Here is a 72,089-nt window from a genome sequence, read left to right as displayed (position 1 = left end):
CAGCCTCTACACACACACACAGCCTGTACACACACACACAGCCTGTACACACACACACAGCCTGTACACACACACACACAGCCTGTACACACACACACAGCCTGTACACACACACAGCCTGTACACACACACACAGCCTGTACACACACACAGACCTACACACACACAGACCTACACACACACAGACCTACACACACACACAGCCTGTACACACACACACACAGCCTGTACACACACACACAGCCTGAACACACACACACACAGCCTGTACACACACACACACACACAGCCTGTACACACACACACACACAGCATGTACACACACACACAGCATGTACACACACACACACACACAGCATGTACACACACACGCAGCCTGTACACACACACGCAGCCTGTACACACACACACACACAGCCTGTACACACACACACACAGCCTGTACACACACACACAGCCTGTACACACACACACAGCCTGTACACACACACAGACCTACACACACACAGACCTACACACACACAGACCTACACACACACACAGCCTGTACACACACACACACAGCCTGTACACACACACACAGCCTGAACACACACACACAGCCTGTACACACACACACACACAGCCTGTACACACACACACACACAGCATGTACACACACACACAGCATGTACACACACACACACACAGCATGTACACACACACGCAGCCTGTACACACACACGCAGCCTGTACACACACACACGCAGCCTGTACACACACACACGCAGCCTGTACACACACACACAGCCTGTACACACACACACACAGCCTGTACACACACACACAGCCTGTACACACACACACACACACAGCCTGTACACACACACACACAGCCTGTACACACACACACACACACAGCCTGTACACACACACAGCCTGTACACACACACACAGCCTGTACACACACACACAGCCTGTACACACACACACAGCCTGTACACACACACACAGCCTGTACACACACACACACAACCTGTACACACACACACACACAGCCTGTACACACACACACACAGCCTGTACACACACACACACACAGCCTGTACACACACAGCCTGTACACACACAGCCTGTACACACACAAACACAGCCTGTACACACACACACACAGCCTGTACACACACAAACACAGCCTGTACACACACACACAGCCTGTACACACACACCCAGCCTGTACACACACACACACAGCTTGTACACACACACAAACACAGCCTGTACACACACACAGCCTGTACACACACACACAGCCTGTACACACACACACACAGCCTGTACACACACACACGTCACCTGTACACACACAGCCTGTACACACACACACAGCCTGTACACACACACAGCATGTACACACACACAGCCTGTACACACACACACAGCCTGTACACACACACACACACACAGCATGTACACACACACACACAGCCTGTACACACACACACAGCCTGTACACACACACAGCCTGAACACACACACACACACAGCCTGTACACACACACAGCCTGTACACACACACACACAGCCTGTACACACACACACACAGCCTGTACACACACACACTGCCTGTACACACACACACAGCCTGTACACAAACAGCCTGTACACACACACACAGCCTCTACACACACCGCCTGTACACACAGCCTGTACACACACACAGCCTGTACACACACACAGCCTGTACACACACACACAGCATGTACACACACACACAGCATGTACACACACACACAGCATGTACACACACACCCAGCCTGTACACACACACACACACACAGCCTGTACACACACACACAGCCTCTACACACACACACACACAGCCTGTACACACACACACAGCCTGTACACACACACACAGCCTGTACACACACACACAGCCTGTACACACACACACACAGCCTGTACACACACACACAGCCTGTACACACACACACAGCCTGTACACACACACACAGCCTGTACACACACACAGACCTACACACACACAGACCTACACACACACACAGCCTGTACACACACACACACAGCCTGTACACACACACACAGCCTGTACACACACATACACAGCCTGTACACACACATACACAGCCTGTACACACACAGCCTGTACACACACAGCCTGTACACACACACACACAGACCTACACACACACAGCCTGTACACACACACACACAGCCTGTACACACACACACAGCCTGAACACACACACACACACACAGCCTGTACACACACACACACACACAGCCTGTACACACACACACACAGCATGTACACACACACACAGCATGTACACACACACACACACAGCATGTACACACACACGCAGCCTGTACACACACACGCAGCCTGTACACACACACACGCAGCCTGTACACACACACACGCAGCCTGTACACACACACACAGCCTGTACACACACACACAGCCTGTACACACACACACAGCCTGTACACACACACACAGCCTGTACACACACACACACAGCCTGTACACACACACACACACACAGCCTGTACACACACACAGCCTGTACACACACACACAGCCTGTACACACACACACAGCCTGTACACACACACACAACCTGTACACACACACACACAGCCTGTACACACACACACACACAGCCTGTACACACACACACACACAGCCTGTACACACACAGCCTGTACACACACAGCCTGTACACACACAAACACAGCCTGTACACACACACAGCCTGTACACACACAAACACAGCCTGTACACACACACACACACAGCCTGTACACACACACACACACAGCCTGTACACACACACACAGCCTGTACACACACACCCAGCCTGTACACACACACACACAGCTTGTACACACACACAAACACAGCCTGTACACACACACAGCCTGTACACACACACACAGCCTGTACACACACACACAGCCTGTACACACACACACACGTCACCTGTACACACACAGCCTGTACACACACACACAGCCTGTACACACACACAGCATGTACACACACACAGCCTGTACACACACACACAGCCTGTACACACACACACACAGCATGTACACACACACACACAGCCTGTACACACACACACAGCCTGTACACACACACAGCCTGAACACACACACACACACACAGCCTGTACACACACACAGCCTGTACACACACACACACAGCCTGTACACACACACACACAGCCTGTACACACACACACTGCCTGTACACACACACACAGCCTGTACACAAACAGCCTGTACACACACACACAGCCTCTACACACACCGCCTGTACACACAGCCAGTACACACACACACAGCCTGTACACACACACAGCCTGTACACACACACACAGCATGTACACACACACACAGCATGTACACACACACACAGCATGTACACACACACACAGCATGTACACACACAGCCTGTACACACACAAACACAGCCTGTACACACACAAACACAGCCTGTACACACACACCCAGCCTGTACACACACACACACACAGCCTGTACACACACACAGCATGTACACACACACACAGCATGTACACACACACACAGCATGTACACACACACAGCCTGTACACACACACACACACAGCCTGTACACACAGCCTGTACACACACACCCAGCCTGTACACACACACACACAGCCTGTACACACACACACAGCCTGTACACACACACAGCCTGTACACACACACACAGCCTGTACACACACACACACAGCCTGTACACACACACACAGCCTGTACACACACACACAGCCTGTACACACACACACACAGCCTGTACACACACACACAGCCTGTACACACACACACACACAGCCTGTACACACACACACACAGACCTACACACACACACAGCCTGTACACCCACACACACAGCCTGTACACACACACACACAGCCTGTACACACACATACACAGCCTGTACACACACATACACAGCCTGTACACACACAGCCTGTACACACACACACACAGACCTACACACACACAGCCTGTACACACACACACACACAGCCTGTACACACACACACAGCCTGTACACACACACACAGCCTGTACACACACACACACAGCCTGTACACACACAGCCTGTACACACACACACACAGCATGTACACACACACACACAGCCTGTACACACACACACAGCATGTACACACACACGCAGCCTGTACACACACACGCAGCCTGTACACACACACGCAGCCTGTACACACACACACAGCCTGTACACACACACACACAGCCTGTACACACACACACACAGCCTGTACACACACACACACAGCCTGTACACACACACACACAGCCTGTACACACACACACACAGCCTGTACACACACACACACAGCCTGTACACACACACACACAGCCTGTACACACACACAGCCTGTACACACACACACAGCCTGTACACACACACACAGCCTGTACACACACACACACAGCCTGTACACACACACACAGCCTGTACACACACACACACACAGCCTGTACACACACACACAGCCTGTACACACACAGCCTGTACACACACAGCCTGTACACACACAAACACAGCCTGTACACACACACACACAGCCTGTACACACACAAAAACAGCCTGTACACACACACACACACAGCCTGTACACACACACACAGCCTGTACACACACACCCAGCCTGTACACACACACACACACACAGCTTGTACACACACAAACACAGCCTGTACACACACACACAGCCTGTACACACACACACAGCGTGTACACACACACACAGCCTGTACACACACACACGTCACCTGTACACACACAGCCTGTACACACACACACAGCCTGTACACACACACAGCATGTACACACACACAGCATGTACACACACACACAGCATGTACACACACACACACACAGCATGTACACACACACACACACAGCCTGTACACACACACACACAGCCTGTACACACACAGCCTGTACACACACAAACACAGCCTGTACACACACAAACACAGCCTGTACACACACACCCAGCCTGTACACACACACCCAGCCTGTACACACACACACAGCCTGTACACACACACACAGCCTGTACACACACACACAGCCTGTACACACACACACAGCCTGTACACACACACACACACAGACCTACACACACACACAGCCTGTACACACACACAGCTTGTACACACACACAAACACAGCCTGTACACACACACACAGCCTGTACACACACACACAGCGTGTACACACACACAGCCTGTACACACACACACGTCACCTGTACACACACAGCCTGTACACACACACACACAGCCTGTACACACACACACAGCATGTACACACACACACAGCATGTACACACACACACACACAGCATGTACACACACACACACAGCCTGTACACACACACACACACAACCTGTACACACACAGCCTGTACACACACAAACACAGCCTGTACACACACAAACACAGCCTGTACACACACACCCAGCCTGTACACACACACCCAGCCTGTACACACACACACAGCCTGTACACACACACACAGCCTGTACACACACACACAGCCTGTACACACACACACAGCCTGTACACACACACACACACACAGACCTACACACACACACAGCCTGTACACACACACACACAGCCTGTACACACACACACAGCCTGTACACACACACAGCCTGTACACACACATACACAGCCTGTACACACACATACACAGCCTGTACACACACATACACAGCCTGTACACACACAGCCTGTACACACACACACACACAGACCTACACACACACAGCCTGTACACACACACACACACAGCCTGTACACACACACACAGCCTGTACACACACACACACAGCCTGTACACACACAGCCTGTACACACACAGCCTGTACACACACACACACACAGCCTGTACACACACACACACAGCCTGTACACACACACGCAGAATGTACACACACACACGCAGCCTGTACACACACACGCAGCCTGTACACACACACGCAGCCTGTACACACACACGCAGCCTGTACACACACACGCAGCCTGTACACACACACACGCAGCCTGTACACACACACACACAGCCTGTACACACACACACAGCCTGTACACACACACACAGCCTGTACACACACACACAGCCTGTACACACACACACACAGCCTGTACACACACAAACACACAGCCTGTACACACACACAGCCTGTACACACACACACAGCCTGTACACACACACACAGCCTGTACACACACACACACAGCCTGTACACACACACACACAGCCTGTACACACACACACAGCCTGTACACACACACACAGCCTGTACACACACACACAGCCTGTACACACACAGCCTGTACACACACAAACACAGCCTGTACACACACAAACACAGCCTGTACACACACACACACAGCCTGTACACACACACACACAGCCTGTACACACACACAAACACAGCCTGTACACACACACAGCCTGTACACACACACACAGCCTGTACACACACACACAGCCTGTACACACACACACAGCCTGTACACACACACACGTCACCTGTACACACACAGCCTGTACACACACACACACACACAGCCTGTACACACACACACACAGCCTGTACACACACACACAGCCTGTACACACACACACAGTCTGTACACACACACACAGCCTGTACACACACACACAGCCTGTACACACACACACACAGACCTACAAACACACAGCCTGTACACACACACACACAGCCTGTACACACACACACACACAGCCTGTACACACACATACACAGCCTGTACACACACAGCCTGTACACACACACACAGACCTACACACACACAGCCTGTACACACACACACACAGCCTGTACACACACACCGCCTGTACACACACACAGACCTACATACACACACACACAGCCTGTACACACTCACAGCCTGTACACACACACACAGCCTGTACACACACACACAGCTTGTACACACACACACAGCCTGTACACACACACAGCCTGTACACACACACAGCCTGTACACACACACACACACAACCTGTACACACACACACAGCATGTACACATACACAGCCTGTACACACACACACACAGCCTGTACACACACACACAGTCTGTACACACACACACACAGCCTGTATACACACACACAGCCTGTACACACACACAGCCTGTACACACACACAAACAGCATGTACACACACACACCACCTGTACACACACACACACACACAGCCTGTACACACACACACACAGCCTGTACACACACACAGCCAGTACACACACACACACAGCCTGTACACACACACACAGCCTGTACACACACACACACACAGCCTGTACACACACACACACAGCCTGTACACACACACAAACACAGCCTGTACACACACACAAACACAGCCTGTACACACACACAAACACAGCCTGTACACACACACACAGCCTGTACACACACACACGTCACCTGTACACACACAGCCTGTACACACACACACAGCCTGTACACACACACACAGCCTGTACACACACACCCAGTCTGTACACACACACACACAGCCTGTACACACACACACACAGCCTGTACACACACACACACAGCCTGTACACACACACACACACAGCCTGTACACACACACACACAGCCTGTACACACACACACACAGCCTGTACACACACACACACACACAGACCTACAAACACACAGCCTGTACACACACACACACACAGCCTGTACACACACACACACAGCCTGTACACACACACACAGCCTGTACACACACAGCCTGTACACACACACACACAGAGACCTACACACACACAGCCTGTACACACACACACACAGCCTGTACACACACACAGCCTGTACACACACACCGCCTGTACACACACACAGACCTACACACACACACACACAGCCTGTACACACACACACAGCCTGTACACACACACGCACACACAGCCTGTACACACACACACACAGCCTGTACACACACACACAGCATGTACACACACACACACACAGCCTGTACACACACACAGACATAAACACACAGACATAAACACACACACAGCCTGTACACACACACACAGCCTGTACACACACACAGCCTGTACACACACACACAGCCTGTACACACACACACACACAGCCTGTACACACACACACAGCCTGTACACACACACACACAGCCTGTACACACACACACAGCCTGTACACACACATACAGCCTGTACACACACAGCCTGTACACACACACACACACACAGCCTGTACACACACACACACAGCCTGTACACACACACACACAGCCTGTACACACTCACCGCCTGTACACACACACACAGCCTGTACACACACACACAGCCTGTACACACACACACAGCATGTACACACACACACACAGCATGTACACACACACACAGCATGTACACACACACACACAGCATGTACACACACACACAGCATGTACACACACACAGCCTGTACACACACACACAGCCTGTACACACACACACACAGCCTGTACACACACACACACAGCCTGTACACACACAGCCTGTACACACACACAGCCTGTACACACACACACAGCCTGTACACACACACACAGCCTGTACACACACACACAGCCTGTACACACACACACAGCCTGTACACACACACACAGCCTGTACACACACACACAGCCTGTACACACACACACAGCCTGTACACACACACAGCCTGTACACACACACAGCCTGTACACACACACAGCCTGTACACACACACACAGCCTGTACACACACACAGCCTGTACACACACACCACCTGTGCACACACACACACACAGACCTACACACACACGCAAACCTACACACACAACAACAACCGCCATTCACCACTAAGTGGCCGTTACGTCACCACGACGCTTGTGCCAGGCCATGTGCACCTTGAAGCCACGTAAAGTGTCGAACGCCCGCTGGCAGGAGGTTACGGGGCAGACCCAGCAGGTGCCACGGGTCGACTGACTGAGATGACCGAGATGACTGGCTGATGCAACACCTGTGCCCCCTACTGTGCCAACTTGCTGTGCTTTAGCCACCCGGCGCTCCGCTCGTTGTTGTGAGCGTCGCTCCTCAGCCCTCCGTTGTTGTTGGAGGGCGACTGCCGCCTCCAACTGCCCAGTAGCGTCCTTCACGAGCCTCCTCCACAGAGGCCGATCTTGACACCGCTGGTACCAGTAATCGGCAAGTCCACTAAGCTCCACGTCCTCCTGTACCACATCACTCCATCTCTTCTCTAGCCCGTGCCTCACCCATTTAGCCCTCTCGATCCGGCAGAACAAAAGCTGTTTAGGCATGCGGTGGCTGGGCATGCGGGCTACATGACCCAGCCAATGCAGCCTTGCCTGCCGGAGGAGCTCACCGATGGGACCCTGCCCAGATTTTTCAAGGATTTGTGAGCTCTTCACACAATCCAGCCTGGTTAAACCCAGGATGGATCGTAGGCAGGCCAGCCTAAATGTTTCCAACCGGCAAAGATCCTCCATTAGGGGGGGTCCACGTTTCGCAAGCGTAGAGAAGGGAGGGAATGACTGTGGCCGAGAAGACCTGAAGCTTCGTGCGGAGCGACAGACCAGGTAGCTTCCACACAGCGTTACTCAACCGATGAAAAGATATTGCCGCTCGACTGATTCGGAGTGAGACCTCTGCTGTTAAACACACACACATCTACACACAGACCAACCCACACACACACACATAGACGTACACACACACACATAGACCTACACACACACACACACATAGACCTACACACACACACATCTACACACAGACCTGCCCACACACACACATACATCCACACACACAGACCTACACACACACACACACATCTACACACAGACCTACCCACATAAACACATCCACACACACACAGACACATCTACACAACAACAACACACAGACGTACCCACAAACACACACACGTACCCACACACACATCTACACACAGACCAACCCACACACACAGACACATCTACACAGCCCTACACACACACACGACGTACCCACACACACACACCGACCGACCTGCACGCAAGGACAAATGTTCCCCGTATAGCCTCAACGCACTGTCAGGGGCAAGTGCGTGTTACGTCACCACGGCGCCCGTGCCAGGCTAGGTGCACCGGCAGGTGGTTTCCCATCATGCAGTGCGGTCGGAGGCGATCGATCGCAAGGTATTCTGGGAGGGCGGGGGGGGGGTGTACCCCCCCCCCCCGCTTCCTCTCTTAGGATGAGTGACATTGTCACTCATCACTCACTCACCACTCACTCACCACTCACCACTCAATCACTCACTCACTCACCACTCACTCACTCACTCACCACTCACTCACTCACCACTCAATCACCCACCACTTACTCACCACTCAATCACTCACCTTCGCTCACGCACCACCGCTCACTCACCACTCACCACCGATCACCACCACTCATCGTCAATCGCCACCACTCACTCACCAACACTCACCACCGCACACTCACCACCGATCACCACCACCACTCACCATCACTCATCGTCAATCACCACCACTCACCCACCATCACTCACCATCACTCACCATCACCATCACTCACCATCACTCACCATCACCCACCATCACCCACCACCCACCCTTTCTTTCTCTCCCTTCCTTCCTAAACTCTCTCACTCCTTCCTCTCATTCTCTCTCCTCTCTCCTTCACTCGCCCGTCGGCTCTCTCAGCCAACCCTGCCACGCCTCTCGCTCACTCTCTCTCTCATACACACACTCTCACTCACACTCTCTCACTCATACACTCACTCTCACACACTCTCTCACTCACTTACACTCTTACTCACACTCTCACACTCACATACACACACTCACTCACACTCACACACTCACTCTCATACACACACACACTCACTCACATACAAACACACTCACTCTCTCTCTCTCACACTCTCATACAAACACACTCACTCACACTCACTCTCTCATACATACACACTCACTCTCATACACACACTCACTCTCTCTCTCTCATACACTCACACACTCTCTCACTCACTCACACTCTCACTCACACACACTCTCATACACACTCACTCTCATACACACACTCACTCTCTCTCTCATACACTCACACACTCTCATACTCACTCACATACACACTCTCACTCACACTCTCTCACTCATACACTCACTCTCACACACTCTGTCATACAAACACACTCACTCTCATACACACTCCCTCACATACTATCATACACACACTCTCTCACACTCACTCTCATACACACTCACTCACATACTCTCATACACACACTCTCTCACACTCACTCTCATACACACTCACTCACATACTCTCATACACACACTCTCTCACACTCACTCTCATACACACTCAATCACATACTCTCATACACACTCTCTCACACTCACTCATACACACACTCTCTCACACTCACTCTCATACACACACTCTCTCACACTCACTCTCATACACACTCACTCACTCTCATACACACTCTCTCTCACACTCACTCTCATACTCACTCACACACTCTCTTTCCCCTACACACTCCCACTCACTCTCTCACACACTCTCATACTCACTCTCTATAATACACACACTCACACTCTCTCACTCACTCTCATACACACACTCTCTCACTCACTCTCTCTCATACACTCTCACAGTCTCACACTCACTGAATCACTCACACACTCACACTCGCCCACTCTCACACTCTCTCTCTCACACACACCATCTCTCCCACAATCACGTAAATACTCACACTCACTAACACACATTAACACACACTCGCATCTCCCACACACACACACACACTAACACACACCAACACACACTAACACACACGAACACACGAACACACGAACACACTAACACACACACTAACACACTAACACACACACTACCACACTAACACACTAACACACACACACCAACACACACACCAACACACACACACACAAACACACACACTAACACAAACACACACGAACACACACACACGAACACACTAACACACACACGATAACACACACACACTAACACACTAACACACACACTAACACACACACACTAACACACACACACTACCACACACACACTAACACACACAAACACACACTTACACACTAACACACACACACTACCACACACAAACACACACACACACACACCAACACACACACACACCAACACACACACACACTAACACAAACACACACGAACACACTAACACACACACGATAACACACACACACTAACACACACTACCACACTAACACACACACACACCAACACACACCAACACACACACACTAACACACACACACTAACACACTAACACACACACTAGCACACTACCACACTCACACTAACACACTAACACACACACACTAACACACACACCTCCCACACTCACTCAGACACTCCCCCCCCCCCCATCTCTCTCCCTCCCCCGATCCCTTCGGAAGGAAGCGTCTGTTCTTAATCTACTCCGTCTATTGAGTCGCACTTCCTGCGCTGTGTGACGGCTGAGTGGACCTAGGGGTGGGACGGCGCGCACCTCCCTCCACCATCACCACCATCACCACCATCACCACCACCACCTCCATCACCATCATCATGACCACCTCCACCATCACCACCCTCATCACCCTCATCACCACCATCACCACCATCACCACCCTCATCACCACCATCACCACCACCATCACTACCATCACTACCATCACTACCATCACCACCACCACCACTATCACCACCATCACCACCATCACCACCACCTCCATCACCACCATCATGACCACCTCCACCATCACCACCACCATCACCACCCTCACCACCATCGCCACCACCTTCACCACCACCTTCACCACCCTCATCACCATCACCATCACCACCATCACCACCATCACCACCATCATCACCATCATCACCACCACCATCACCACCATCACCATCACCACCATCACCATCACCACCATCACCACCATCACCACCACCATCTCCACCACCACCATCACCACCACCCCCATCACCACCACCCCCATCACCATCACCACCACCACCTCCACCACAACCAATCACCACCACTCCCATCACCATCACCACCCTCTCATCACCACCATCACCATCACAACCACCACCACTATCACCACTCCCATCATCCCCACCACCACCATCACCACCATCACCACCATCACCACCCTCATCACCATCATCACCACCACCACCATCACCTCCACCACCACCTCCACCCTCATCACCACCACCACCATCACCACCATCACCACCACCACCACCATCACCACCATCACCACCATCATCACCATCACCACCACCATCACCACCATCACCACCACCATCACCACCATCACCACCATCACCACCACCTCCATCACCACCATCATGACCACCTCCACCATCACCACCACCATCACCACCCTCACCACCATCGCCACCACCTTCACCACCACCTTCACCACCCTCATCACCATCACCATCACCACCATCACCACCATCACCACCATCATCACCATCATCACCACCACCATCACCACCATCACCATCACCACCATCACCACCATCACCACCACCATCTCCACCACCACCATCACCACCACCCCCATCACCACCACCCCCATCACCATCACCACCACCACCTCCACCACAACCAATCACCACCACTCCCATCACCATCACCACCCTCTCATCACCACCATCACCATCACAACCACCACCACTATCACCACTCCCATCATCCCCACCACCACCATCACCACCATCACCACCATCACCACCCTCATCACCATCATCACCACCACCACCATCACCTCCACCACCACCTCCACCCTCACCACCATCACCACCATCACCACCACCATCATCACCATCACCACCATCACCACCTTCACCACTACCATCACCACCATCACCATCATAACCACCCTCACCACCACCATCACCGCCATCACCACCACCATCACCACCACCACCACCACCCCCGCCTCCACATCTCGTTGGCCACTCACCACTGGAGACAGCACAGGGCAAAGGTCCCCCAGGTAGCCTCAAAGAGACTGTCAGGAGCAAGTGTTGCTAGAGACCTCTACACAAAGACAAAGGGCCCCCAGGTAGCCTCTCACAGGCTGTCGGGGGCAAGTGCTGTTAGAGACATCTACACAAAGGCAAAGGGCCCCCAGGTAGCCTCTCACGGGCTGTCGGGCGCAAGTGCTGTTAGAGACCTCTACACAAAGGCAAAGGGCCCCCAGGTAGCCTCGAAGAGACTGTCAGGGGCAAGTGCTGTTCATGAGTAGCACCTACCCCTACACACACTCACACACTACACACACACACAATCACATACACTCACACACTAACCACACACACCACACACACACAATCCCATACACTCACACACAATCCCATACACACACTACACACAATCGCATACACTACATACACTCACACACTACCCACACAATCACATACACTCACACACCACACACACACTACACACACACCACACTACACACAATCCCATACACTCACACACTACACACACACAAAACCATACACACACACACTACACACACACACACCACACACACACTACACACACCACACACACACAATCTCATACACTCACACACTACACACACACAATTCCATACACACACACCACACAATCCCATACACACACACCACACACTACACACATAATCCCATACACTCATACACCACACACACACACTACACACACACTACACTCACACACACTACACACACTACAAACTCCCATACACTCACACACTACACTCACACACACTACACAATCTCATACACTACACACACTACACTCACACACACACACTACACACACTACACACACACACTACACTACACACAATCCCATCGAGGTGGTTCAAACTTGATTCAAAGTTTTCGTGACTGCAGCCATTACGCTTTGGTTCTTTCGTTAAAGTAGAAAGAAAATGAATTAAATAATAATAGAATTCCTCGTTTTGATTGCAACACAAGCAACCATCATCAGGTAAGAATTAATGAGAAAACAAACATATCAAGCTTAGAACTATCATGCGTATACGACACAGCAAGTCGGCCAACACAACAATCAACACCCTACCTGGTTATTGACGTTCTTACAAAGATTGCTAAAGTTGAGAGAGAGACAAAACACAGACACGGAGACACACAGACAGACACACAAGCAGAGATAGATACACACAGACACACAAGCAGAGAGACACACACAGAGACACAGAGAGACACAGAGAGAGACACACAGAGAGAGACGCACAGAGAGACACAGAGAGACACACAGAGACACACACAGAGACTCACAGAGAGAGACACACACAGAGACACACACAGAGACACAGACAGACACACAAGCAGAGAGAGACACACAGAGAGAGACTCACACAATGTCTGTCGATGCAGGAGGATGTCACGGGACAGACCCTGCAGGTGCCATGGGTTGACTGCTGTACCAGGCTAGGTGCAGGAGGAGGTCACGGGACAGACCATGGGTTGACTGCTGTGCCAGGCTAGGTGCAGGAAGGTGTCACGGGACAGACCCAGCAGGTGCCATGGGTTGACTTCTGTGCCAGGCTAGGTGCAGGAGGATGTCACGGGACAGACCCAGCAGGTGCCATGGATTGACTGCTGTGCCAGGCTAGGTGCAGGAAGCTGCGTTTTATCCGCCCGGCACTCCGCTCGTTGTTGTGAGCAGTGTCGCTCCTCTGCCCCTCCGCTGTTATTATTGGAGCGGCGACTGCCTCCAACTAACTGCCCGGTAGCCTCACTGTGCACCTAGCCTGGCACAGCAGTCAACCCATGGCACCTGCAGGGTCTGTCCCGTGACCTCCTCCTGCACCTAGCCTGGCACAGCAGTCAACCCATGGCACCTGCTGGGTCTGTCCCGTGACCTCCTCCTGCACCTAGCCTGGCACAGCTGTCAACCCATGGCACCTGCTGGGTCTGTCCCGTGACCTCCTCCTGCACCTAGCCTGGCACAGCAGTCAACCCATGGCACCTGCTGGGTCTGTCTCGTGACCTCCTCCTGCACCTAGCCTGGCACAGCAGTCAACCCATAGTCTGTCCCGTGACCTCCTCTTGCACCTAGTCTGGCACAGCAGTCAACCCATGGCACCTGCTGGGTCTGTCTCGTGACCTCCTCCTGCACCTAGCCTGGCACAGCAGTCAACCCATAGTCTGTCCCGTGACCTCCTCCTGCACCTAGTCTGGCACAGCAGTCAACCCATGGCACCTGCTGGGTCTGTCCCGTGACCTCCTCCTGCACCTAGCCTGGCACTGCCTAGCAGCAGCAGCCCTTCACGAGCCTCCTCCTCCTCCACAGAGGCCAGCTTTGACAAACACACAATCACTCACTCACTCAAACGCGCTGTATATCTGGACTCTCAAAGCACACACACAACCACCAGAAAAGACAAAGATCCCCGTGTAGCCTTGACAGACTGTAGGGGCAAGTGCTGTTCGTAGCAGCAGCGCCTATGAAGGCTACCGGCACTGTGGCACACATAGAGGGGGTGGGTTGCCAGGACCACCACGCCCGGCCGCCTTTGTCTCCCCAGTGCTAGCGATGTTTACTACACACCGCACCAGGTAGTGATTGGCTGAGTCAATACACACACACCCTGACACACACGCTGACACACACCCTGACACACACACAGACACACACACAGACACACACACTGACATACACACCCTGACACACACCCTGACACACACACTGACACACACACACATAGACACACACCCTGACACACACACACCCTGACACACACCCTGACACACACACACTGACACACACACTGACACACACACACATAGACACACACCCTGACACACACACTGACACACACACACCCTGACACACCCTGACACAAACACGATGACACACACACGATAACACACACTGACACACACACAGTGCACACATTCTTTGACCTAGACACACACACAGTTCATACAAAGACCTCCCATACAGCCTTGACGGACTGTCGGGGCTAAGTGCTGTTAGCAACACATACACCGACACACACACAGACACACTAACACACACTAACACACACACTAACACACACACTAACACACACTAACACTCAGACCCACACACAGACACACACACACACACTGACACACACACAGACACACACACACACACACCGACACACACACCGACACACACACCGACAAACTAACACACACACTAACACACACACACTAACACACAGACACACTAGCACACACACTAACACACACACTAACACACACTGACACTCAGACCCACACACAGGCACACACACACTAACACACACACACTGAGACACACACAGACACACACACACACCGACACACACTGACACACACTTTCACACAGACACACTCTTTCACACAGAACAAAGCTCCCCCGTGTAGCCCACACGGGTTTATGGGGCAAGTGCTGTAAAAGGGGGAGGGGGGGTGATAGGGCTAAATCCACCCTTGCCCGGTCGCCTTTGTCTCCCCAGCGGTGATGGCTATTTTATTTATATACCAATCAAGTTGCCTTTATTGGTACCAGCTAAGGTGCCACTGGGCTACTGCGGAGTTGTGAGAAGCGACCTGGCCACCTCAAAGGAAAGCAGCTCATCTGCATGGCCGATACCATCATCATCAGCATCACTGTGTGGACATTCAGAGCGGTCACCAAATACTCTGAACGTGGAGGGGAAAGACCGGAGGACCCGGAGAGACACAATCCACACTGAGACCACCACGGGGAGAGACACAGAGAGAGACGCAGACTCCACATACACAGCAGCAGGCGTCGTCAGGGTCGGGATCGAACTCACGACCTCCTGCGTACCAGGTGAGGTAGTTAACATCTCCTAGCCACCGTGATGATGATGAGAGAGAGGGACACAAACTCCACATACACAGCAGCAGCAGGCGTTGTCAGGGTCAGGATCGAACCCACGACCTCCTGCAGACCAGACGAGGTAGTCAACATCTCCTAGCCACCGTGATGATGATGATGAGAGAGAGACGCAGACTCCACATACACAGCAGCAGGCATCGTCAGGGTCGGGTTAGAACCCACGACCTCCTGTACACCAGGCGAGGTAGTCAACATCTCATAGCCACCGTGATGATGATGAGAGACACGCAAACTCCACATACACAGCAGCAGGCGTCGTCGGGGTCGGGGTGGAACCCACGACCTCCTGCGTCCCAGGTGCTGCTGCTGCTCGCTACGAACAGCACTTGCCCCTACAGCCTGTTGAGGCTACACGGGGGATCTTTGTCGCGTGGGTGAATGGCCTCATTGTTGTTGTTGGGCGTGAATGTTCACGCTAACCACTGCACCACCGCTCCCCACTCTCGCACACAAACACACCGCACAATGCAGCACTACTACTTACAATGCGAGCGTGACGTCCACACGTCTCGTGCACCAGACACACGGTGCATGTACACACCACGTGTACACACACACACACCACACACACCACGTGTACACACCACACACACACACCACGTGTACACACCACGTGTACACACACACCACGCACACACACCACGTGTACACACACACCACGCACACACACACACACCACGTGTACACACACACCACGCACACACCACGTGTACACATACACCACGCACACACCACGTGTACACATACACCACGCACACACACACACCACGTGTACACACACACCACACACACACGACGTGTACACACACACCACGCACACACACACACCACGTGTCCACACACACACCACGTGTACACACACACCACGCACACACCACGTGTACACACACACCACGTGTACACACACACACACACCACGCACACACCACGTGTACACACACCACGTGTACACACACACACCACGTGTACACACACACACCACACACAGACCACGCACACACCACGTGTACACATACACCACACACACACACACCACGTGTGCACAGACACCACGCACACACCACGTGTACACACACACCACGCACACACCACGTGTACACACACACCACGCACACACCACGTGTACACACACACCACGCACACACCACGTGTACACACACACCACGTGTACACACACACCACGTGTACACACACACCACGCACACACCACGTGTACACACACACCACGCACACACACACCACGTGTACACACACCACGCGTACACACACACACCACGTGTACACACACACACCACGTGCACACAGTGTGTACACAACGTAGCTAAACTGTGTACACACAACACACGTGCAGTGTGCATTTCGTGCACACACAACCCAGCATAGACTCGTTACACAACGTAAACATAACTCTACCCTGAACATAACGCGCATGCACAATGTATACACAACGCACACACTGTGTATACATAACGTGCACGCGCCGTGTATACACAACGTAAACACAACGTTCACACAACGTTCACACGACATCCAATCCTTCCAGAACACCGCCCCCCGTGGCCGTGCCAGGCTAGGTGCACCTTGAGACGACCACGTGCAGTGAGTGTGCGCAAGAACTCAGGGTGCACAAAGACAAAGGTCCCCCGTGTAGCCTGTAACAGGCTGTAGGGGCAAGTGCTGTTAGCGAGCAGCACCTACTAAGGCTACCGGCGCTGTGACACACAAGGGGGTGGGTGGCCAGCACCACGCCCGGCCGCCTTTGTCTCCCCAGTGGCGATGTTTTTGAGCGTTATACACACAGTGTGTGAGTGTTACACACACAACAGACACACAGACACACACAGTGTGAGTGTTACACACAGACAGACACACACAGTGTGAGTGTTACACACACACACAGACACACACTCTGTGTGAGTGTTACACACACACAGACACACACAGTGTGTTACACACACAGACACACACACTCTGTCTGAGTGTTACACACAGACACACACACTCTGTGTGAGTGTTACACACACAGACACACACACTCTGTGTGAGTGTTACACACACACAGACACACACACACTGTCTGAGTGTTACACACACACAGACACACACACACTGTCTGAGTGTTACACACAGACACACACAGTGTGTGAGTGTTACACACACACAGACACACACAGTGTGTGAGTGTTACACACACACACAGACACACACACACAGACACACACAGTGTGTGAGTGTTACACACAGACACACATTGTGTGAGTGTTACACACAGACACACACTGTGTGAGTGTTACACACACAGACACACAGTGTGAGTGTTACACACACAGACACACACAGTGTGAGGGTTACACACAGACACACACTGTGTGTGAGTGTTACACACAGACACACACTGTGTGTGAGTGTTACACACAGACACACACTGTGTGTGAGTGTTACACACAGACACACACTGTGTGTGAGTGTTACACACAGACACACACTGTGTGTGAGTGTTACACACAGACACACACTGTGTGTGAGTGTTACACACAGACACACACTGTGTGTGAGTGTTACACACAGACACACACTGTGTGTGAGTGTTACACACAGACACACACTGTGTGTGAGTGTTACACACAGACACACACTGTGTGTGAGTGTTACACACAGACACACACTGTGTGTGAGTGTTACACACAGACACACACTGTGTGTGAGTGTTACACACACACTGTGTGAGTGTTACACACACACTGTGTGAGTGTTACACACACACTGTGTGAGTGTTACACACACACTGTGTGAGTGTTACACACACAGACACACTGTGTGTTACACACACAGACACACAGTGTGTGAGTGTTACACACACAGACACACACACATACTGTGTGAGTGTTACACACACACAGTGTGAGTGTTACACACACACAGACACACACACACTGTGTGAGTGTTACACACACAGACACACAGTGTGTGTGAGTGTTATACACACACAGACACACACACAGACACAGTGTGTGAGTGTTACACACACACAGACACACACACTGTGTGAGTGTTATACACAAACAGACACACTCTGTGTTACACACACAATGTGTTACACACACACAGACACACTCTGTGTTACACACACAATGTGTTACACACACACAGACACACACAGACACACACACACTGTGTTACATACACACACACACTGTGAGTGTTACACACATTGTGTGAGTGTTACACACACACAGTGTGAGTGTTACAGTGTGTGAGTGTTACACACACCCTGTGTTACACACAAACACACACTGTGTGAGTGTCACACACACACACTCTGTGTGAGTGTTATAAACACCCTGTGTTACACACACACACAGAGAGATGAGAGACGAGAGAGACACGAGGCGCGTCGCTGCCGTTTACCTACCGCCAGTCTCGCGATCTTCTCCCCTCACGACGCTTCGTGCAGCACGACGATGAACCCCCCCCCTCCCCACACGGCGACGAGTCTTGCTCGGTAGCAGTAGTAGCAGCAGCGGTAGTAGCAGTAGTAGCAGCAGTAGAAGTGGCGGTAATGGCAAGAGACGCGTGAATTGCGCGTTGTCGCTACGATGGGAAGACGCGAACCCACAACGCGAGGCCTACCCCAGGCTTCAACTCAAACTCCCTCCCCTCCCGCCCGCTCGCCTTGCGCTGTGAGGAGACGCTCGCTCGCTGTCTCCCTCAGTCTCTCTCTGTCTGCTGGTTGTTGTTTGTTGTTGTTGTTTGTTGATTGGCGCCTTCGCGGGAGCTGAATTCGCGGTGGGAGCTAACGGCGCGCGGCGGCGGCGGCGCGGGGAGTCACGTGACCCGCGGCGCGCGCCATTGTCACGGGGGGCGGGGTGGGGGGGGATCTTGATGGGAAGCACGAGGGGGGGGCTGTGATTGGACGAGAGCTGGGAAGGTGGGCGTGGTCAGTGGGTGGGGGGGGGAGAGGTGAAGGGCGGAGCTTAACTGAAAGCACGGGGGGGCTGTGATTGGACGAGAGCTGGGAAGGTGGGCGTGGTCAGTGGGTTGGGTGGGGGGGGAGAGGTGAGGGGCGGAGCTTAACTGAAAGCACGGGGGGGGCTGTGATTGGACGAGAGCTGGATAGATGGGTGTGGTTGGGGGGAGGTTCAGAGGCACGGGGCTGTGATTGGACGAGAGCTGGGTAGGTGGGGAGAGTGAATGGGTTACGGGGGAGAGGGAGAGGCGAAGGGCGGAGCTTAGCGGCAAGCACGGGGGGCTGTGATTGGATGGCACCTGAGTAGGTGGGGGCGTGATTGCAGAGGAGGGGCTATAAAAGGGGTGGGGGTAGAGAGAAGTGGTGGGGAAGGATTACGGGGTTGTGATTGGACGAGAGCTGGGTAGGTAGGCGTGGTGATAAGTACAGGGAGGGGGTCTTTTCGATTTAAAGCTTTCGTGACTGCAGGGATTCATCTTCTTGGTTCTTTCGGTAAAGTCACGTAGAAGGGAAGTAATAAAATAATAAAAATAAAATAGAAATAAATATATTATTATATTATTTTATTATGTGTTATTTTTATTATTATATTATTTTACTATGTTTTATTTTTATTATTTTATTACTAAGTAATAAAAACAAAACATAATTAAATATATTATTATATATTTTTTTATGTTTTATTTTTATTATTTTATTACTTCCCTTCTACGTGACTTTACCGAAAGAACCAAGAAGAAAAAAAAGGAGGGAGTCTTGTCTAAAGTAGGCAGGGGGCCGCTGGTCCCCGAAGTCCCTCCTTGCTCCGTGCTTATGGCAGGGGCTCCGCCGTGCGCCAACCCCTCGCTGCTCTGCGAGCAGCTGCTGCCGTCGTTGGGCTCATCGCCCGACGGCTCCCCTCCCTGGTCCGTCCCTCCGCGAGCTCGTGTGAGAGGCATAGCTCGCCGCACGCCCTCGTTCACCTGCAGACGCTGCGTTGCCTCTCCACGGATCATGCGCTATTAAACGGGGGTCAGGGGTCGGAGGGCGAACGACGCTGCCCTCACACTGCGCGAGTCCCGGCGGCGACAGACGGAGCGAGGACCTGCGGATGCACCGACCCCTTCCCCCACACTACGAGCGCACACACCTGCACACACGCGACACCCACTCGTGCGCCGCTCTACGCAGCGCTCACTCACGTGGCGAACCACTGTGTACACACGCGCACCCACACGTTCCCACTGCTCGACAAGATCATGCGAGGCCACGCTTCGCTATTAATGATTTATTATTTGCTACCTGCGAATTGATGTTAAATCAGTTTGAGTCGACGAGGCTGGCCTATTCTACCACCCCTGAATCTATTCTCTATTTATCGGCTATGATCCTACTTTTACCTCCTTACTCACCGTTAAGTGTCCACGGCGGTCCGCTGATCCTTGTGCTAACAGCGTACCTCGGTGCATCGCACGGACGTCCGGGTCGCTGGCTGGAGCTGTGTCTGGTCGCCTGGCGCTGGAGTAAGAGAGCCCGATCTCTCCTTTGCCCCCCTTTTTATCCTCCCTACATCAAAGGGATGCGGCTCCGCGCCGGACGGTGGCCCTCAGCTTTTCCTTAACAATGGGCTCGCGTCCTCTAGCACGCGCACCGCGGTTCCGGGCGCCTGTGATATGCTAATCAATGTGCGGCATTGCACGCCGTAAATTCTAATTAATCCCTTTCCCTCCCTAACAATGGTGCCTGCGCGCTCAAGCGTAATTATCCCAACCATCCGTGACTATGCGCAAGAGCCCCTGCGGTCCCGCTACTCATGCTGTCCCGTCCCTCCCATGCTTGCCCCGTCGACACGTGGGTGGTGTGTGTGGGGGATGCGCTTCAACCGCGGTGGCCGAATGCCCCTCGCCGCGGCCATGCCATCTTAAGGCAGGTCGCAGCGCCGCGGTGCAACGTAGCGTCGGGGGAGGCCGTCCAATTCCCTGATCGCCGGAAACCGTGAGAGTTAATCCCGATAAGGGTTTCTCAGATAAAAACCGGTCGATCAGGTGACCTTCCCTTTCAGCTCTATGGGCGGGGGGGGAAATGCGTGCGGGTGTGTTCATGTGAGGTGAGGTGAGGGGGACGAGGGGTTGGCTCCGTCGCTTGGTGGTGGCGAGGTCGGGGGTGGGGCGCCTGCCGAACGGCTTCGTGGCGGTGACATCGCACTTTCACATGTTTGTACATGTTGTGAAGAAACTGATCTTTCCCCTGCAGTTTCACATTCAGTTGATTCATATGTGAAAATATGTCCACAGCAAACGAAAAGTCACTAAGCCAGTTCTTGTCGCTTAGCTCAGGGAATTCGTCAGATTTCCCCATCAACTCCAAAAATGCGATGTCCTCTTTCAGCTACCACACTCGTTGTAACACTTTCCCCAAACTTAACCAGCGGACACGAGAGTGGTACAGCAAGTCCTGATGATCCGCATCAGTTTCCTCCAGGAACGTAATAAACTGACGGTGCTGAAGTCAAAGTGCGCCATCTAATGAGGAAATGGGGGCATTACAAGAGGAAGGTAAAATTCAATTTAATAATAATATTTGGACAAGTTCGGCGGACCGGAATAAAAAGCCGAACGGGCCGTATACGGCCCGGGGGCCGTACTTTGCCCATGTCTGGTCTTGTCGGTTGGAGACAATTGCCTCCACATCATCCGGGGCCCCCCTTTTTATTCTCTAAACTTCAAAGGCCCAGGGTGACGTCGTACCACGCAGCCAATCATGGGCTTACCTGTGGTTACCCCCCCTCCCCCCTGTTACCGACAGTCGGGTCGGCCACCCATTGTTCCTTGCTCAGGGTTCCTTGCGCAAGGTTCCTTCCTTCATTCTCCCTCCCCCCGAGTTGTAGCTCATTGTGGTTGGCCCAGGGAACTTTTACTTTCTGTGCCCATACAATTTTAAACCAATTTTTGGGGCACCGCAATGTAACTTGCCCTGCGTGGGTCGGCCAATCTCCTGGCACCGGGAAATCGTGGGACTTTCCCTTCAGATTAAAACCCGATGTGCCAGGCAACCCCCCGCCAGGGCACTACGAGGGTGCGCTGCTTGCGGGTGTCTGTTTAGTGCAGTGGCTTGCGGAGTTACTCTGTGGTCGTGGCACCACAGGAACATCACCCCGAGCTCGTGCCCGGGTAACCGGGCCGTGTAGCCGCAGCTCAGCCGGATGCTGCCACACCTCCTTGGTCATGGTCAGTCCTGGGGAAGCAAGGCAACCTTCTTGAGGTTGATCCGTCGTGGCAAGTGGCTTCCCCGGCCTCAGCAGTGATGATGAAGGTGAGTGAAGAAGTGAAGGTGTCAGTGGTCGTGGTCGCCCGGTTTTTGGTGAGTGTAGTGGGTGCTCCTCTGAGTCTAGTGGTACATCTGCGGTAAGCTTTGACCGGTTCGGCTTTAGATGAGGAAGGGGGGGGGGGGGGGGTTGTACATACCATCGCCGATGTCCCAATTGAACACATACACATTGAGGCCTAAGGATCTCTACAACATTTACAGGGCCCTGCCACGGACAGTCCAGTTAGGCCGAGGTCGCTAAAGGTACCTGTGGGCAGTGTAGTCACGCACTATCTCCCACTTCGGACGGCAAGGGCATCACTGCCTTTTTGCATCGCCCGTTCATTGGTGGAACGGGCGGAAGCCGCTGCAGTTTGTGCCACTTCTCTCGCATGACCCGTCGTATCGCGATCGGCCATTTCGCAGCTCTAGCTGGAAGGCCAAGAGGCTGTCGCTCGATGGGAGGATCTGGTTCGCTACCATACATCAAGTAGAATGGAGAGACGCATGCAGGACCAACCGATATGCCGCCAAGGCCCCGCCAATGTGTAAGTCCCAGTCCGTCTGGGTGTCATTGAACATCTGACACAGCATGGATGTGATGGTGCAATTTAGGCATTCTACCATCCCATCGGTTTGTGGATGGTATGGGGAAGTGTGTACTTTTTTAGTGCCTTGGATGTCGCACACTTCCTGTATTGGTTTTGAGGAAAATGTTTTACCCTGAAGTTTTTCAGGGGCCCCTTGATCCATAACATATACAAACGCTTCTGCTATTGACCGAGCGGTTTGATCAGCCAGAGGTCACGCCCCCGAGATCCCTCCCTCGATAATGCTAACGGCCGGGCTAACATCGTTACTCGCCCCCCCGCTGCTAGGCGAACCGCTGCTGGGTTCCTCACCCGTGGGGTGTTAGCCGTCGCTCGAGGATTCCCCTCCGGCGCGGGTCCACGTAGTAGGCATGGTTAGTTACCGAGTGGTATTATGCCCCCCTTTACGCTACCACGATTCCTCCCTTTCCTAATCGCGCACCTGCAACCCACACGGAGCGAACGTACGCACACCCACACACGCAGCTCCGTGCACTCCAACTCAACACTGACTACTCACGTTATGATCGCGCACCTGTATCATACACGGAGTGAACGCACGCGCACACACGCAGCTCCACCCGCGACACCCACTCTCGCGCCGCTCTGCGCAGCGCTCCCACGAGGCGAGCCGCTGTATACGCAGCACTACACGCGTTCACACTGCTCAACGAGATCACACGAGGCCACGATTCGCTATTAATGATTTATTGTTTGCTACCTGGAACTGGTTGTTGAGTCAGTATGAATCGATGAGGCTGGCCTATTCTACTACCCCTGGACCTATTCCCTACTTATCAGCTATGATCCTAATTCGCCTTCTTACTCACTGTTAGGTGCCCACGGCGGTCCGTTGATCCCGTGCTAGCAGCGTACCTCGATGCATCGCACGGACGTCCGGGTCGCTGGGCTGGAGAGCGTCTTGTCGCCTGGCGCTGGAGTAAGAGAGATATCTCTCGTTTTCGCCCCCTTTTTATCGTCCCTACATCAAAGGGATGTTGCTCCGCCTGTCGTCGCTCCCCTTCCAGTTTTTCTTTAACAATGGGCGCTCGCCCATCAGCACGCGTACGGCGGTTCCGGGCGCCTTTGATATGCTAATCGGATGCGCTGCGTGTTGCGGCGTTTATTCTAATTAATCCCTTTCTCATGCATGGCGCCGTGCTCTTGCGCATTATGCAGCGGCGTCCATCACCACGGCCTGCTGTGGAAGTTAAGCGCGGAGCCTCCGCATGTCCCCACCACCTGCCCCATCAATTGCGCACCCTAAACTAGGCCGCCCCGTCCCTCCTCTGCCTGTCTCGTCGACCCGTGGGGGTGTGTGTAGGGGGATGCGTTTTAAAGTAGCGTCGGGGGAGGTCGTCCAATTCCCTGGTCGCCGGAAACCGTGAAAGTTAATCCCGATAAGGGTTTCTCGGATAAAAACCGGTCGGTCAGGTGACCTCCCCTCGGAGCTCTATGGGTGGGGGGAAAATGCGTGCGGGTGTGTTCATGTGAGGTGAGGTGAGGGGGACGCGGGGTCGGCTCCGTCGCTTGGTGGTGGCGAGGTCGTAGATGGGGCGCCTGCTGAACGGCTTCGTGGCGGCGGCATCACATACTCGACCCCTACTGGTAGACATTTGTGACCCCTGTTGGTGTGAGGTAGGGGTCCCTATATATCCAGGGCCACCAATTAGTCTACTCGCAAGACCTCGATTGATTGTAGGGGCACTTTGATCGGGTGTTCTGGCAGCTTTCACCGCGCACATTCTACACATGAAGCCGTCCATGCGTGGATATCCACCATTTTATTTTTATTTTACTTTTATTAATTTTTTTTACCTACGTGACTTTACCGAAACATCTATGAATATTGACGCCATTGGAGGCCAATCTCGTTCAAGCGTCTCATCCTCCCATTGCAATCGCCGCCACTCCTCTTGGCTTGACCCCAAATCTCGATCGGCTAGGGGAGTCTCTGGTTTGCCTTCCCGTACATGCACAGGTGCAGTGAGGCACACCGCGTCAGGTGAAAGTGGTTTACACCTGGGTAACCCCTTAACACACACACAAGTACCTGCCTCTGGTAGACGAGATAAAGCATCCGCATTGGTGTAGCGAAACCCCTTCCTATGGACCACCTCACAGGTGAATTCTTGCAGCCTTTCAACCCACCTGGCCATCTGGCCAGAGAGTTGGTCAATACATAACGAGTACTGCGGTGCTGTGTGGTCAGTCCTTACTGCAAATCTCCGTCCGTATAGTTATGGGCGAAACTGTTGCACAAAATGCACAATGGCCGGGAGTTCCCTCCTGGTTACGCAGTAGCGTTGTTTGGCGGATGACAATGCCTGCCTGCCATACGGTATCACTACCTCTTTCCCCAATTGTACCTGAAAAAGGATAGCCCCAATGCTCACCGCTTGCATTCGTATCTAGCGTGAAGGGTAATGAAAAATCTGGGTATGCCAGTGGTGGCGCATCTGTGAGGAGCGTCTTCCATACCCCATTGGAACTGCTTTTGCAGTGGGTGCGAAATTCTGTACGAATCGACGGTAGTAGGAAACAAAACCTATAAATCTTCTGACATCTGACACAGATACGGTGGTTGGATCAGTCACCACTGCCGTAGCATTGGCTATGTGCTTCAGGTATCTGACAGAAGGCTGTGCCAGATGGCATTTAGAAGGGTTAAGTGTCAATTGTGCTTCTGTCGGGGTCGCTGGCCCCCGAGATCCCTCCCTCGATAATGCTAACGGCCGGGCTAACATCATCACTCGCCCCCCCGCTGCTATGCGAACCGCTGCTGGGTTCCTCACCCATGGTGTGGGAGCCGTCGCTCGGGGATTCCCCTCCACCGCGGGTCCGCGTAATAGGCATGGTTACTTACCGAGTAATATTCTGCCCCTCTTCACGCTACTACGATACCTCCCTTTCCTAATCGCGCACCTGCAACCCACACGGAGCGAACGTACGCACACCCACACACACACACGCAGCTCCGTGCACTCCAACTCGACACTGACTACTCACGTTATGATCGCGCACCTGTATCGCACACGGAGTGAACGCACGCGCACACACGCAGCTCCACACGCGACGCTCACTCACGTGGCGAACCACTGTTACACAGCACTACACGCGTTCACACTGCTCAACGAGATCGAGGCCACGGTCAGCTAATAATGATTTATTGTCTGCTACCTGGTAATTAATGTTAAATCAGTATGAATCGACGAGGCTGGCCTATTCCACTACCCCTGTACCTATTCCCTATTTATCGGCTATGATCCTACTTCACCTCCTTACTCACTGTTAGGTGCCCACGGCGGTTCGTTGATCCCGTACTCGCAGCATACCTCGATGCGTCTCATGGACGTTCGGGTCGCTGGACTGGAGAGCGTCTTGTCGCCTGGCGCTGGAGTGAGAGGGCGATTTCCCCTTTGCGCCCCCTTTTTATCCTCCCTACATCAAAGGGATGCGGCTCCGAGCGGGATGGCGGCCCTCAGTTTTTCCTTAACAATGGGCTCGCGCCCGTTAGCACGCGCACGGCAGTTCCGGGCGCCTTTGATATGCTAATCGGATGTGCTGCGGTGCCGATTCCAATTGATCCCCTTCTCATGCATGGCGCCGTGCTCCTGCGCACCGCGGTGGCCGAATGCCCTTCGCCGTGACCATACCATCTTAAGGCCGGTCGCAGCGCCGTGGTGCAAAGTAGCGTCGGGGGGGAGGTCGTCCAATTCCCTGGTCGCCGTAAACCGTGAAAGTCAATCCCGATAAGGGCTTCTCGGATAAAAAACGGTCGATCAGGTGATCTCCCCTTCCAGCTCTATGGGTGGGGGGAAATGCGTGCGGGTGTGTTCATGTGAGGTGAGGTGAGGGGGACGCGGGGTCGGCTCCATCGCTTGGTGGTGGCGAGGTCGCAGATGGGGCGCCTGCCGAACGGCTTCGTGGCGGTGGCATCACACTTCCCTGAGATGTGAGAAAACCAGCCTCAGCCGGTGTAAGTGTTCTTGGAAGAATCGTCCGAACACGATTACGTCGTCTAAATATATCAGGCAAACATCCCATTTGGGACCTGTTAGTACTAGTTCCATGAGCTGCTGGAATGTGGCTGGGGCCGTTTGTAATCCCATGGGGAGACAGTTAAAATGGAATAACCTCTGAGGTGTCCTAAAGGCGGTCTTGTTTTTTTAAATCATCATCCAGCGGTAGCTGCCAAAACCCGTATGATAGGTCGAATGTAGAAAAGTATTTGGCGCCCACCAAGAAGTCCAAGGAATCGTCAATCCGCAGGTAGCGGATAGGCGTCCGCCATCTTGACTTTATTTCGTCGACAGAAGTCGACGCAAAACCGCAATGAATCATCTGGTTTCTTTACCAGGACGATAGGGGCTACCCCCATGGGCTCGTGGATGACGAAATAATATCAGCTTTTAACATGTCGTCGATCGCATGATGTACAAGCTTTCCCGACCAGCCATCTTGCCTTCCCGCAACTGTTGCAGGAGTAGCGTTACCGCCTCCGTGAGTTGATCGACTCGGTCTGCCCAGGGCCTCCTTCTCTCGCAGGGTGGATGGCTCTCAGACGAGTCGCTCCTCGCCTTTCGCCATCTTCTTACGGTTGAAGGAGACGTCCCGACTCCGTCTGTAGACCGTGCTGCTGTCTCCAGATCGCTGGGGTCTCAGTCGGGGTCCTGTCGGTTACCACATTGAGGCATCGTCGCAATGCTACCACTGCCGCAAGTTGTAATGAGTCCACGAGACGAAGATTGAGATGACACACTCGTCTTGATTTTCCGCACGGGCTCACACTGCGTGTGACCACTCCACTACAAATCCCACCAGGAAGTGCCCCGATCGCCCCGCCTCATCCGGTGATGTCACCGCTCTCCTCCTGGGTGTTCCCTCTCTCTCACGCCCCGCCTTCTCTCTCCTTTCCTTTGTGACGTCATGGTTAACAGTAACATGGAATCCCATGGGTATTTCTACCCCCGGATCGTGTAAGTATTTGTATAGAGACCCATACCCACAGAAAGCCATGCTCATAGAGACCCATACTCAGGGACCCACAGAAACCCATACTCAAAGAGACACATACTCAGAGATCCATCTCATAGAGAACCATATAGAACCACATAGACCCCTGCTCATAAAGACCCATACTCAGGGAGCCACGTAAACCCATACTGAGAGACCCATACTCATAGAGACCCATCTCACAGAGAACCACATAGACCCACGGAAACCCATACTCAGAGACCCATACTCATAGACACCCATCTCATAGAGAACCACATAGACCCAGAGAAACGCACACTAAAACTAAACTATGTTTATTTTTCCCAGTGTAAGGTCTCACTTAGCTGTGCAGCTCGTTTTTAGAAGTGGTCCCTGACTATCACAAACGATCGCTCTTCGTGCGGACAATTACGAGCGGCCGAATACTCTGAACGCGTGACGTTGATTCTAAATGTGTTGGGTGAAAAACCGGAGGACGCAGAGAAAAAGTCCACGCAACCACCGAGTTCAACACGCAAACTCCAAATATGCAGCAGCAGGCGTCAGGGTTGGGGTCGAACCCGCGACCTCCTGTAGACCAGGCGAGGTGATTAACATTTCTCCACCCGTGGTGCCCCAAATGTTGTGAGTTCATACTCACCACCTCCACAATGTCTCCCCCGTCTCCAATGGCGGATGAAGGTAAATTCAAGGCTCTTCCAGCAACGAGGAGAGACGAAAGTTGGCACGGCTTCGTATTGAACTGAGCCGAGATATCTTTTAGAAGTAGGGGAGAGATATGCCGTGGGGGGGGGGGGGGGAGTCCCAAGTGGAGCAGTGACCATTCACTGACCTACCCACTCATGACACCACTCACTCACCCATTCACTCACTCACCAACTCACTACACCACTCACTCACTCACCCACTCACTCACCCACTCACCCACTCACCCACTCACTCACTCACCCACCCACCCACCCACTCACTCACCCACTCACCCACTCACTCACCCACTCACTCACTCACCCAATCACTCACTCACTCACCCACTCACTCACCCACCCACTCACTCAATCACCCACCCACTCACCCACCCACTTACTACACCACTCACACACTTACTCATTCACTCACCGACTCACTCACTCAATCACTCACGCAATTATTCACTCACTCACCCACTCACTCACTTATTCACTAACTCTCACTCACCTATTCACTCACTCATGCACTTATTCACTAATTCACTCACCTACTAATTAACTGAAAGACAATCACCCACTCACCCACCCATATCAATCACTCACGCACCCACTCACTCACCCACACACTCAACCCAATCACTCACCCACCTACTCACTTGTTCAAGGCGGCCGTGTTTACTAAACTATAAACTAAACTCTTTTTTATTTGTAGCAGCTAAGGCCCACCGAGCTATGGAGCTCTTTTTGAGAAGTGGCCTGGCTATCACAAATGATCGCAGCTCAACGAAGTGACTGATATCAGCATCATCATCATTATCACGTGGAAATTTATTGCAACCAAATACTCTAAACGCACGATTCTAAATGTGGAAGAATAAATTGGAGGATCCGCAGAAAAAAATCCACGTGACCACATGGAAAAAGAGAGAGAACACACAAACTCTAAATATACAGCAGCAGGCATCGTCAGCGTCAGGATCAAATCCACGATCCTCCTGCGTACCAGGCGAGGTAGTCAACATCTCTGGGTGGATTTCGGTCACGGTGCGAGCGATGTTGAATTACGTGGAGAGTTTCAGTCACGCCGCCCACTCCCCTTTATTTTATCTTAGCACGCACGCACGGACACATGCACGGACACACGCACGCACGCACAGACGCACGCACGGACGCATGACCGCATGGACATACGCACGGACGCATGACCGCACACGGATGCACGTACGGACGGACGACCGCACGGACGTACGCACAAACAGACGTACGCACGGCCGGATACACGACCGCACAGATGGACGCACGGACGGACGCACAGATGCGAGGCAGACACGTCCGACGTCTCCAACTTGTGCTCGCACTCAAAGGCGCTCATTGCCGTGGCGATGAGCGGGGGCCATACTACTGCATAGCGCCGCACCGACGCACTCGTTTGACGGGGCTGAGTTGACCGAGAGAGGGGCAGGGGAGGCCCCAGGTACCGGTTTAGAAAATCATCGTGGCCGGCATTGGCGGTGGTGGCCGTGCGCGGGAATTGAATCCGGGTCACCATGGTCCAGAGCGCGACGCAGCGGAAACCGCTACGCCACTCACGTGTGCACACACGCACATGCGCATGCGATAGACGTTTCGCCCCCCCCCTACTACAGTAGCAGCCCCATTTTTTTTACTCCCACGTGGAAGCGGTGGCCATTTTAAACCCCATAACAGTATGTCGCTACGGTAACGGCGGCCATTTTAAACTCAAAGATGGTAGAATGTCGCGACGGTAACCATTTGAAACCCCATGAGCAGATTGTCGCTACGGTAACGGCGGCCATTTTAAACTCAGAGATGGTAGAATGTCGCGACGGTAACCATTTGAAACCCCACGAGTAGATTGTCGCTACGGTAACGGCGGCCATTTTAAACCCCAAGACGGTATAATTTCGCTATGGTAACAGCGGCCATTTTAAATTGCACACCAGTAGATTGTCGCTACGGTAACCATTTTTAACTTCACGGCAGTAGAATGTCACTACGGTAAAACGTGGCAATTTTAAACTGCACGACAGTAGATTGTCGCCATGGTAACCATTTTTACCCCACGACAGTAGACTGCACTATGGTAACGGCGACCATTTGAAACCCCATGACAGTAGAATGTTGCTACAGTGGCGGCCATTTTAACACCACAACAGTAGAATGTCGCTACGGTAACCATTTGAAACCACATGACAGTAGATTGTCGCTACGGTAACGGCGGTCATTTTAAACCCTAAGATGGTAGAATGTCGTCACGGCGACGGCTGGCATTTTAACTTTGCTTTACTGCGGTCACTTCAACACCAAACAGACGCGTTAACTACACACACACACACGCGCGCGCGTTAGCCATCGCAACGCTACTACAGTAGCCATTATAACTATTTTTACTATTGTGGTGATGTTGGTGGTGGTGGTTGTGGTGATTGTGGTGATTGCAGTGGATGTGGCTGTGGTGATGGCGGTGGTTGCGGCAGTTGCGGTGATGGCGGTGGTTGTGGCGGTGGTTGTGGCGGTTGTGGTGGTTGCAGTGGATGTGGCGGTGGTTGTGGCGGTTGTGGTTGTGGTGCTTGCGGTGATGGCGGGTGGTTGTGGCTGCGGTGGTTCCAGCGGTGGTGGTGGCGGTTGTCATGGTGACATCTCCGCCCCCACCCATCCGCCCCTCTCTACTGAGCGAGCGAGTCGGTCGCTCTGATGGGGCCGAACCCCAGCGGCGTGCGGATGTTGCGTCGATCCTTCTCCGCCTCCAGCTCCTCGTCATAGTGCTCATCGTCGTCGTCCACTCCACCACCTCCTCCTCGCCCTCTCCCACCCCCACCTCGTCGTCCGCCACCGCCGCTGTAGCAGTCGCCCTCCTCCTCCTCCTCCTCCTCGTCGACGTCGTTGTCGTCGCGAGCGAACTCCCCATTGTCGCAGCCCACGCCGCTCTCGCTGCGGCCGTCTTCGTCGTCGTCGTCGTCGTCCCCGGAGCGGCTCCCCCTGGCCGACAACGAGGGCCCGGGGCTGCCACCGCCGCCGCCGTCGTCCGAACCGCCGGCGCTGCTGCCCCGCGGGCTGGAGGGGCGCGACACCGCCGGGGACGGAGGCACCGACGCGGGGCGGGGGGTAGCGGAAGCCGGACGTCTGGTGCGGGGGGAGGTGGGAAGGGGTGGGGGGGGGGGGCAAGAGGAGGAGGAGGTGGGAGACAAGAGGGAGGGGGGGGGGGGGTTTGTACGTGGTCAGCGCACCACACTATGAACCCGTCGACCCGAGTTGCATTCCCGCTGTTGGCCACCAACACTGGTGATGGGAGGGAGGGAGCGGAGGGAGGGAGGGAGGGGAAGGAGTGGAGGGGAGGGAGGGGAGGGATGGGAGCGGAGGGAGGGGAGGGAGCGGAGGGAGGGAGGGGAGGGGAGGGGAGGGGAGGGAGGGAGGGAGGGAGGGGAGGGAGGGGGAGGGATGGGAGGGGAGGGAGGGGAGGGAGGAGAGGGAAGGAGTGAAGGGAGGGAGGTAGTGGAGGGAGAGAGGAAGGGGAGGGAGGGAAGAAGGGAGGGAGGTATGGAGGAGAGGGGAGGGAGGGGAGGGGAGGGAAGGAGTGGAGGGAGGGGAGGGAGAGGAGGGAGGGAAGTGGAGGGAGAGAAGAAGGGAGGGAGGTAGTGGAGGGAGGGGAGGGGAGGGAGGGAGGGAAGGAGTGGAGGGAGAGAGAAGAGGGAGACTCACCTCCTCATACTCAGAGAGTTCGTACTTGAACTTGTCAGGAAAGGCCTTGGCCAGGGCCATGTGTCGAGCGTGGGAGTAATACTACACACACACAGACAAAGATTCCCCGTAAGCCTTGACAGACTGTTGGGGCAAGTGCTGTTAGCGAGCACACACACAGTGAGACACAGCTACACACAAGCAGAGTTACACTCACAGCTACACAACAACAACCGCCATTCGCCACTAAATGGCGGTGACGTCACCACGACGCTTGTGCCAGGCTATGTGCACATTGAGGCCACGTTAAGTGTCGAACGCCCACTGGCAGGAGGTCACGGGGCAGACCCAGCAGGTGCCACGGGTCGACTGACTGAGATGACCGAGATGAGTGGCTGATGCACCACCTGTGCGCCCTACTGTACCAACTTGCTGTGCTTTAGCCGCCCGGCGCTCCGCTCGTTGTTGTGAGCGTCGCTCCTTCCCCCTTCGTTGTTGTTGGAGGGCGACTGCCTCCAACTGCCCAGTAGCGTCCTTCACGAGCCTCCTCCACAGAGGCCGATCTTGACACCGCTGGTACCAGTCATCGGCAAGTCCACTCAGCTCCACATCCTCTTGGACCACATCACTCCATCTCTTCTCTAGCCAGTGCCGTGCCTGTTTAGCCCCATCGATCCGGCCGAACAAAAGCTGTTTAGGCATGCCGTGGCTGGGCATGCGAGCTACATGACCCAGCCAACGCAGCCTTGCCTGCTGGAGGAGCTCACCGATTGGACTTTTTCCAAATCATTCAAGGATTTGTGAGCTCCTCACACAATCCAGCCTGGTTGAACCCAGGATGGATCGTAGGCAGGCCAGCCTAAATGTTTCTAACCGGCGAAGATGTTCCATTAGGGAGGTCCACGTTTCGCAAGCTTAGAGAAGCGAGAGAATGAATGTGGCCGAGAAGACCTGAAGCTCTGTGTGGAGTGACAGACCAGATAGCTTCCATACAGCGTTACGCAAATGATGAAAACATAATGCCGCTCGACTGATTTGGAGTGAGACCTCTGCTGTCAAACCAGAGCCGGTCATGAGCACACTGCCCAGGAATGGGAAACTCTCCACTCCCTCCACAACTGGGAGTTGTGGGGTGGAGTGTCTGATGGTACAAAATACCCAGGCAGGTGCTTAGTTTTGGTGGGGCTGATGATAAGGCCCACCTCTTAGTGGCACGCTCCATATTCAGCAGCACCGCCTCCAACTCCTCCTCTGAGTGAGCAGCAATCACCAGATCATCGGCATACATAACATGGTTGACCAATAGGCAACCGTCCCTTGACCACACCCAGGCATCAATCAGCCTCCCATTGTATCTGTACCAGATGGAAATTCCTCCGGCACAGCCATCGAAGGCTTCATGAACTACGTGGTTGAAATAGATTTTAAATAATGTGGGAGTCAGAAGACATTCCCGTCGCACCCCAAGGTGTACAGGGAATTGCTCCGACTCCCAGCCATGTAGTTTTACCTGGCCGACTCACCATCATGAAGGTCCTTAATGATCGTGAGCAGAGATTCAGGGACTCCGAAAGCATGAAGAACAACCCAGAGCCCAGGCCTACTGATGGTATCATAGGCCTTGACCAGGTCAATAAAGCAGAGATGTAGATCTTGTTGGAATTCCCTACACCTCTGCTGTAGTAGACAGACAGAAAATATGGAATCTGTGCAGGACCGCCGTTTCCTGAAACCACACCGGGGCTCCGCAAGCCTCTACTCAGCGTGACTAGCAAGGCGATGTTGAATAATCCTTGCCAGGACCTTTCCCGGCACTGAGGAGTGAGATGCCCCTGTAGTTGTTACAGTCTGTGCAGTGAGGGGGGGGGGGACCACCAGGGCATCCTTCCAATCCTGTGGAACCCGTGTCATGTAGGGCAGTCTGTGCACAAACGCCACCCTCACTAAGCATTTCGCTTGGGAGATCATCTCTGCCCAGTGACTTTCCTCGTCTCAGACTCTGGATCGCCTTCAGTACTTGCTGAACAGATGGCACCTCAGCCAGCCACTCACAGGAGGTGAATACTCCTTCCAATATTTGAGGCACTGCAGCCTCAGTAGGGTAATCCCTGCTTTTTCCCATGATGTATTCTAGGCTGAGGGATTTACCCTCCCCCAAGACCTCACAGAAATGCTCAGCAAATCTGCGGTCGGAGATTGAATCACCGTTCTTTCACCTAATGATGGTGATAGGTGTGACACTACAAGTATTTTTTTGATAGAATTAAAGAGGGATTTGTGATCGTGGGCCACTGAGGCAGACTCCATCTCCTCAGCAACCTGTGACCACCACCCATCCTTACAGCGCCGTACGGCTCTCTGACCCTCCAAGGGAAGGCTGCGGTAAGCCTGCTCATTCTCTGACATGCGATGCTACAGACGATGAGAGTGGGCCTGTCACTTTTTCTCAACCAGCCTGAACACCGACTCTGTCAGCCAGGGTCTCTGGGGAGGTCTGTACCGTGTACCCAAGGCAGCCATTGCAGCTGCATGAGCCAAAGTCCTAAACCTCGCCCATTTCCCCTCGACATCAGGAGGAGTGGGGGACGATGCAAACCTCAGCTGCAAGCGATGGTTAAATTATTGCTTGCCACTTTCATCAGCTAGCCGAGACCAGGCCACTATGGGTTTGAATGGGGTCCTGGGCATACATCCACCACCGGAGTGGAAGAATGGCAGGCGCATCTTACAGATAACAAGTCGATGGTCAGTGGGCAGATCAACTCCATAGTAGGTCCTGGTGTTAAGGACATGGGCTTGCATCTGCTGTTCCGTCGCTATGTAGTCCAGCAGATGTTCTTGCTTAGACCCGCCATGCATCCATGATGTTGCGTGGATGGGCCGATGCCATAACAGTGTGTTGTTAATTACAAGCCCATGGGCTGCACAAAAGCCTAGCAGCCTCCTGCCGATGTTATTGAGCTGACCTGGCCCATTCCTTCCAATCACTCCAGACCAGGTGCCAGCATCATGACCAACTCGGGCATTAAAGTCACCCAACAAGATGACTGTATCCTGAGGGGCCACTTTAGTGAGCACCTGTGACAGGAGGTCATAGAAGGCATCTGACTCTACGGCCTTACCTGCATCCCTCCACGGATGTTCGTCTTCAGTGGGGGCATAAGTAATCACGACCACCATTCCTCACCTCTGGTTGATGGGAAGGTGAGCCCACAGTAGCCTGGAGCTTACAGCTTTCCACACCTCACCGCCACTCTCCCACGCCCCCTTCATTATTTTGTTCAGAAGAAGAGCCACACCCTTTTGTTTGGCAGTCTCCTGCCCCGAGAAGAGGACTGTCCACCCCTCATGGTGGATCCAGGCGGTACTGGTCCAGCTCCCGACACAAGAGTGGCAGCCTCTCCTCCGCAGTGAGCATTCGAACATTCCACGTGGCCACACACAGTGGCTTTTTGCTGTTTCTGGAGGAACCCCGAGGGTAAGGATTCAGTCTCCTGGCTCCGCCAAATGGGGTTTGGCCAGGAAACGTCATAGACGCTGTCCCCCCAGGGACAGTGGTAAATTGATTGAAGGTGGAGGGGTTACCAGCCCCTCACACCCATCCAGAACCCCCTCCGGCCGCTGTGGTGGCTACAAACGCCATGAGGGGAATGGCAAACCACAATTGGCCCTCCCCCCACGGCACTGCCCACCACAGCGTTGCCGTCCGGCCCCAACGAGGAGCTACACAAACACAGCTACTCACACAGCAACACACAGACACATATGTAGTGCCATAAGAGGGGCCACTGTGCCAGCCCAAGAGGGGAGGGGCTGCTGGGGGCTCTGGGATCCTAGGCAGATAAGCCCTCACCACCGGGCGCTAGGATCCCAGGCACCCCAGACAGTTAAGCCCCTTGGCGCCACCAACGGGGGGGGCTGTGTGTGCTCTGTGGGATATCTGGGGGCGCACACAACCCCACCCCTCGTTGGGGATGAGGCATAAAAGGGCAGCTCCCTGGACGATCGGGGCAGTCGCAGCTCAAGACCCAAGACCCGCCAGCCAGCCAGCTTAGGACCCTGGACCCCCTCGTCCCGCTTGTCCTTGTGAGGGCCGGGACGCTGTGCGGGCCAGTGGTGGGACTCTGGGACTTCAGGCTCTACGTCCTTGTGAGGGCAAGTTCCGAGGAAGCCAGAGTCCAGACCCGCACCTTGGCTGGGTCGGGTCAGGTAGCCTCCCCTAGGGTAATTGTAGCCAGAGGACCCCAGAGCGTAGCCAGAGTAGTGTATCTAGGCTGTGTACCTAGGCTGTGTACCTAGGCTGTAACAGAGTATCAGGACCATGGAGTGTTGTGTTGTAATAAAGAAGTTACCTCTACAAGTGTCTCCAGAACCCATTACACATACACAACGACACACACAGAGTTACACACACAGTAACACAAATACAGCTACACACACAGCTACACACAGCTACACACAGACACATACACAACGACACACACAGTAACACAAATACAGCTACATGCAACACAGCTACACACACAGCTACACACAGACACATACACAGCGACACACACAGAGTTACACACACAGTAACACAAATACAGCTACACACACAGCTACACACAGACACATACACAACGACACACAGTAACACAAATACAGCTACATGCAACACAACTACACAGACAGCTACACACAGACACATACACAACGACACACACAGAGTTACACAACCACAGCTACACACACAGCTACACACACACAGTTAGGTAGATACGGACACAGTTACATCGACACAAACTGGTATCTACCAAACCTCCCCTACCACCCCTCCCCTACCCGGAGCATGGCTTTCTCCGTGTATCCCCTCCATCTGTGTACCCCCTCTGCCTACCCCCTCTGGTGTACCCCCTCCATCTACCCCACCCCCCCGTGTACCTTGCCCAGGTATCTCCAGTCGAGCAGGTCTGACAGACGCTCGGTGCGGTTGCGCTGGATGATCCGCTGCCGCCGCGTCTGCTGCGAGAAGCTGTAGAGGAAGGAGGTGAGCTGGTTGCATGACTCGTCCGCAGAGCGGGTAGCGCCGATCCAGGATGTAGATCCCTGGCGGGGGGGCAGGGGGGGGGAGGGGGGGGGCAGGGGGGGAGGGGGGGGGCAGGGGGGGGCAAGGGGGGGGGCAAGGAGGGGCGGGGGGGGGGCAAGGAGGGGCAAGGGGGGGGCAAGGGGGGGGCAAAGGGGGGACAAGGGGGGGGCAAGTGGGGGCAAGGAGGGCGGATGGGGGGGGGCAAGGAGAGGCAGGGGGGGGGGCCACAGGGGGGGCAGGGGGGGGGGCAAGGGGGGGGGAGGGGGGAGCACACACCACAGAGGATCACGATGGCTGAGTCTGCGTGTTGGGCAGGGGAGGTTTGTGAGCAGCTGAGTTGGTGTGGGTAGAAGAACTGATGTGTGTGTGTCTGCGTTAGTGTGTGTGTGTTAGTGTGTTAGTGTGAGTGTGTTAGTGTGTGTGTGTTAGTGTGTGTGTTAGTGAAAAACCATTGCGGATGGCCACGTGGAATGTTCGAACGCTCACTGCGGAGGAGAGGCTGCCACTCCTTTGTCGGGAGCTGGACCGGTACTGCCTGGATCTCTGTGGCATTCAGGAGGTCCGGTGGACCGGTTCTGGCTCCTGCCACCATGAGGGGTGGACAGTCCTCTACTCGGGGCAGGAGACTGCCAAACAACAGGGTGTGGCTCTTCTTCTGAACAAAAGAATGAAGGGGGCGTGGGAGCGTGGCGGTGAGGTGTGGGAAGCTGTAAGCCCCAGGATATGTTGTGCTCGCCTTCCCATCAACCAGAGGCGAGGAGTGGTGGTCGTGGTTACTTATGCCCCCACCGAAGACGAACATCCGTGGAGGGATGCAGGCAAAGCCGATGAGTCAGACGCTTTGTATGACCTCCTGTCACAGGTGCTGGCTAAAGTGGCCACTCGGGACAGAGTCATCTTGTTGGGTGACTTCAATGCCCGAGTTGGTCATGATGCTGGCACCTGGTCTGGAGTGATTGGAAGCCATGGGCCAGATCAGCTCAATAACAACGGTAGGAGGCTGCTAGATTTTTGTGCAGCCCAGGGGCTTGTAATTACCAACACGCTCTTCCGGCATCGGCGCATCAACACAACATCATGGATGCATGCCGGGTCCAAGCAAGAACATCTGCTGGACTACATAGTGACGGACCAGCGAATGCGAGCCCATGTCCTTGACACCAGGACCTACCGTGGAGCTGATCTGCCCTCTGACCATCGACTAGTCATCTGTAAGATGCGCCTGCCATTCTTCCACTCCAGTGGTGGGTGTACACCCAGGATCCCATTCCAACCAAAAGTGGCCTGGTCTCAGTTAGCTGATGAAAGTTGCAAGCGAGAATTTCATCATCGCTTGCAGCTGGGGTTGGCATCGTCCCCCACTCCACCTGATGTCGAGGGTAAATGGGCGAGGTTTAAGACTGTGACTCATGCAGCTGCAATGGCTGCTTTGGGTACGCGGTCCAGACCTCCCCAGAAACCCTGGCTGATAGAGGAGGTGTTCAGGTTAATTGAGAAAAAGCGACAGGCCCACTCTGATCGCCTACAGCAGGGGTCCTCAAACTTTTTAAACAGGGGGCCAGTTCACTGTCCCTCAGACCGTTGGAGGGCCGGACTATAGTTAAACAAACTATGAACAAATTCCTATGCACACTGCATATATCTTATTTTGAAGTGAAGAAACAAAACGAGAACAAATACAATATTTAAAATGAAGAACAAGTAAAGTTAAATCAACAAACTTGCCAGTATTTCAATGGGAACTATGGGCCTGCTTTTGGCTAATGAGATGGTCAATGTCCGGTTTCATATTTGTCACTGCTAGTCGTAACAAGTGATGCAAGTGTGCATCCGTTAGTCTAGATCTGGTTGAAGATTTCAAATGTTTCATTCTGGAAAAAGTTTGTTCACAGACATAAGCGCTGCCAAAGATGGTTGCCATTTTGAGTGCATGGTTCCTGAGATGAGGATATGTCTCAGAGGGGAGAAATGCATAGAAATTATGAAGGCTGCTTGACTTGAATGCGTCTTTCAGAGAGTCACAATTCTGCAGTTCAGCCAGTTCCATTTGGTAAATTGTATCCACATTTTCAATGTCAATAGAAAATGGGTTACGGAAAAGCTGTATGTCCTGTTCATGGAGATGAAGCTCTTTAAATCTAAATTGGAACTCCTTTTGCAATTTTTCCAGTGAATCCACACATGTTTTGTTTGGGAATGCAACCAATGGTTTTTCCGCTAACAGATTTTGAGTTGTGGGGAGATGGCAGAAGTTTTCCTCCTTCACTTGTTTGATGAGGAGGCCTCATTTTACTTCAAATGCTTTGACATGTGATTGCACATCACAGATGAGCTTCCCCTTTCCTTGAAGTTGCACATTGAAACTGTTGAGTAGCTCTGTTACATTTGTCAGAAAGGCAAGGTGCCATTTCCATTCTGCATCATTGAGCTCTGGTACTTCTTTGTTTTTTGAAAACAGAAAAGCTGTAATCTGTGGAAGTAAGTCATAGAAACTTTCAAAACTCTCCCTCGACTCAGCCAATGGACTTCTGTGTGGTACAGAACATCTTCATAGTCAACATTTAGCTCAGACAGAAATTCCTGAAATTGTCTGTGGTTTAGTGCATGAGCTCTAATGAAGTTAACAGTCCCACTTCAGTGATTTACTACACAGCGCTTGTTGGTGGATGAGGCAGTGTATGGCTATTGGATGAGAATGGTTATGTTTGTCCATCTCTTGGTTAATGCGAGCAATTACTCCTTTCTTAGACCCCACCATGCTAGGAGCACCATCAGTTGTCACACTGGCTAGTTTAGCCCAGTTCAGCTCCAAACCATTCACAGTTTGGCAAACCTTTTCATAGATATCCTCTCCTGTAGTTGTTCCTTTGATGCTTTGCAGTGCAGCAAGCTCTTCTGTGACTTTGAAATAGTCATTCGTCCCACGAATAAAAATTAGAAGTTGTGCAGAATCACGAACATCATTGCTTTCGTCGAGTGCCAAGGAAAAATAGGAAAGTTTTTTTTGTGGAGTTTTGCAAATGCTGATGGAAATTGTCTCCCATTTCTTCAATCCTCCGTGTAATTGTAGGTCCTGAAAGACTCACTGTACTAAATAAATCGGCCTTCTCTGGACACATCTCTTTGGCAACAGAAAGAAGGCATTCTTTAACAAATTCTCCCTCAACGAATGGTCTGCCAGTGCACACTATTAGCTTGGCAACTTGAAAACTTGCTCGCAGTGATGAAATATTTAGCTGCTTCTGCTTCACAAAAGTATTTTGCTGAGTTGTTAATGTATTTTTCAGTTTTTATATTTTATCTTTTCTCACTTCTCCGACCAAACAATCATATTTATCTTTATGTTGAGTTTCATAGTGTCGACGTAAATTGTATTCTTTGAACACAGACACTATATTCTAGCATATCAGACACACAGCTCTTTCCTTGTACTGCATGAAAAAGTAATCATAAGTCCACTGTTTTTTGAATATCCTACACTCCGAGTAAATTTTTCTCTTTCTTGACATCATTGTTTCCTAGGGAGTCAAAATTGCTATTAGTAAAATACCAATATATATACAGCGCTACAAAAACAATATACCAGCAATAACTTTGCCCACACAGAGACATACAGAGTGCACTGCCCATCAATGCAGTCTGATTGGGGGAACTCCACTTTTACCCCAGGCTCACACTGGTGCGGGTGCCATTAAAAAGTTAATTACACCTGCAGTTTTGTTCACAGATCGCAGCCCAATGAGTGCTCACCAGCGCAGCCCAATTAGTGCTCACCAGCGCAGCCCAATTAGTGCTCACAAGCGCAGCCCAATTAGTGACCATGGGCCGAATAAATGCCCTCGGTGGGCCGCATGTGGCCCGCGGGCCGTAGTTTGAGGACCCCTGGCCTACAGCATCCCACGTCAGAGAATGAGGAGGTTTACCGCAGCCTTCGCTCGGAGGTTCGGAGAGCCGTAAGGCGCTGTAAGGATGGGTGGTGGTCGCGGGTTGCTGAGGAGATGGAGTCTGCCTCAGTGGCCCGCGATCACAAATCACTATTTAACTCCATCAAAAAAGTTGCCTGCAGCGCCACACCTATTACCATCATTAGGGAAAAAACGGTGATCCAATCTCCGACCCCCAGGAACAGGTTTGCAGATTTGCTGAGCATATCTGTGAGGTCCTGGGGGAGGGAAAATCTCTCAGCCAGGAATACATCATGGCACAAAGTGGGGATAACCCTGCTGAGGCTGCGGTGCCTCAAATATTGGAAGAGGTCACCCCCTGTGAGTGGCTGGCTGAGGTGCCAGCTGTTGAGGAAGTACTGAGGGCGATCCGGAGTCTGAGACCAGGAAAGGCACCGGGCAGAGATGATCTCCCAAGCGAAATGCTGAGGGAGGGTGGCGTTTGTGCACAGACTGCCCTATATGACATCATAACAACAGTCTGGACCACTGGATGGGTTCTGCAGGACTGGAAGGATGCCCTGGTGGTCCCCCTTTTTAAGAAGGGGGACCGTACCGACTGTAACAACTACAGGGGCATCTCACTCCTCAGTGTGCCGGGAAAGGTCCTGGCAAGGATTATTCAACATCGCCTTGCTAGGCACGCTGAGGAGAGGCTTGCGGAGCCCCAATGCGGTTTCAGGAAAGGGCGGTCCTGCACAGATGCCATATTTTCTGTCCGTCTGCTACAGCAGAGGTGTAGGGAATTCCAAAAAGACCTACATCTCTGCTTTATTGACCTGGTCAAGGCCTATGATACCATCAGTAGGCGTGGGCTCTGGGTTGTTCTTCGTGCTTTCGGAGTCCCTGATCCTCTGCTCACGATCATTAAGGACCTTCATGATGGTGAGAGGGCCCGGGTAAAACTACGTGGCCGGGAGTCGGAGCCTTTCCCTGTACACCTTGGGGTGCGACAGGGATGTCCTTTGGCTCCCACATTATATAACATCTATTTCGACTGCGTAGTTCGTGAAGCTTTCAATAGCTGTACCGGGGGAATTTCCATTTGGTACAGATATAATGGGAGGCTGATCGACGCCCGGGTGCGATCAAGGGATGGCACCCTATCAGTCAACCACGTTATGTACGCCGATGATTTGGTAATAGCTGCTCATTCAGAAGAGGAGTTGGAGACGCTGCTGCTGAGACTGGAGCGTGCCACTAAGAGGTGGGGCCTTACCATCAGCCCCACCAAAACTAAGCACCTGCCTGGGTATTTTGTACCATCGGACACTCCACCCCCACAACTCCCAATCGGTGATGGGGCAGTTGTGGAGAGAGTGGAGAGTTTCCCATACCTGGGCAGTGTGCTTATGACCGGCTCCAGTTTATCAGCAGAGGTCTCACTCCGAATCAGTCGAGCGGCAATATAATTTCATCGGTTGCGTAACGCTGTGTGGAAGCTACCTGGTCTGTCGCTCCACACGAAGCTTCAGGTCTTCTCGGCCACGGTCATTCACTCCCTTCTCTACGCTTGCGAAACGTGGACCGCCCTAATGGAGCATCTTCGCCGTTTGGAAACATTTAGGCTGGCCTGCCTACGATCCATCCTGGGTTTAACCAGGTTGGATTGTGTGAGGAGCTCACAAATCCTTGAAAGATCTGGGCAAAGTCCCATCGGTGAGCTCCTCCGGCAGGCAAGGCTGCGTTGGCTGGGTCATGTAGCCTGCATGCCCAGCCACCGCATGCCTAAACAGCTTTTGTTCGGCCGGATCGAGGGGGCTAAATGGGCGCGGCACGGGCTAGAAAAGAGATGGAGTGATGTGGTACAGGAGGACGTGGAGCTGAGTGGACTTGCCGATGACTGGTACCAGCGGTGTCAAGATCGGCCTCAGTGGAGAAGGCTCGTGAAGGACGCTACTGGGCAGTTGGAGGCAGTCGCCCTCCAACAACAACGGAGGGCGGAGGAGTGACGCTCACAACAACGAGCGGAGCGCCGGGTGGCTAAAGCACAGCAAGTTGGTACAGTAGGGGGCACAGGTGGTGCATCAGCCAGTCATCTCGGTCATCTCGGTCAGTCGACCCGTGGCACCTGGGTCTGCCCCGTGACCTCCTGCCAGCGGGCGTTCGACACTTCACGTGGCCTCAAGGTGCACTTGGCCTGGCACAAGCGTCGTGGTGACGTCACCGCCACTTAGTGGCGAATGGCGGTTGTTGTTGTTGTTAGTGTGTGTGTGGTGGTGTGTGTGTGTGTGTGTACGTGTGTCTGTGTTTTAGTGTGTGGGGAGTGGTAGTGTAGCGGTTAGCGCTCTGCACTACGAACCTGGCGACCCGGGTTCGATTCCCGCTCACGGCCAAAACCCAGTGACGATTATCTGAACCGGCCCTGGGCCTCCCCTAGGTCGGCTCGGCCTCAAATGAGTACCTGGTGCAGTGTGTAGTAAACATCGCCGCTCGGCAGACAAAGGCGGTCGGGCGTGGTGCTGGCCACCCACCCTCTCGTGTGCCGTTCCGGCCTTCATAGACGCTCGCTAACAGCACTTGCCCCAACAGTCTGTTAAGGCTACACGGAGGATCTTTGATTTTGAAGTGTCGAAGGCTCGTTGCTGGCAACAGGAGGTCACGAGACAGACCCAGCAGATGTCATGGGTTGACTGCTGTGCCAGGCAAGGTGCAGGTCACGGGGCAGACCCAGCAGGTAACATGGGGGATGCATGACAGAGACGACTGGCCGATGCCCAACCACCACCCCCCCCACCACCCCCACCACCACCACCACCCCCACCACCACCACCACCACCACCACCCCCACCACCACCCCCCACCACCCCCACCACCACCACCACCACCCCCACCACCACCCCCACACCGCCACCCGCCACCCCCACCACCCCCACCACCCCCACCCCCACCCCCACCACCACCACCCCCACCACCACCACCACCCCCACCACCAGCCCCACCACCACCCCCACCACCACCACCACCACCCCCACCACCACCCCCACCATCACCCCCACCACCACCCCCACCACCACCCCCACCCCCACCACCACCCCCACCACCACCAACCCCACCACCACCCCCACCACCACCCCCCACCCCCACCCCCACCACCACCCCCACCCCCACCACCACCACCACCCCCACCACCACCCCCACCCCCACCACCACCCCACCACCACCACCACCACCACCCCCACCACCACCCACACCCCCACCCCCACCACCACCACCACCACCACCACCACCCCCACCACCCCCACCACCCCCACCACCACCCCCACCACCAACCCCACCACCACCACCACCACCACCCCCACCACCACCACCCCCACCACCCCCACCACCACCACCCCCACCACCCCCACCACCACCACCCCCACCACCCCCACCACGGCGCTCACCGTAGGACATGGGGTCTGCGACGTGCTCCCCCATGAAGCAGCCGAAGCCGGAGAGGTTGGTGGAGATGCTCGGGATGCCCATGACGGTGCACTCAGCTGCATCACGGAGACACGCGGAGACACGCGGAGACACGCAGTGAGAAACAGAGACACACAGAGACACAGAGACACGCGGAGAGACACACAGAGACACACAGAGACACACATAGAGACACAGAGACACAGAGACACACAGTGAGACACACAGTGAGACACACAGAGACACACAGAGACTCAGAGAAACACAGACACACAGAGACACATAGAGACACACAGAGACACACAGTGATACACAGACACACAGAGACACACAGAGACACACAGTGAGACACACAGAGACACGCAGAGACACACAGAGACACACAGACACACACAGACACACAGACACACAGAGACTCAGAGACACACACAGAGACACACACAGAGACACAGTGAGACACACAGAGACACAAAGAGACACACAGAGACACGCGTAGAGACACGCGTAGAGACACGCGTAGAGACACACAGAGACACAGAGAGACACACAGAGAGACACGCAGAGACTCACAGAAACACAAAGACATACAGAGACACACAGAGACTCACAGAGACACACAGAGACTCACAGAGACTCACAGAGATACACAGAGACACACAGAGACTCACAGAGACACACAGAGACACACAGTGAGACACAGAGACACACAGAGACACACAGAGACACACCTGGCGTGTACCCCCAGGGCTCGTAGTAGGAGGGGAACACCCCGAGGTGGCAGCCGCGCACGAAGTCGTCGTAGTCCATGGGCAGCAGCGGCGACGTGGAGGAGAGGAACTCCGGGTGGAAGATGATCTGTGTGGCCACGCAGACTCACTCAGTCACTCACTCAGACTCACGCAGACTCACTCAGACTGACTCAGTCACAGACTCACTCAGACTCAGTCACTCACTCAGACTCACGCAGACTCACTCAGACTCACTCAGACTCACTCACGCAGACTCACTCACTCAGTCACTCACTCACTCAGACTCACTCAGTCACACTAACACCCAGACCCAGACTCAGACCCAGACTCAGACTCACTCAGACCCAGACTCAGACTCAGACCCAGACTCAGACTCACTCAGACCCAGACTCAGACTCAGACTCACTCAGACTCAGACTCAGACCCAGACTCAGACCCAGACTCAGACCCAGACTCACTCAGACCCAGACCCAGACTCAGACCCAGACTCAGACTCAGACCCAGACTCAGACCCAGACTCAGACCCAGACTCAGACCCAGACTCAGACCCAGACTCAGACCCAGACTCAGACCCAGACTCAGACCCAGACTCAGACTCACTCAGACCCAGACTCAGACTCAGACTCACTCAGACTCAGACTCAGACCCAGACCCAGACCCAGACCCAGACCCAGACCCAGACCCAGACTCAGACCCAGACTCACTCAGACCCAGACCCAGACCCAGACTCCAGACTCAGACCCAGACTCAGACCCAGACCCAGACTCAGACCCAGACTCAGACCCAGACTCAGACCCAGACTCAGACCCAGACTCAGACTCAGACCCAGACCCAGACTCAGACCCAGACCCAGACTCAGACTCAGACCCAGACCCAGACTCAGACCCAGACTCAGACCCAGACCCAGACTCAGACCCAGACTCAGACCCAGACTCAGACTCAGACCGAGACTCAGACCCAGACCCAGACTCAGACCCAGACTCAGACTCAGACCCAGACTCAGACCCAGACCCAGACTCAGACCCAGACTCAGGCCCAGACTCAGACTCAGACCCAGACCCAGACTCAGACTCAGACCCAGACTCAGACCCAGACCCAGACTCAGACCCAGACCCAGACTCAGACCCATACTCAGACCCAGACCCAGACTCAGACCCAGACCCAGACGCAGACTCAGTCTCAGACCCAGACTCAGACTCAGACCCAGACCCAGACTCAGACCCAGACTCAGACCCATACTCAGACCCAGACCCAGACCCAGACTCAGACCCAGACTCAGACCCAGACCTAGACCCAGACCCAGACTCAGACTCAGTCTCAGACCCAGACCCAGACCCAGACCCAGACTCAGACCCAGACCCAGACGCAGACTCAGTCTCAGACACAGACTCAGACCCAGACCCAGACTCAGTCTCAGACCCAGACCCAGACTCAGTCTCAGACCCAGACTCAGACCCAGACCCAGACTCAGACCCAGACTGAGACCCAGACTCAGACCCAGACTCAGACCCAGACCCAGACTCAGACCCAGACTCAGACCCAGATGCAGACTCAGTCTCAGACCCAGACTCAGACCCAGACCCAGACTCAGTCTCAGACCCAGACCCAGACTCAGACCCAGACTCAGTCTCAGACCCAGACTCAGACCCAGACCCAGACTCAGACCCAGACCCAGACTGAGACCCAGACTCAGACCCAGACCCAGACTCAGACCCAGACTCAGACCCAGACCCAGACCCAGACTCAGACCCAGACCCAGACCCAGACTCAAACCCATACTCAGACCCAGACCCAGTCTCCCGGTGACCCCGTGACCCCGTGACCCCTCACCTTGACCCGGTCAGCGGGGTCGTTGAAGATGCCGATGCGGCGAATGTTGCTGAGCACCGGGTCAGAGGCGTCGTCCAGCATGTTGTGTGTGCACACGGGGGGCAGAGACTTCCTCTACAACAACAACAACATCAACCACAACAACATCAACAACAACCACAACAACAACAACCAGCATGTTGTGTGTACACACGGGGGGCAGACTTCCTCTACAACAACATCAACAACAACATCAACCACAACAACATCAACAACCACAACAACAACAACCAGCATATTGTGTGTGCAGACGGGTGGCAGAGACTTCCTCTACAACAACAACAACATCAACCACAACAACATCAACAACAACATCAACCACAACAACATCAACAACCACAACAACAACAACAACAACCAGCATGTTGTGTGTACACACGGGGGGCAGACTTCCTCTACAACAACATCAACAACAACATCAACCACAACAACATCAACAACCACAACAACAACAACAACCAGCATGTTGTGTGTACACACGGGGGGCAGAGACTTCCTCTACAACAACAACAACAACATCAACAACAACAACCACAACAACCACAACAACAACCACAACAACAACCAGAATGTTGTGTGTACACACGGGGGGCAGAGACTTCCTCTACAACAACAACAACATCAACAACAACAACCACCACAACAACCACAACAACAACCAGCATGTTGTGTGTACACACGGGGGGCAGAGACTTCCTCTACAACAACAACAACAACATCAACAACAACATCAACAACAACAACAACAACCACAACAACATCAACAACAACAACCAGCATGTTGTGTGTACACACGGGGGGCAGAGACTTCCTCTGTATCGCAACAACAACAACCACAACATCAACAACAACAACAACAACAACAACCAGCATGTTGTGTGTACACACGGGGGGCAGTGACTGCCTCTATCACAACAACAACCACAACAACATCAACAACAACCACAACAACATCAACAACAACCAGCATGTTGTGTGTACACACACAACATGCACACACACAATCACCACAACCATCACCACCACAACCATCACAACCACCACAACTACACACAAAAACCACCACCACCACAACCACCACAACAACACACAACAACCACCACCACAACAACAACCACCACTGATGGCCAACACCATTGACAGCGATTATCTGAGCCTCCTCAAGGTCGACTCAGCCTCAAATGAGTACCTGGTGTAGCAGTGTGTGCGTTTAGTAGTATGCATCGCCACTGGGGAGACAAAGGCGGCCGGGCGTGGTGGTGCTGGCCACCCACCCCCTCTGTGTGTAGCCACAGTGCCGGCAGCCTTCATAGGCGCTGCTGCTGCTGCTACCCGCTACTAACAGCACTTGCCCCGGTAGTCTGAGAGGGCTACCTGGGGGAGCTTTACCTGGGCGCCATGGCGGCTAGGAGATGTTAACTACCTCGCCTGGTACGCAGGAGGTCGTGGGTTCGATCCCGACCCTGACAATGCCTGCTGCTGCTGTATATTTGTGTGTGGCTAGGAGATGTTGACTACCTCGCCTGGTACACAGGAGGTCGTGGGTTCCATCCCGACCCTGACGATGCCTGCTGCTGTATATGTTAAGTCTGTGTGTCTCTCTCATCATCATCACGGTGGCTAGGAGATGTTGACTACCTCGCCCTGGTGTGCAGGAGGTCGTGGGTTCGATCCCGACCCTGACAATGCCTGCTGCTGCTGTATATTTGTGTGTGGCTAGGAGATGTTGACTACCTCGCCTGGTACACAGGAGGTCGTGGGTTCAATCCCGACCCTGACGATGCCTGCTGCTGTATATTTGTGTGTGGCTAGGAGATGTTGACTACCTCGCCTGGTCTACAGGAGGTCGTGGGTTCGATCCCGACCCTGACGATGCCTGCTGCTGTATATTTGTGTGTGGCTAGGAGATGTTGACTACCTCTCCTTGTACACAGGAGGTCGTGGGTTCAATCCCGACCCTGACGATGCCTGCTGCTGTATATTTGTGTGTGGCTAGGAGATGTTGACTACCTCGCCTGTTGTACAGCAGGTCGTGGGTTCGATCCCGACCCTGACGATTCCTGCTGCTGCTGTGTATTTGTGTGTGGCTAGGAGATGTTGACTACCTTGCCTGGTGCGCAAGAGTTCATGGGTTCGATCCCGACCCTGACGATGCCTGCTGCTGCTCTATATTTGTGTGTGGCTAGGAGATGTTGACTACCTCGCCTGGTGTGCAGGAGGTCGTTGGTTCGATCCCGACCCTGACGATTTCTGCTGCTGCTGTATATATGTGTGTGGCTAGGAGATGTTGACTACCTCGCCTGGTCTACAGGAGATTCGTGGGTTTGATCCCGACCCTGACGACGCCTGCTGCTGCTGTATATTTGTGTGTGGCTAGGAGATGTTGATTACCTCGCCTGGTGTGCAGGAGGTCGTGGGTTCGATCCCGACCCTGACGATGCCTGCTGCTGCTGTATATTTGTGTGTGGCTAGGAGATGTTGACTACCTCGCCTGGTACACAGGAGGTCGTGGGTTCAATCCCGACCCTGACGATGCCTGCTGCTGTATATTTGTGTGTGGCTAGGAGATGTTGACTACCTCGCCTGGTACGCAGGAGGTCGTGGGTTCGATCCCGACCCTGACGATGCCTGCTGCTGTATATTTGTGTGTGGCTAAGAGATGTTGACTACCTCGCCTGGTGTGCAGGAGGTCGTTGGTTCGATCCCGACCCTGACGATTTCTGCTGCTGCTGTATATATGTGTGTGGCTAGGAGATGTTGACTACCTCGCCTGGTACGCAGGAGGTCGTGGGTTCGATCCCTACCCTGACGACGCCTGCTGCTGTATATTTGTGTGTGGCTAGGAGATGTTGACTACCTCGCCTGGTCTACAGGAGGTCGTGGGTTCGATCCCGACCCTGACGATGCCTGCTGCTGCTGTATATTTGTGTGTGGCTAGGAGATGTTGACTACCTCGCCTGGTACGCAGGAGGTCGTGGGTTCGATCCCGACCCTGACGATGCCTGCTGCTGTGTATTTGTGTGTGGCTAGGAGATGTTGACTACCTCGCCTGTTGTACAGCAGGTCGTGGGTTCGATCCCGACCCTGACGATTCCTGCTGCTGCTGTGTATTTGTGTGTGGCTAGGAGATGTTGACTACCTTGCCTGGTGCGCAGGAGTTCATGGGTTCGATCCCGACCCTGACGATGCCTGCTGCTGCTCTATATTTGTGTGTGGCTAGGAGATGTTGACTACCTCGCCTGGTGTGCAGGAGGTCGTTGGTTCGATCCCGACCCTGACGATTTCTGCTGCTGCTGTATATATGTGTGTGGCTAGGAGATGTTGACTACCTCGCCTGGTACGCAGGAGGTCGTGGGTTCGATCCCTACCCTGACGACGCCTGCTGCTGTATATTTGTGTGTGGCTAGGAGATGTTGACTACCTCGCCTGGTCTACAGGAGGTCGTGGGTTCGATCCCGACCCTGACGATGCCTGCTGCTGTCTATTTGTGTGTGGCTAGGAGATGTTGACTACCTCGCCTGGTACGCAGGAGGTCGTGGGTTCGATCCCGACCCTGACGATGCCTGCTGCTGTGTATTTGTGTGTGGCTAGGAGATGTTGACTACCTCGCCTGGTGTACAGCAGGTCGTGGGTTCGATCCCGACCCTGACGATGCCTGCTGCTGCTGTGTATTTGTGTGTGGCTAGGAGATGTTGACTACCTTGCCTGGTGCGCAGGAGTTCATGGGTTCGATCCCGACCCTGACGATGCCTGCTGCTGCTCTATATTTGTGTGTGGCTAGGAGATGTTGACTACCTCGCCTGGTCTACAGGAGGTCGTGGGCTCGATCCCGACCCTGACGACGCCTGCTGCTGCTGTATATGTTAAGTCTGTGTGTCTCTCTTCGTGGTCGCGTGGATTTGTCTCCGGGTCCTCCGGTTTTTCCCTCCACATTCAGAATCAACGTCACCACTCGTTTAGAGAATTTGGCCGCTGCTATAAATGTGCACGTGATGATGATGATGGCATCAGCCGCTTGGCTGAGCTGCTGTCATCATTTGTGATGGGCCAAGTAGCTTCTGCAAAAGAGCTGCATCGCACAGTGGGGCCTTAGCTGGTAGCAATAAACATAGTTTAGTGTCTAGTGTGGGTCTCTATGGGTCTCATGTGAGCATGAGTCTCTATGGGTCTCTATGAGTAGTGTAGTGTATAGTGTAGTGTATCGTAGTGTAGTGTGTCGTGTGTAGTAGTGTAGAGTGTAGTGTAGTGTATAGTAGTGTATAGTGTAGTGTATAGTAGTGTAGTGTATAGTAGTGTAGAGTGTAGTGTAGTGTATAGTGTAGTGTATAGTGTAGTGTATAGTGTAGTGTATAGTGTAGTGGATAGTGTAGTGTATAGTGTAGTGTGTAGTGTAGTGTGCTAAGAGATGTGGACTACCTCGCCTGGTGTGCAGGAGGTCGTTGGTTCGATCCCGACCCTGACGATTTCTGCTGCTGCTGTATATATGTGTGTGGCTAGGAGATGTTGACTACCTCGCCTGGTACGCAGGAGGTCGTGGGTTCGATCCCTACCCTGACGACGCCTGCTGCTGTATATTTGTGTGTGGCTAGGAGATGTTGACTACCTCGCCTGGTCTACAGGAGGTCGTGGGTTCGATCCCGACCCTGACGATGCCTGCTGCTGCTGTATATTTGTGTGTGGCTAGGAGATGTTGACTACCTCGCCTGGTACGCAGGAGGTCGTGGGTTCGATCCCGACCCTGACGATGCCTGCTGCTGTGTATTTGTGTGTGGCTAGGAGATGTTGACTACCTCGCCTGTTGTACAGCAGGTCGTGGGTTCGATCCCGACCCTGACGATTCCTGCTGCTGCTGTGTATTTGTGTGTGGCTAGGAGATGTTGACTACCTTGCCTGGTGCGCAGGAGTTCATGGGTTCGATCCCGACCCTGACGATGCCTGCTGCTGCTCTATATTTGTGTGTGGCTAGGAGATGTTGACTACCTCGCCTGGTGTGCAGGAGGTCGTTGGTTCGATCCCGACCCTGACGATTTCTGCTGCTGCTGTATATATGTGTGTGGCTAGGAGATGTTGACTACCTCGCCTGGTACGCAGGAGGTCGTGGGTTCGATCCCTACCCTGACGACGCCTGCTGCTGTATATTTGTGTGTGGCTAGGAGATGTTGACTACCTCCCCTGGTCTACAGGAGGTCGTGGGTTCGATCCCGACCCTGACGATGCCTGCTGCTGTCTATTTGTGTGTGGCTAGGAGATGTTGACTACCTCGCCTGGTACGCAGGAGGTCGTGGGTTCGATCCCGACCCTGACGATGCCTGCTGCTGTGTATTTGTGTGTGGCTAGGAGATGTTGACTACCTCGCCTGGTGTACAGCAGGTCGTGGGTTCGATCCCGACCCTGACGATGCCTGCTGCTGCTGTGTATTTGTGTGTGGCTAGGAGATGTTGACTACCTTGCCTGGTGCGCAGGAGTTCATGGGTTCGATCCCGACCCTGACGATGCCTGCTGCTGCTCTATATTTGTGTGTGGCTAGGAGATGTTGACTACCTCGCCTGGTCTACAGGAGGTCGTGGGCTCGATCCCGACCCTGACGACGCCTGCTGCTGCTGTATATGTTAAGTCTGTGTGTCTCTCTTCGTGGTCGCGTGGATTTGTCTCCGGGTCCTCCGGTTTTTCCCTCCACATTCAGAATCAACGTCACCACTCGTTTAGAGAATTTGGCCGCTGCTATAAATGTGCACGTGATGATGATGATGGCATCAGCCGCTTGGCTGAGCTGCTGTCATCATTTGTGATGGGCCAAGTAGCTTCTGCAAAAGAGCTGCATCGCACAGTGGGGCCTTAGCTGGTAGCAATAAACATAGTTTAGTGTCTAGTGTGGGTCTCTATGGGTCTCAATGAGCATGAGTCTCTATGGGTCTCTATGAGTAGTGTAGTGTATAGTGTAGTGTATCGTAGTGTAGTGTGTCGTGTGTAGTAGTGTAGAGTGTAGTGTAGTGTATAGTAGTGTATAGTGTAGTGTATAGTAGTGTAGTGTATAGTAGTGTAGAGTGTAGTGTATAGTGTAGTGTATAGTGTAGTGTATAGTGTAGTGGATAGTGTAGTGTATAGTGTAGTGTGTAGTGTAGTGTGTAGTGTAGTGTATAGTGTCGTGTGTAGTGTAGTTATAGTGTAATGTATAGTGTAGTGTATAGCGTAGTGTGTAGTGTAGTGTATAGTGTAGTGTGTAGTGTAGTGTATAGTAGTGTAGTGTATAGTGTAGTGTATAGTGTAGTGTATAGTAGTGTGTAGTGTAGTGTGTAGTGTAGTGTATAGTGTAGTGTATAGTGTAGTGTGTAGTGTAGTGTGTAGTGTAGTGTATAGTGTGTAGTGTAGTGTGTAGTGTAGTGTGTAGTGTAGTGTATAGTGTAGTGTGTAGTGTAGTGTATAGTGTAGTGTATAGTGTAGTGTATAGTGTAGTGTATAGTAGTGTATAGTGTAGTGTATAGTGTAGTAGTGTATAGTGTATAGTAGTGTAGTGTATAGTGTAGTGTATAGTGTAGTGTATATTGTCGTGTATAGTGTAGTGTATAGTGTAGTGTACAGTGTAGTGTATAGTGTAGTGTATAGTGTAGTGTACAGTGTAGTGTATAGTGTAGTGTATAGTGTAGTGTATAGTGTATAGTAGTGTAGTGTATAGTGTAGTGTGTTACCTGTGTGGCGAATATTGCTCTCTTCATCAAGTTGAAGTCCTCTTTATCCAGCATGGTCTCCATGTCTGGCATGGAGCCTCTGAAAATCACCACCACAGTCAGTCACTCACAGTCACTCATAGTCTGTGTGTATATCTATGTGTCTGTGTCTTTGTGTCTATGTCTGTGTGTCTCTCTGTGTCTGTGTGTTTCTGTGTCTGTGTGTGTCTGTGTGTTTATGTCTGTGTGTCTATGTCTGTGTGTCTCGTTGTCTGTGTCTCTCTCTGTGTCTGTGTGTGTCTGTGTGTGTCTGTGTGTGTCTGTGATTTGTGATCGCGGGACACTGAGGCAGACTCCATCTCCTCAGCAACCCGCGACCACCACCCATCCTTGCAGCACCTTACGGCTCTCCGAACCTCCGAGCGAAGGCTGCGGTAAACCTCCTCATTCTCCGACGTGGGATGCTGTAGCCGATGAGAGTGGGCCTGTCGCTTTTTCTTAATTAACCTGAACACCTCCTCCGTCAACCAGGGTTTCTGGGGAGGTCTGGACCGCGTACCCAAAGCAGCCATTGCAGCTGCATGAGTCACAGTCTTAAACCTCGCCCATTTACCCTCGACATCAGGTGGAGGGGGGACGAAGCCAACCCCAGCTGCAAGCGATGATGAAATTCTCGCTTGCAACTTTCATCAGCTAACTGAGACCAGGCCACTTTTGGTTGGAATGGGGTCCTGGGTGTACACCCACCACCGGAGTAGAAGAATGGCAGGCGCATCTTACAGATGACTAGTCGATGGTCAGAGGGCAGATCAGCTCCACGGTAGGTCCTGGTGTCAAGGACATGGGCTCGCATCCGCTGATCCGTCACTATGTAGTCCAGCAGATGTCCTTGCTTGGACCCGGCATGCATCCATGATGTTGTGTGGATGTGCCGATGCCGGAAGAGCGTGTTGGTAATTACAAGCCCATGGGTTGCACAAAATCTAGCAGCCTCCTACCGTTGTTATTGAGCTGATCTGGCCCATGCCTTCCAATCACTCCAGACCAGGTGCCAGCATCATGACCAACTCGGGAATTAAAGTCACCCAACAAGATGACTCTGTCCCAAGTGGCCACTTTAGCCAGCACCTGTGACAGGAGGTCATAGAAGGCATCTGACTCATCGGCCTTGCCTGCATCCCTCCACGGATGTTCGTCTTCGGTGGGGGCATAAGTAACCACGACCACCACTCCTCGCCTCCGGTTGATGGGAAGGCGAGCCCAAAGTAGCCTGGGGCTTACAGCTTCCCACACCTCACCGCCACGCTCCCACGCCCCCTTCATTATTTTGTTCAGAAGAAGAGCCACACCCTGTTGTTTGGCAGTCTCCTGCCCCGAGTGGAGGACTGTCCACCCCTCATGGTGGCAGGAGCCAGAACCGGTCCATCGGACCTCCTGAATGCCACAGAGATCCAGGCGGTACCGGTGCAGCTCCCGACAAAGGAGTGGCAGCCTCTCCTCCGCAGTGAGCGTTCGAACATTCCACGTGGCCATCCGCAATGGTTTTTCGTTGTTTCTGGAGGAGCCCCGAGGGTGAAGATTCAATCTGCTGGCTCCGCCATATGGGGTTTGGCCAGGAGACGTCATAAAAACCTGACCCCCCGGGGCCTCCGGCACAAGCTTATTTGTTACAGCTTTTTGTTTATATCGAAGTTTAGTGGTAGTTAATTGAAGGTGGAGGGGTTACCAGCCCCTCGCACCCGTCCAGAGCCCCCGTTTAGCCACTGTGGTGGTCACAGACGCCATGAGGGGAGAGGCCAATGGCCCTCCCCCCACAGCACTGCCCACGATAGTGTTGCCCGTCCGGCACCGCGAGTAACCTGCAGTGCCACACCAATTACCATCATTAGGGGAAAAAACGGTGATCCAATCTCCGACCCCCAGGAACAGGTTTGCAGATTTGCTGAGCATTTCTGTGAGGTCCTGGGGGAGCGAAAATCTCTCAGCCAGGAAAACATCATGGCACAAAGTGGGGATAACCCTGCTGAGGCTGCCGTGCCTCAAATATTGGAAGAGGTCACCCCCTGTGAGTGGCTGGCTGAGGTGCCATCTGTTGAGGAAGTACTTAAGGCGATCCGGAGTCTGAGACCAGGAAAGGCACCGGGCAGAGATGATCTCCCAAGCGAAATGCTGAGGGAGGGTGGCGTTTGTGTACAGACTGCCCTATATGACATCATAACAACAGTCTGGACCGCTGGACGGGTACCGCAGTATTGGAAGGATGCCCTGGTGGTCCCCCTCTTTAAGAAGGGGGACCGCACAGACTAACAACTACAGGGGCATCTCACTCCTCAGTGTGCCGGGAAAGGTCCTGGCAAGGATTATTCAACATCGCCTTGCTAGGCACGCTGAGGAGAGACTTGCGGAACCCCAATGCGGTTTCAGGAAAGGGCGGTCCTGCACAGATGCCATATTTTCTGTCCGTCTGCTACAGCAGAGGTGTAGGGAATTCCAACAAAACCTACATCTCTGCTTTATTGACCTGGTCAAGGCCTATGATACCATCAATAGGCCTGGGCTCTGGGTTGTTCTTCGTGCTTTCGGAATCCCTGACCCTCTGCTCACGATCGTTAAGGACCTTAATGATGGTGAGCGGGCCCGGGTAAAACTACGTGGCTGGGAGTCAGAGCCTTTCCCTGTACACCTTGGGGTGCGACAGGGATGTCCTCTGGCTCCCACATTATTTAACATCTATTTTGACCACGTAGTCCATGAAGCCTTCAATAGCTGTACCGGGGGAATTTCTATTTGATACAGATATAATGGGAGGCTGATTGACGCCCGGGTGCGATCAAGGGATGGCTCCCTATTGGTCAACCACGTTATGTATGCCGATGATTTGGTAATAGCTGCTCATTCAGAAGAGGAGTTGGAGACGCTGCTGCTGAGACTGGAGCATGCCACTAAGAGGTGGGGCCTTACCATCAGCCCCACCAAAACTAAGCACCTGCCTGGGTATTTTGTACCATCGGACACTCCACCCCCACAACTCCCAATTGGTGATGGGGCAGTTGTGGAGAGAGTGGAGAGTTTCCCATACCTGGGCAGTGTGCTTATGACCGGCTCCAGTTTATCATCAGAGGTCTCACTCCGAATCAGTCGAGCGGCAATATCTTTTCATCGGTTGCGTAACGCTGTGTGGAAGCTACCTGGTCTGTCGCTCCGCACGAAGCTTCAGGTCTTCTCGGCCACGGTCATTCCCTCCCTTCTCTACGCTTGCGAAACGTGGACCCCCCTAGTGGAGCATATTCGCCGGATGGAAACATTTAGGCTGGCCTGCCTACGATCCATCCTGGGTTTAACCAGGCTGGATTGTGTGAGGAGCTCACAAATCCTTGAAAGATCTGGGCAAAGTCCCATCAGTGAGCTCCTCCGGCAGGCAAGACTGCGTTGGCTGGGTCATGTAGCCCACATGCCCAGCCACCGCATGCCTAAACAGCTTTTGTTCGGCCGGATCGAGGGGGCTAAACGGGCGCGGCACGGGCTAGAGAAGAGATGGAGTGATGTGGTACAGAAGGACGTGGAGCTGAGTGGACTTGCCGATGACTGGTACCAGCGGTGTCAAGATCGGCCTCAGTGGAGGAGGCTCGTTAAGGACGCTACTGGGCAGTTGGAGGCAGTCGCCCTCCAACAACAACGGAGGGCGGAGGAGCGACGCTCACAACAACGAGCGAAGCGCCGGGTGGCTAAAGCACAGCAAGTTGGTACAGTAGGGGGCACAGGTGGTGCATCAGCCAGTCATCACGGTCATCTCGGTCAGTCGACCCGTGGCACCTGGGTCTGCCCCGTGACCTCCTGCCATCGGGCGTTCGACACTTCACGTGGCCTCAAGGTGCACATGGCCTGGCACAAGCGTCGTGGTGACGTCACCGCCACTTAGTGGCGAATGGCGGTTGTTGTTGTTGTTGTGTGTCTGTGTGTGTCTGTGTGTGTGTCTGTGTGTGTCTGTGTGGACTCACGCGAGCAGTGACTCGTACAGCTTCTTGCCAAACTTCTCCTTCACCAGGTGAGCCGTGTCCCTAGTGGGTGAACAACAACAACAACAACTGACGTCAACAACAACAGCCACCATCAAAGACAACCGTTGACTGCTGTGCCAGGCTAGGTGCAGCAGCAGGAGGTCACGGGGACAGACCCTGCAGGTGCCATGGGTTGACTTCTGTGCCAGGCTAGGTGCAGCAGGAGGTCACGGGACAGACCCAGCAGGTGCCATGGGTTGACTGCTGTGCCAGGCTAGGTGCAGGAGGAGGTCACGGGACAAACCCTGCAGGTGCCATGGGTTGATTGCTGTGCCAGGCTAGGTGCAGGAGGAGGTCATGGGACAGACCCTGCAGGTGCCATGGGTTGACTGCTGTGCCAGGCTAGGTGCAGGAGGAGGTCACGGGACAGACCCTGCAGGTGCCATGGGTTGACTGCTGTGCCAGGCTAGGTGCAGGTGGAGGACACGGGACAGACCCTGCAGGTTCCATGGGTTGACTGCTGTGCCAGGCTAGGTGCAGGAGGAGGTCACGGGACAGACCCAGCAGGTGCCATGGGTTGACTGCTGTGCCAGGCTAGGTGCAGGAGGAGGAGGTCACGGGACAGACCCAGCAGGTGCCATGGGTTGACTGCTGTGCCAGGCTAGGTGCAGTAGGTTACTGGACAGACCCAGCAGGTGCCATGGGTTGACTGCTGTGCCAGGCTAGGTGCTGGATGTACAGAGTTTGCCTAATGATATGCACTGTCCTTTGGCTCTAAGAAAAGCTGTCTCGGGTGTGGACCAATCAACTTCAAGGACAGTGCATATCATTATCATTATCAGAGTTGTTTCTTCTTTTTGTTTGCATTTTGACTGCTTGTGTTGTGGTTATTGCAAACATGATGCCTTGTATAAAGGTGTCAGTTTTTGTACCAGTTGTAAAAACCTACTACTATATTTTGCCACTGGTAAAGGAGATGTCTCATAGTGTCTTGTTATTGTTTGACTTGCATCCCACTGGGATTTTTGCACGCAGCGTTGAAATGCGGTGCTTTTTCCTGGAAGATTTTGCAGTTTCTTCCTGGATGTTTCTGTTTGCGCGTCGCCACTTTAAGATGTTTCCTTGTTCGTGTTTTCGTTTGTTGCGTTTGCAGCCGAGTGACAGGGCTACATGGCTCACAAAGCTACAACTCGTACTACATGCAACCAGAAACTGAAAACCATGACGCCCACCCCTCACCCCTCACCCCTCCCCTCACCCCCACCGTGCCCCCCCCCTCACCCCCCGTGCCCCCCCCTCACCCCCCGTGCCCCTCCCCCTCACCCCCCGTGCCCCCCCTCAACCCCCCGTGCCCCCCCCTCACCCCCCCCCCTCACCCCCCGTGCCCCCCCCTCACCCCCCTCACCCCCCAGTGCCTCCCCTCTCCCCCCCCCTCCTCACCCCCCCGTGCCCCCCCCTCACCCCCCTCACCCCCCCTCACCAGAGCTGCTTGCGCACGGCTTGACCCTTCAGCGTCTCCACGTTGAAGTTGTTGGTCTTGGCCGGCATGATGAAGAACACCACCACCGTGACGTCACAGCGGTTCACCTGCAACAACAACAACCACCACGGTGACGTCACAGCGGTTCACCTACAACAACAACCACAACAACAACCACCACCGTGACGTCACAGCGATTTACCTGCAACAACAACAACAACCACCACTGTGACGTCACAGCGGTTCACCTGCAACAACAACAACAACCACCACGGTGACGTCACAGTGGTTCACCTGCAACAACAACCACCACGGTGACGTCACAGCGGTTCACCTGCAACAACAACAACAACCACCACCGTGACGTCACAGCGGTTCACCTACAACAACAACAACAACCACCACCACCACCGTGACGTCACAGCGGTTAACCTACAACAACAACAACAACCACAACAACCACCACCACCACCGTGACGTCACAGCGATTCACCTGCAACAACAACAACACCACCACTGTGACGTCACAGCGGTTAACCTGCAACAACAACAACAACAACCACCACCGTGACGTCACAGCGATTCACCTGCAACAACAACAACAACCACCACCACCGTGACGTCACAGCGGTTCACCTGCAACAACAACAACAACCACCACCGTGACGTCACAGAGGTTCACCTGCAACAACAACAACAACAACCACCACCGTGACGTCACAGCGATTCACCTGCAACAACAACAACAACCACCACCACCGTGACGTCACAGCGGTTCACCTGCAACAACAACAACAACAACCAACACCACCGTGACGTCACAGCGGTTCACCTGCAACAACAACAACCATGACGTCACAGCGGTTCACCTACAACAACAACAGCAACAACAACCACCACCCCAACAACCACAACCACCATCACCACCACAACTATCATTACAGTAGTGGTAGTGGTGGTAGTTGTGGTGATAGTGGTGGTGGTAGTGGTGGTAGTTGTGGTGGTTGTGGTAGTGGTGGTAGTGGTGATAGTGGTGGTGGTAGTGGTGGTAGTTGTGGTGGTTGTGGTAGTGGTGGTAGTTGTGGTGGTTGTGGTAGTGGTGGTAGTGGTGATAGTGGTGGTGGTAGTGGTGGTAGTTGTGGTGGTTGTGGTGGTAGTTGTGGTGGTAGTAGTAGTGGTGGTGGTAGTAGTGGTGGTAGTGGTAGTAGTGGTGGTGGTGGTAGTGGTGGTGGTAGTAGTGGTGGTGGTAGTAGTGGTAGTGGTGGAAGTAGTGGTGGTAGTAGTGGTAGTAGTGGTAGTAGTGGTGGTAGTAGTGGTAGTAGTAGTAGTGGTAGTAGTGGTGGTAGTAGTAGTAGTGGTGGTTGTGGTGGTGGTTGTTGTTGTTGTGGTGACCTTGAGCAGGTAGTTGAGGCGGGCGAGGGATTCGATGAAGAGGTCGGCTCCCTTGTTGGAGAACTCGTAGCGGCCCGCGATGAAGAAGTAGAGCGTCTTCTCCAGGTTGAAGTCCATGTGGCTGCACCACCACAACCACCACAACCACCACAACCACAACCACAACCACATAGCTACAACACAACCACAACCACACACCACCACAACCACACACAGCCACACAGCTACAACAGCACCACACACAGCCACACAGCTACAACCACCACCACAACCACACGGCTACACAACCACACAGCTACACCACCACCACAACCACACACAACCACACACGACCACACAGCTACAACGCCACCACAACCACCACCACAACCACCACCACACACAGCCACAACCACCACCAAAACCACACAGCTACAACACCATCACAACCACCACCACAACCACACACAACCACAACCACACAGCTACAACACCTCCACAACCACAACCACACACAACCACCACCACAACCACAACCACCACCACAACTACACAACTACACAACCACAACCACACAGCTACAACGCCACCACAACCACACACAACCACCACCACCACCACAACCACACAGCTACAACACCACCGCCGGAGTGGGCGAGCGAGTGGGCGAGTCCGTGAGCAGGTCAGTGAGTGAGCTGATGAGTGAGTTGGTGAGTGACTGAGTTGGTGAGTGAGTGAGTGAGCTGATGAGTGAGTTGGTGAGTGAGTGAGTGAGCTGGTGTGTGAGTGAGCGGGTGAGTGAGTGAGCTGATGAGTGAGTTCGTGAGTGACTGAGTTGGTGAGTGAGTGAGTGAGCTGATGAGTGAGTTGGTGAGTGAGTGAGTGAGCTGGTGTGTGAGTGAGCGGGTGAGTGAGTGAGCTGGTGAGTGAGCTGGTGAGTGAGCTGGTGAGTGACTGAGTGGGTGAGTGAGTGAGTGAGTGGGTGAGTGAGTGGGTGAGTGAGTGAGTTGGTGAGTGAGTGAGCGGGTGAGTGAGTGCGCTGGTGAGTGAGCTGGTGAGTGAGCTGGTGAGTGAGTGAGCGGGTGAGTGAGTGAGCTGGTGAGTGAGCTGGTGAGTGAGCGGGTGAGTGACTGAGTGAGTGAGTGGGTGAGCGAGCTGGTGAGTGAGCGAGCTGGTGAGTGAGTGAGCTGGTGAGTGAGTGGGTGAGTGAGCGGGTGAGTGACTGAGTGAGTGAGTGAGTGGGTGAGCGAGCTGGTGAGTGAGTGAGCTGGTGAGTGAGTGAGCTGGTGAGTGAGTGAGTGAGCTGGTGAGTGAATGAGCTGGTGAGTGAGTGAGCTGGTGAGTGAGTGGGTGAGTGAGTGAGTGAGTGAGTTGGTGAGTGAGTGAGCTGGTGAGTGAGCTGGTGAGTGAGCTGGTGAGTGAGTGAGCTGGTGAGTGAGTGAGCTGGTGAGTGAGTGAGTGAGCTGGTGAGTGAGTGAGTTGGTGAGTGAGCGGGTGAGTGACTGAGTGGGTGAGTGAGTGGGTGAGTGAGTGAGTTGTTGAGTGAGCTGGTGAGTGAGTGAGTTGGTGAGTGAGCTGGTGAGTGAGTGAGCTGGTGAGTGAGTGAGTTCGTGAGTGAGTGGGTGAGTGACTGAGTGGGTGAGTGAGCGGGTGAGTGAGTGAGCTGGTGAGTGAGTGAGCTGGTGAGTGAGTGAGTGAGTGAGTGAGTGAGTGAGTGAGTGAGTGAGTGAGTGAGTGAGTGAGTGAGTGGGCTGGTGAGTGAGTGAGTTGGTGAGTGAGCGGGTGAGTGACTGAGTGGGTAAGTGAGCGGGTGAGTGAGTGAGTTGGTGAGTGAGCTGGTGAGTGAGTGAGCTGGTGAGTGAGTGAGCTGGTGAGTGAGTGAGTGAGCTGGTGAGTGAGTGAGTTGGTGAGTGAGTGGGTGAGTGACTGAGTGGGTGAGTGAGCGGGTGAGTGAGTGAGTTGGTGAGTGAGCGGGTGAGTGACTGAGTTGGTGAGTGAGCTGGTGAGTGAGTGAGTTGGTGAGTGAGCGGGTGAGTGAGTGAGCTGGTGAGTGAGCTGGTGAGTGAGCGGGTGAGTGGCTGAGTGGGTGAGTGAGTGAGCTGGTGAGTGAGTGAGCTGGTGAGTGAGCTGGTGAGTGAGTGAGTGGGTGAGTGAGTGAGTGGGTGAGTGAGTGAGTTGGTGAGTGAGCTGGTGAGTGAGTGAGCTGGTGAGTGAGTGAGCTGGTGAGTGAGTGAGTGAGTGAGTGAGTGGGTGAGTGAGCTGGTGAGTGAGCTGGTGATTGAGTGAGCTGGTGAGTGAGTGAGCTGGTGAGTGAGTGAGCTGGTGAGTGAGTGAGTGAGCTGGTGAGTGACTGAGTGAGTGAGTGAGCTGGTGAGTGAGTGGTGGACTAGGTGAGTGAGCTGGTGAGCGACTGAGCTGGTGAGTGAGTGGGTGAGTGAGCGGGTGAGTGAGTGAGTGAGTGGGTGAGCGAGCTGGTGAGTGAGTGAGCTGGTGAGTGAGTGAGCTGGTGAGTGAGTGAGTGAGCTGGTGAGTGAATGAGCTGGTGAGTGAGTGAGCTGGTGAGTGAGTGGGTGAGTGAGTGAGTTGGTGAGTGAGTGAGCTGGTGAGTGAGCTGGTGAGTGAGCTGGTGAGTGAGTGAGCTGGTGAGTGAGTGAGCTGGTGAGTGAGTGAGTGAGTGAGCTGGTGAGTGAGTGAGTGAGTTGGTGAGTGAGCAGGTGAGTGACTAAGTGGGTGAGTGAGCGGGTGAGTGAGTGAGTTGGTGAGTGAGCTGGTGAGTGAGTGAGTTGGTGAGTGAGCTGGTAAGTGAGTGAGCTGGTGAGTGAGTGAGTTGGTGAGTGAGTGGGTGAGTGACTGAGTGGGTGAGTGAGCGGGTGAGTGAGTGAGCTGGTGAGTGAGTGAGCTGGTGAGTGAGCTGGTGAGTGAGTGAGTGGGTGAGTGAGTGAGTGAGTGGGTGAGTGAGTGAGGTTGGTGAGTGAGCTGGTGAGTGAGTGAGCTGGTGAGTGAGTGAGCTGGTGAGTGAGTGAGTGAGTGGGTGAGTGAGCTGGTGAGTGAGCTGGTGAGTGAGTGAGCTGGTGAGTGAGTGAGCTGGTGAGTGAGTGAGCTGGTGAGTGAGTGAGTGAGCTGGTGAGTGACTGAGTGAGTGAGTGAGCTGGTGAGTGAGTGGTGGACTAGGTGAGTGAGCTGGTGAGCGACTGAGCTGGTGAGTGAGTGGGTGAGTGAGCGGGTGAGTGACTGAGTGAGTGAGTGAGTGAGTGGGTGAGCGAGCTGGTGAGTGAGTGAGCTGGTGAGTGAGTGAGCTGGTGAGTGAGTGAGTGAGTGAGCTGGTGAGTGAATGAGCTGGTGAGTGAGTGAGCTGGTGAGTGAGTGGGTGAGTGAGTGAGTGAGTTGGTGAGTGAGTGAGCTGGTGAGTGAGCTGGTGAGTGAGCTGGTGAGTGAGTGAGCTGGTGAGTGAGTGAGCTGGTGAGTGAGTGAGTGAGTGAGCTGGTGAGTGAGCAGGTGAGTGACTGAGTGGGTGAGTGAGCGGGTGAGTGAGTGAGTTGGTGAGTGAGCTGGTGAGTGAGTGAGTTGGTGAGTGAGCTGGTGAGTGAGTGAGCTGGTGAGTGAGTGAGTTGGTGAGTGAGCGGGTGAGTGACTGAGTGGGTGAGTGAGTGGGTGAGTGAGTGAGTTGGTGAGTGAGCTGGTGAGTGAGTGAGCTGGTGAGTGAGTGAGCTGGTGAGTGAGTGAGTGAGCTGGTGAGTGAGTGAGTTGGTGAGTGAGTGGGTGAGTGACTGAGTGGGTGAGTGAGCGGGTGAGTGAGTGAGTTGGTGAGTGAGCGGGTGAGTGACTGAGTTGGTGAGTGAGCTGGTGAGTGAGTGAGCTGGTGAGTGAGTGAGTTGGTGAGTGACTGAGTGAGTGAGTGAGCGGGTGAGTGAGTGAGCTGGTGAGTGAGCTGGTGAGTGAGCGGGGTGAGTGGCTGAGTGGGTGAGTGAGTGAGCTGGTGAGTGAGTGATCTGGTGAGTGAGCTGGTGAGTGAGTGAGTGGGTGAGTGAGTGAGTGAGTGGGTGAGTGAGTGAGTTGGTGAGTGAGCTGGTGAGTGAGTGAGCTGGTGAGTGAGTGAGCTGGTGAGTGAGTGAGTGAGTGGGTGAGTGAGCTGGTGAGTGAGCTGGTGAGTGAGTGAGCTGGTGAGTGAGCTGGTGAGTGAGTGAGTGAGCTGGTGAGTGACTGAGTGAGTGAGTGAGCTGGTGAGTGAGTGGTGGACTAGGTGAGTGAGCTGGTGAGCGACTGAGCTGGTGAGTGACGCTCACCCCGTAGAAGTGTCCGCGGATGAACTCGTTGATGCGAGCTTTGCTCTGGGCGTGCAGATTCTGGAACTCGTGCATGGCCGAGAACCGCTTGAGGTTGAGGCCGTTGGGGGTGATGATGTCTGGGGGGAGGGGCGGGGGGAGAGGGGTGGGGGGGGGAGGGGTGGGGGGGGGTGACTCTCACGGTCACGGCCAGTCCACCAAATCGACAGCGAAATCAGAGTGAGACTCAGAGTGAGACTCAGGGAGACCGGGTCTCTGGGTCAGAGTGAGACTCAGGGAGACCGGGTCTCTGGGTCAGAGTGAGACTCAGGGAGACCGAGTCTCAGGGTCAGATTGAGACTCAGAGAGACCGGGTCTCTGGGTCAGAGTGAGACTCAGGGAGACCGGGTCTCTGGGTGAGAGTGAGACTCAGGGAGACCCGGGTCTCTGGGTCAGAGTGAGACTCAGGGAGACCGGGTCTCTGGGTGAGAGTGAGACTCAGGGAGACCGGGTCTCTGGGTGAGATTGAGACTCAGGGAGACCGGGTCTCTGGGTGAGAGTGAGGCTCAGGGAGACCGGGTCTCTGGGTCAGAGTGAGACTCCGGGAGACCGGGTCTCTGGGTCAGAGTGAGACTCAGGGAGACCGGGTCTCTGGGTCAGAGTGAGACTCAGGGAGACCGGGTCTCTGGGTGAGAGTGAGACTCAGGGAGACCGGGTCTCTGGGTCAGAGTGAGACTCAGGGAGACCGGGTCTCTGGGTCAGAGTGAGACTCAGGGAGACCGGGTCTCTGGGTCAGAGAGAGACTCAGGGAGACCGGGTCTCTGGGTGAGAGTGAGACTCAGGGAGACCGGGTCTCTGGGTCAGAGTGAAACTCAGGGAGACCAGGTCTCTGGGTCAGAGTGAGACTCAGGGAGACCGGGTCTCTGGGTGAGAGTGAGACTCAGGGAGACCGGGTCTCTGGGTGAGAGTGAGACTCAGGGAGACCGGGTCTCTGGGTCAGAGTGAGACTCAGGGAGACCGGGTCTCTGGGTGAGAGTGAGACTCAGGGAGACCGGGTCTCTGGGTGAGAGTGAGACTCAGGGAGACCAGGTCTCTGGGTGAGAATGAGACTCAGGGAGAACCGGGTCTCTGGCTCAGAGTGAGACTCAGGGAGACCGGGTCTCAGGGTCTCCCCGAGTCGTCTTACTCTGTCTCAGAGGCCCGGTCCACCCACCTCCACCCCACCACCCACCCACTCCACCACCGACCTACCCCCACCACCACCCAGCAACCCACCACCCCCACCACCCACCCCACCACCCCAGCCACCCACCCACCACCCACTCAACCACCCACCCACCCCACCACCCACCACCCACCCACCCACCCCACCACCCACCACCCACCCCACCATGATCTGTGACACGGTGGTGAAGGTGTGTGCACAGTGCATGGCCGCCACCTACCCACCAACCCACCCACCACCCACCCTACCACCACCCACCCACCACCCACCCACCACCCACCCCACCACCCACCACCCAACCCACTACCCACCCACCTACCCCACCACCCACCCCACCACCCACCTGGTTTCCTCTTGAGCAGGTGCTGTGCCTCCACCCCCCGTGATCTGCGACACGGTGGTGAAGGTGTGTGCACAGTGCATGGCCGCCCGCTCCATGCAGTAGCGGTGGTAGATCTGGCGGTCGCCAGCCTCCTTGTCCACGTCGAACTGACGCACGCGCAGACGCCACGCACAGATACACAGATACACACACACACAGATACACACACACACAGATACACAAATACACACACACACAGATACACACACACATACACAGATACTCACACAGAGATACACACAGATACACACACACACAGATACACACACACATACACACACAGATACATACAGATACATACAGACACACACACACAGATACACACACACGCACGCACACACACACACACAGATGCACACACACAGATACACACACACAGATACACAGACACGCAGATACACACACACATACACACACAGATACATACAGATACATACAGACACACACACACAGATACACACACACGCACGCACACACAGATGCACACACAGATACACACACAGACACACACACAGATACACACACACACCCAGATACACACACACACACACGCAGACACATACATGGATATATACAAACAGAGAAATACACGGACGGAGACACACAGATACCACTCACAGGTGAGTGAGTGGCTGACTAGGTGAGTGAGCTGGTGAACGTGCGTGAGTGTGAGTGAGCGTGTGTGTGTGTGCGTGTGTGCGTGTGTGTGTGTGAGTGTGTGTGTGTGCGTGTGTGTGTGAGTGAGTGCGCGTGCGTGAGTGAGTGAGTGTGTGTGTGTGCGTGCGCGTGCGTGAGTGAGTGTGTGTGTGTGCGTGCGTGAGTGTGAGTGAGCGTGTGTGTGTGTGCGTGTGTGTGTGTGCGTGTGTGCGTGTGTGGGGGTGAGTGTGTGTGTGTGCGTGTGTGTGTGAGTGAGCGTGAGTGTGTGAGTGTGCGAGTGAGTGTGTGTGTATGTGTGAGTGAGTGTGTGAGTGAGTGTGAGTGCGTGTGAGTGAGTGTGTGTGTCTGTGCGTGTGTGTGTGTCTGTGTGTGTGTGTCTGTGTGTGTGTGTGAGTATGTGTGTGTCTGCGTGTGTGAGTCTGTGTGAGTCTGTGTGTGTCTGTGTGTCTCCGCACTTTGGCCAGGTTGTTGTAGAAGTCTACGTGTCCGGCACACAGGTATCTCCCCAGCAGCGTGGCGTGCGTGGTGAGTGAGTGTGTGTGTGAGTCTGTGAGTGTGTGAGTATGTGAGTGTGTCTGTGTGTGTCTCTGTGAGTGTGAGTGTGCGTGTCTCTGTGTGTGTGTGAGTGTGTGAGTGAGTGAGTGTCTCTGTGTGTGTGTGAGTGTGTGAGTGTCTCTGTGTGTCTGTATGTGTGTGTGTGAGTGTCTCTGTGAGTGAGTGTGTGTGTGTGTGAGTGTGTGTGTGTGAGAGTGTCTCTGTGTGTGTGTGTGAGAGTGTCTCTGTGTGTGTGTGTGAGAGTGTCTGTGTGTGTGTTGTCCGGCAAAACAACCTCCTACCTCCTCGCGGTGCCGGACGGGCAACACTGTCATGGGCAGTGCTGTGGGGGGGAGGGCCAATGCCCATTGGCCTCTCCCCTCATGGCGTCTGTGACCACCACAGTGGCTAAACGGGGGCTCTGGACGGGTGCGAGGGGCTGGTAACCCCTCCACCTTCAATTAACCACCACTAAACTACGAATTAAACATAAACCTGTAACTAATAAGCTTGTACCGGAGGCCCCGGGGGGTCAGGCTTTTATGACGTCTCCTGGCCAAACCCCATTTGGCGGAGCCAGGAGATTGAATTTTAACCCTCGGGGCTCCTCCAGAAACAACGAAAAACCATTGCGGATGGCCACGTGGAATGTTCGAAACGCTCACTGCGGAGGAGAGGCTGCCACTCCTCTGCCAGGAGCTGGACCGGTACCGCCTGGGTCTTTGTGGCATTCAGGAGGTCCGGTGGACCGGTTCTGGATCCTGCCACCATGAGGGGTGGACAGCCGTCTACTCGGGGTAGGAGACTGCCAAACAACAGGGTGTGGCTCTTCTTCTGAACAAAAGAATGAAGGGGGCGTGGGAGCGTGGCGGTGAGGTGTGGGAAGCTGTAAGCCCCAGGATACTTTGGGCTCGCCTTCCCATCAATCAGAGGCGAGGAGTGGTGGTCGTAGTTACTTATGCCCCCACCGAAGACGAACATCTGTGGAGGGATGCAGGCAAAGCCGATGAGTCAGACGCTTTCTATGACCTCCTGTCACAGGTGCTGGCTAAAGTGGCCACTCGGGACAGAGTCATCTTGTTGGGTGACTTCAATGCCCGAGTTGGTCATGATGCTGGCACCTGGTCTGGAGTGATTGGAAGGCATGGGCCAGATCAG

The 72,089-nt window shown here is 53.9% G+C and overlaps 1 protein-coding gene across 1 annotated transcript; it reads right to left on the bottom strand.

Annotated features, from left to right (window-relative positions):
• Positions 1-32,433: 32,433 nt before the first annotated feature.
• On the bottom strand, positions 32,434-69,841 carry LOC144733610 (glycogen [starch] synthase, muscle-like). Its single transcript, XM_078615629.1, is given in 14 exon segments — positions 32,434-34,748; positions 34,750-34,767; positions 35,344-35,424; positions 40,246-40,383; positions 40,385-40,410; positions 47,721-47,816; positions 48,468-48,594; positions 50,319-50,432; positions 57,044-57,122; positions 61,021-61,080; positions 62,501-62,607; positions 63,893-64,014; positions 68,157-68,273; positions 69,702-69,841. Coding segments are annotated over 13 exon segments (1,479 nt in total). The 5' UTR covers positions 68,230-68,273; positions 69,702-69,841; the 3' UTR covers positions 32,434-34,310.
• Between the last annotated feature and the right edge of the window lie 2,248 nt (positions 69,842-72,089).

This window comes from Lampetra planeri, chromosome 48, assembly GCF_965212315.1.
Source record: "Lampetra planeri chromosome 48, kcLamPlan1.2.h2, whole genome shotgun sequence".
NCBI lineage: Eukaryota > Metazoa > Chordata > Hyperoartia > Petromyzontiformes > Petromyzontidae > Lampetra > Lampetra planeri.
This window is presented reverse-complemented; position numbering and strand designations above follow the sequence as displayed.